Source organism: Protomyctophum bolini (assembly GCF_963924005.1).
Source record: "Protomyctophum bolini genome assembly, chromosome: 2".
In the NCBI taxonomy this organism is placed as follows: domain Eukaryota; kingdom Metazoa; phylum Chordata; class Actinopteri; order Myctophiformes; family Myctophidae; genus Protomyctophum; species Protomyctophum bolini.
The window spans coordinates 26,175,481-26,247,569 of record NC_137863.1 but is presented as its reverse complement, the minus strand read 5'-3'; the positions used below and the strand labels follow the sequence as shown (position 1 = coordinate 26,247,569).

Here is a 72,089-nt window from a genome sequence, read left to right as displayed (position 1 = left end):
CGTTACACCTCAGCTGGTGGATGACCAGGAAGTTCTCCATCAGCCCTGGAAACGATTATTATTAGGACAAAGAGTCTTGGACTTGTTGGGAATCACATGTGTGTGAGTGTGCATGTCTTTGTGTGTGCATGTCTGTGTGTGCGTGCGGGCGTCCATGCGTGCATGCATGCGTGCGTGAGTGCGTGTTTACCTGGAGTCTTGGACTCATTAGGAATAAGGCAACGCACAAAGTGAGGATGAGTGCTCCTCAGGTTGGTCATCAGCTTTCCCAGGTTCTCCTATTGAGAGACAATATAATATATTATTAATATAATATAGAGCCAAGTAGGTTCATTATAATTTAAACGTTATACAATATTGTAGTTTTTCCTTCACTACAATTATTTGAAAACTTTAGTTACTTAGCAGATTTCATACATACATACATACATACATACATACATACATACATACATACATACGGTATGCGGTCTAGCTTAACTTGGACTCAGGGGGGTGGACGCCTCTGCCTTGCATAGTCCCCAGTGAATAGGCATTTTGCCCTTCACTGGTAACCTTATTTTGGATTTGTTTTAAATATAGGAAGGTTTTATGGGCTGGGCTTTTTACTAAAAAGCCCCCCCTTTTAAAATACTACACACATACATACATACCCACCTACATACATACATTTCAGACGTTTTAGCAGTTTTTAAGGACCCACTTTTAGGCCAGTGCACCAGAGCAAGCTTTTGCCTTTTTTTAAACCCCACCCATTTTAACCAAATACATAAGGCCAGTGCCACTGGGGGTCTCTTTTTAACTGTTTTAACAAAACTGTTTTATTGTATGATAGCACACATTTTAGGGATGTGTTTCCGCTGTCCACTGGTCCTATAGTGGACCATGGGCCCACTGAGGGAATCCTGGAGTCCCCCAATTGGACACATAAGGCTGAGGATCAGCCGTCCTCACTGTACACACAGAGCATATATGGGAGTGTCTCGAGTAACCCCTCTGTCATAACCCTAGAGTTTGCCTGTCTCGTTGTCCTACAGGGGGCTCCTGCGATGGGGTGCCCTCAAATAACCTTCTCTCCATGTTTTAACCATACCCCTGTTCCATGGTCAGTCATTATTTTAAGACTAACCCCTCTGCCTTTCTCCATTCCTTCCCTTTATCTCATTATGTATTAAGTGCCTTTTTTACTATATTATTATTTTAGTATGTTCTTATTTATTTTATTAATTTTAGTATATTTCTTTACTTTATTATTTTATTATTTTATTATTTCATTATTTTATTATTTTATTCCCTTATTCCCTTATTCTTTTATTCTTTTATTCTTTTATATCATGGGATACAGTACAGGCTAGCTATACTATAGCCCCTTTATTCCTTATTTCCCCCCCCCCCCCATCCCTTTAACAAATCCCAAACAGGAAAACCCCTCCCTCCATAATGCACCCCCCCATCCTCACTCCCAGACCAACCATATCATGGCACCACCACCTTACCACCTAGGACACCCCCACAGTTAACTCCACCCACAGAACACACCACCTTACTTATTTCCTCCTTGGGGTGTTGGCTCTCACCCTTGCCCCAGATATGCTATCCTCTGAAGAAGCTGCAAGAACAGCGAAACGTCAGGACCTTTTAGCATAGACCCCTTTTAATTGTTTCTTTGATTTTAAGTCTTGGTTGCATCTTTTAATCAATAAATTTGGTTTTTAATACAATTTCTATGGGGGGCCCAACCCTGGTCACAACTGCACGCGTTGTTGAGTCCACTTTTCACCATCTCCACCACTGAGCCCGCAGATCCAGCAGCCACAACATCAACTGCAGCCACAACATCTACTGCAGGCAGCTTTCCAGCCAGGCTCCAGGCTCCAGGCGCGTCCAACCCAGGTGGTAAGGGCCCAACCCTGGGCAGCATATTTTACAGCTGCTCACCCCAGATGGGATTGTATTTTAAATTTGTATTTGTTGTTTTTAAGTGCTTCCATACTTAACCCCAGTCCCTTTTGTTAGTACTAGCCACCACCCTCACCATGCAACATCCCTCTGCACACAGACTTCCCCGTAGACCCACATATGCCCAAGTAGCTAGACCACCCTTCACCAACCGATATCCCCCTATACCTCTATCTTCCCATACCCCTACTACACGCCCCCATCACCCTGTACCTAACAGCCAGCCCCCCCTTGGTCACCCTCCCGATGAAGCCACCAGGCAGACAGCCAAACTTTATTTTAAAATAATCCAAGCTGTACACCATGGAGAGGTGGCTGACAGGGCTCTCCGGACAGGGTCCTTCCCTGTTGGGATGATGAGACAGGTGAACAAACTCACCACCTTCATCAAGCCCGCCTGCCCCACTGAGACCACCACCACGCAGGTGGCCCACAACACACATAACTGGATGAACACAAACATGCACATATTACAAACACACTACACAGACACCATAGACACACTCACACCAGACATACACCCACATAACCCTATGGCCTATACCATAGCCATAGGTTGGGCACATAAAAGATACACCCAGAGACTGACTACTGCAACCCTAACCCGGGTTAGCAACATACTACAGATACAGACACGCACACAACACACACAGCCAACCACACAACACACACAACACACACAGCCAACCACACAACACACACAACACGCACAGCCAACCACACAACACACACAACACACACAGCCTACCACACAACACACACAACACACACAGCCAACCACACGACACACACAGCCAACCACACAACACACACAACACAGACAGCCAACACAACACACACAACACACACAACACAGACAACATACACAGCAACATGTCACACATACCAACCGCTACAACATACATACACGAGCGAACACACACACAGCAACACACACCGCCCCCCCTCCACCTCACTCGAGACCTCCCAATAGCTCTACTAGTGCTCGGCCTGGCCTGCTCCCACACCCTAGGACCCCAGCCCAAGTGTTCCCCCCTCCTCTGGGCAGGAACACTTCCCCACCAGCCTTACTCCCCACGCCTTCCATCCCACCCCTTCTCACCTTCCCTATAACCAGGCGGCCTACCATCCCACCCCTCCTCATAACCCCCACAGACCGGCGACCCGTCCTCCCTAGTGCCCCCCGCCCACCACCCAGACCCATTTGCTCTCTGTCGCTGGGGAGACGTCCGGAGGCCTTTGCTCTGGCGCCCCCCCAGCCACAGAGAGTAAAACCCCAGAGGACCAGCTCCCGGTTGCCCCCCACAACCCCCCTCCCCCCTGTCCCGGAGGACTCAACACTGCCTGCCTCCTCTTCACCCGGACCCCCTAGCGGTGTTCGGGAGGTGGAGGTGGCGGGCATCTCACCCTATCCCCTTCCTTCTGCCTCCTCGACACCCAAGTCCACCCACACCACCACTGGAACCTCCCCCCGTTTCCAACCCAGAGGGTGCTCCACCTGTGAGGAGTCCACAGCCCCAAGTCCACTCCAAACCACCTCACTAGTCCTTCCCACCACACCCACCACTCCCCAGCACACCACAGCATCATTCCATGTTTTAAACTCCATTTCCCTTTCCCCCACAGGAGGCGCCGGTGTGAAGCGCGGGATCGGTACCCTAAGATCCCGGGTAATGATGAGTAGGCCTCTATACGGAAACAACCGTGACCAAACAGGCCCCTCTGAACCCTCTCAGAACCACCCGATCCCGCAGCCTCTCACTACTGGCGCCTCACAGCCACACACGTCACCACCCCCTCCATCCCCAGCACTTCCCTGTATACCCACCTCTCACACGGCCAGGCCTAAGAAAAAGGTGTTGGACTGGAACATCATGGTCCGAAAGCCGGTGGCCATCTTGGGGGACTCCAATTTAAGTAGAATCCCACCATCACACCACACTGAGCTCCAAATAGACAGCTACCCTGGGGCGACCTTCAACCACCTGACCAAGATTTTGGAAAAGGCGGAGGTTCACCCCAGGGTAGAAGAAGTCATTCTCTCAGTGGGCATCAACTGCAAGGACAATGATACAGACCAGACCTCCTATAGGCAGCTAAGTGGAATGCACAAGGAGGCACAACGGACCTTTCCCAACGCCAGCATCCACATTCCCCTCATCAACTTCTCCCAGTTCCTAACAGTAAAACAGAAAAAGAACCTCACACTCATGAACCAGTACATCACAACACATTTCCCATACATCCCACCAGTTGACCCTGACCAGTTTCACACAAAACCCGACAACATACACTGGACACACACCACAGCAGTCACAATATTTAACCATTGGTGCACACATTTAAATTTTCCCTAAACAGGAGCCGCAGCCTGGATTCCTGCCCTATCTCTCCTCTTCCTCTGGTACCTACCTTGTTCCCAACAGGCTCCCCTCCTCCTCCTCCTCCTCCTCCTCCTCCTCCTCCTCCTCCTCCTCCCTCTCCTCCCCCCTCCCCCCCTCCCCCCTCCCCCACACCGCCCACCACCATTCTTCCCCCCTCTTCCTCTCAACGTCCAACAGCCATTCAGTCCCTCCGACCAGCACCTGACCCCCACTCCAATGTGTTGAACCTGTCCAGGTCCGTCCGTCTCACGGCCGCAGAGGCCCAGTTGCTGGAGAGGGGTCTCGCCTACATTCCTCGACCCACAGGGACGGATTGGGAGGCACTTCGAAGGGACACACATAGATACCATAGGAGACTTAAATTAATAGACTACTTCCAAAACACACAGACAGACGGACCTACACCCTTTGTCCTGCCCTCCACCTGGGAGCCTAAACTCTCCCAGGTGGACGGCAGGATACGAGACCTCATACAGCTAGATAACCATACACTTAATCAGTACCACCCATCACCAGACAGACCGGACAACCTGACCACAGACGAACGGAACAGCATCACAACACTGCGGAACAACACACAAATAGTTATTAAACCAGCTGATAAAGGTTCAAAAATAGTCATTTTAGATAATTTCCAATACACATATGAAGCCAACAGACAACTATCCAACACTAGATATTACACTCACATAGCAGCCAGCATACAACCACAGACTCAGATCAAACTCAGACAAATCATTACAACACTTTATCACCAAAACTACATCACCTCCAAACAATGCGACTTCCTCTATGGACCCGATAACCCCAGACCTAGGATTTTCTATCTACTACCCAAGATCCACAAGGATCCTCAGACTTGGACTATTCCCTTCGAGGTGCCTCCCGGCAGACCCATAGTATCAGACTGCAGCAGTGAGTCCTACCACATAGCACAATATATAGACCACTTCCTCAACCCCCTCTCCACCATACACGCCAGTTATTTAAGAGACACATATGATTTCCTGGAAAAAATCAAGCCCATAGCTGTGCCACCACACACATACATTTTCACCATAGACATTGACAGCCTTTACACTAACATACATACAGCCACTGGTTTACAGGCAGTTAGAAACCTCTTCCAGACACACCCGGACAACACTAGACCAGACAATGCCATTTTACAACTATTAGAACTTAGTCTCAATTGCAATGATTTCACATTTAATAACAAACACTATTTACAGATAGAGGGCACAGCTATGGGCAAGAAATTTGCACCCGCTTATGCCAACATTTACATGAGTGAGTGGGAGAGAGAGGCCTTGGCAAAGTGTCCACTACAACCCACCATGTATTTCAGATTTTTAGATGACATCATAGGGCTCTGGCCACACACCTTACAACAGTTTGATAACTTTTTACAGATCTTGAACACACACCATGCTTCCATAACCATCAAACACATAATTCATCCAACAGAGATTAACTTCCTGGACACCACCGTATTTTTTCATACAATAGACCAGACACATAAACGACTACTGACAAAAATATATTTTAAGGACACAGACACACACGCACTACTCCACAAACACAGTTACCACCCAAAGCACACTTTTGCAGGCATCATCAAATCACAAATCATTCGGTTTTTCAGGATTTCATCCAATAGGGAACACTTCAATCAGGCCACACACACACTCTTTACAGTCCTCCGAAGGAGAGGTTATAGTAAAAGACTTTTACGTACCATCAGGAGCAATGCCCTGGCCTCTCTCTCCCCCACCCAGTCACTCTCCACCAACACTCTGCCTCCTACCCCTAACCCTCTCATCCCCAATTCTAACCCTAACCTCAATCCCAGCTTTCTTCCCCAGCCACCTCAGAGCATGCACCCGGATCAGAGGCCCCTCTCTAGCGCAGGGACAGGGACGGACCTGGACGGGGCCCACACATTACCCTCTCCTCTATGTCTTCCCTCCTCCAACTCTTCTTCTCTCACCATCCAGGCCATCGGCTCCTCTACAATTAAAACATTACTCCCATTCATAACCACATTTTCACATACACTCCAACCACTTCACCACAAATTTAAACAAAATTTCACCACTACACAACAATCCTACCCCCCATTACAAGCACATCAAGTCATTTCAGCACTTAGAAGGAACAAGAACCTGGGAGACCTCCTTGTGCATTCCAAATTTTCCACTTTACCTCCCAAGCCCCCACAGCCACATACACTCCATTTCAAACCCCGCAAATTCATCAACAACCCCCATAGTCACACTTCCTCCCCCATTACGGACCCTCTGTCTCTGACCACACCCAACATAGTCTACATCATCACCTGCACACAATGTCATAAACACTACATAGGAGAAACCGGACACACACTAGAAACACGACTCAAACAACACTTATATCACATCAAACGAGCAGACATAAACACAACCCTATACACACACTTTCAATCCCATTCTATCGCTAACCTCATCATTTCAGGTCTGGAATGTGGAGTCCGATGGACCAGTGGACAGCGGAAACTCATGGAGCACAGATGGATTAAAAAATTACTAACTGTAACACCCACTGGTCTTAATGAAAGAAGTTGATTTTTATCTCTTTCTGTTCTTTTATCTGTCCCATCAATAAATGGTTTCCAGGCCTTGCTGTGAACTTTTACTCCTTTATGGTTTTAGGTGGTTTTATTACTGTCTATTTTTATATCCATTTTACCCTTGGGTTTTAGAAGACATTTCGGACATTGGTTTAGGTATGCGGTCTAGCTTAACTTGGACTCAGGGGGGTGGACGCCTCTGCCTTGCATAGTCCCCAGTGAATAGGCATTTTGCCCTTCACTGGTAACCTTATTTTGGATTTGTTTTAAATATAGGAAGGTTTTATGGGCTGGGCTTTTTACTAAAAAGCCCCCCCTTTTAAAATACTACACACATACATACATACCCACCTACATACATACATTTCAGACGTTTTAGCAGTTTTTAAGGACCCACTTTTAGGCCAGTGCACCAGAGCAAGCTTTTGCCTTTTTTTAAACCCCACCCATTTTAACCAAATACATAAGGCCAGTGCCACTGGGGGTCTCTGTTTAACTGTTTTAACAAAACTGTTTTATTGTATGATAGCACACATTTTAGGGATGTGTTTCCGCTGTCCACTGGTCCTATAGTGGACCATGGGCCCACTGAGGGAATCCTGGAGTCCCCCAATTGGACACATAAGGCTGAGGATCAGCCGTCCTCACTGTACACACAGAGCATATATGGGAGTGTCTCGAGTAACCCCTCTGTCATAACCCTAGAGTTTGCCTGTCTCGTTGTCCTACAGGGGGCTCCTGCGATGGGGTGCCCTCAAATAACCTTCTCTCCATGTTTTAACCATACCCCTGTTCCATGGTCAGTCATTATTTTAAGACTAACCCCTCTGCCTTTCTCCATTCCTTCCCTTTATCTCATTATGTATTAAGTGCCTTTTTTACTATATTATTATTTTAGTATGTTCTTATTTATTTTATTAATTTTAGTATATTTCTTTACTTTATTATTTTATTATTTTATTATTTTATTATTTCATTATTTTATTATTTTATTCCCTTATTCCCTTATTCTTTTATTCTTTTATTCTTTTATATCATGGGATACAGTACAGGCTAGCTATACTATAGCCCCTTTATTCCTTATTTCCCCCCCCCCCCCATCCCTTTAACAAATCCCAAACAGGAAAACCCCTCCCTCCATAATGCACCCCCCCATCCTCACTCCCAGACCAACCATATCATGGCACCACCACCTTACCACCTAGGACACCCCCACAGTTAACTCCACCCACAGAACACACCACCTTACTTATTTCCTCCTTGGGGTGTTGGCTCTCACCCTTGCCCCAGATATGCTATCCTCTGAAGAAGCTGCAAGAACAGCGAAACGTCAGGACCTTTTAGCATAGACCCCTTTTAATTGTTTCTTTGATTTTAAGTCTTGGTTGCATCTTTTAATCAATAAATTTGGTTTTTAATACAATTTCTATGGGGGGCCCAACCCTGGTCACAACTGCACGCGTTGTTGAGTCCACTTTTCACCATCTCCACCACTGAGCCCGCAGATCCAGCAGCCACAACATCAACTGCAGCCACAACATCTACTGCAGGCAGCTTTCCAGCCAGGCTCCAGGCTCCAGGCGCGTCCAACCCAGGTGGTAAGGGCCCAACCCTGGGCAGCATATTTTACAGCTGCTCACCCCAGATGGGATTGTATTTTAAATTTGTATTTGTTGTTTTTAAGTGCTTCCATACTTAACCCCAGTCCCTTTTGTTAGTACTAGCCACCACCCTCACCATGCAACATCCCTCTGCACACAGACTTCCCCGTAGACCCACATATGCCCAAGTAGCTAGACCACCCTTCACCAACCGATATCCCCCTATACCTCTATCTTCCCATACCCCTACTACACGCCCCCATCACCCTGTACCTAACAGCCAGCCCCCCCTTGGTCACCCTCCCGATGAAGCCACCAGGCAGACAGCCAAACTTTATTTTAAAATAATCCAAGCTGTACACCATGGAGAGGTGGCTGACAGGGCTCTCCGGACAGGGTCCTTCCCTGTTGGGATGATGAGACAGGTGAACAAACTCACCACCTTCATCAAGCCCGCCTGCCCCACTGAGACCACCACCACGCAGGTGGCCCACAACACACATAACTGGATGAACACAAACATGCACATATTACAAACACACTACACAGACACCATAGACACACTCACACCAGACATACACCCACATAACCCTATGGCCTATACCATAGCCATAGGTTGGGCACATAAAAGATACACCCAGAGACTGACTACTGCAACCCTAACCCGGGTTAGCAACATACTACAGATACAGACACGCACACAACACACACAGCCAACCACACAACACACACAACACACACAGCCAACCACACAACACACACAACACGCACAGCCAACCACACAACACACACAACACACACAGCCTACCACACAACACACACAACACACACAGCCAACCACACGACACACACAGCCAACCACACAACACACACAACACAGACAGCCAACACAACACACACAACACACACAACACAGACAACATACACAGCAACATGTCACACATACCAACCGCTACAACATACATACACGAGCGAACACACACACAGCAACACACACCGCCCCCCCTCCACCTCACTCGAGACCTCCCAATAGCTCTACTAGTGCTCGGCCTGGCCTGCTCCCACACCCTAGGACCCCAGCCCAAGTGTTCCCCCCTCCTCTGGGCAGGAACACTTCCCCACCAGCCTTACTCCCCACGCCTTCCATCCCACCCCTTCTCACCTTCCCTATAACCAGGCGGCCTACCATCCCACCCCTCCTCATAACCCCCACAGACCGGCGACCCGTCCTCCCTAGTGCCCCCCGCCCACCACCCAGACCCATTTGCTCTCTGTCGCTGGGGAGACGTCCGGAGGCCTTTGCTCTGGCGCCCCCCCAGCCACAGAGAGTAAAACCCCAGAGGACCAGCTCCCGGTTGCCCCCCACAACCCCCCTCCCCCCTGTCCCGGAGGACTCAACACTGCCTGCCTCCTCTTCACCCGGACCCCCTAGCGGTGTTCGGGAGGTGGAGGTGGCGGGCATCTCACCCTATCCCCTTCCTTCTGCCTCCTCGACACCCAAGTCCACCCACACCACCACTGGAACCTCCCCCCGTTTCCAACCCAGAGGGTGCTCCACCTGTGAGGAGTCCACAGCCCCAAGTCCACTCCAAACCACCTCACTAGTCCTTCCCACCACACCCACCACTCCCCAGCACACCACAGCATCATTCCATGTTTTAAACTCCATTTCCCTTTCCCCCACAGGAGGCGCCGGTGTGAAGCGCGGGATCGGTACCCTAAGATCCCGGGTAATGATGAGTAGGCCTCTATACGGAAACAACCGTGACCAAACAGGCCCCTCTGAACCCTCTCAGAACCACCCGATCCCGCAGCCTCTCACTACTGGCGCCTCACAGCCACACACGTCACCACCCCCTCCATCCCCAGCACTTCCCTGTATACCCACCTCTCACACGGCCAGGCCTAAGAAAAAGGTGTTGGACTGGAACATCATGGTCCGAAAGCCGGTGGCCATCTTGGGGGACTCCAATTTAAGTAGAATCCCACCATCACACCACACTGAGCTCCAAATAGACAGCTACCCTGGGGCGACCTTCAACCACCTGACCAAGATTTTGGAAAAGGCGGAGGTTCACCCCAGGGTAGAAGAAGTCATTCTCTCAGTGGGCATCAACTGCAAGGACAATGATACAGACCAGACCTCCTATAGGCAGCTAAGTGGAATGCACAAGGAGGCACAACGGACCTTTCCCAACGCCAGCATCCACATTCCCCTCATCAACTTCTCCCAGTTCCTAACAGTAAAACAGAAAAAGAACCTCACACTCATGAACCAGTACATCACAACACATTTCCCATACATCCCACCAGTTGACCCTGACCAGTTTCACACAAAACCCGACAACATACACTGGACACACACCACAGCAGTCACAATATTTAACCATTGGTGCACACATTTAAATTTTCCCTAAACAGGAGCCGCAGCCTGGATTCCTGCCCTATCTCTCCTCTTCCTCTGGTACCTACCTTGTTCCCAACAGGCTCCCCTCCTCCTCCTCCTCCTCCTCCTCCTCCTCCCCCCTCCCCCCCTCCCCCCTCCCCCACACCGCCCACCACCATTCTTCCCCCCTCTTCCTCTCAACGTCCAACAGCCATTCAGTCCCTCCGACCAGCACCTGACCCCCACTCCAATGTGTTGAACCTGTCCAGGTCCGTCTCACGGCCGCAGAGGCCCAGTTGCTGGAGAGGGGTCTCGCCTACATTCCTCGACCCACAGGGACGGATTGGGAGGCACTTCGAAGGGACACACATAGATACCATAGGAGACTTAAATTAATAGACTACTTCCAAAACACACAGACAGACGGACCTACACCCTTTGTCCTGCCCTCCACCTGGGAGCCTAAACTCTCCCAGGTGGACGGCAGGATACGAGACCTCATACAGCTAGATAACCATACACTTAATCAGTACCACCCATCACCAGACAGACCGGACAACCTGACCACAGACGAACGGAACAGCATCACAACACTGCGGAACAACACACAAATAGTTATTAAACCAGCTGATAAAGGTTCAAAAATAGTCATTTTAGATAATTTCCAATACACATATGAAGCCAACAGACAACTATCCAACACTAGATATTACACTCACATAGCAGCCAGCATACAACCACAGACTCAGATCAAACTCAGACAAATCATTACAACACTTTATCACCAAAACTACATCACCTCCAAACAACGCGACTTCCTCTATGGACCCGATAACCCCAGACCTAGGATTTTCTATCTACTACCCAAGATCCACAAGGATCCTCAGACTTGGACTATTCCCTTCGAGGTGCCTCCCGGCAGACCCATAGTATCAGACTGCAGCAGTGAGTCCTACCACATAGCACAATATATAGACCACTTCCTCAACCCCCTCTCCACCATACACGCCAGTTATTTAAGAGACACATATGATTTCCTGGAAAAAATCAAGCCCATAGCTGTGCCACCACACACATACATTTTCACCATAGACATTGACAGCCTTTACACTAACATACATACAGCCACTGGTTTACAGGCAGTTAGAAACCTCTTCCAGACACACCCGGACAACACTAGACCAGACAATGCCATTTTACAACTATTAGAACTTAGTCTCAATTGCAATGATTTCACATTTAATAACAAACACTATTTACAGATAGAGGGCACAGCTATGGGCAAGAAATTTGCACCCGCTTATGCCAACATTTACATGAGTGAGTGGGAGAGAGAGGCCTTGGCAAAGTGTCCACTACAACCCACCATGTATTTCAGATTTTTAGATGACATCATAGGGCTCTGGCCACACACCTTACAACAGTTTGATAACTTTTTACAGATCTTGAACACACACCATGCTTCCATAACCATCAAACACATAATTCATCCAACAGAGATTAACTTCCTGGACACCACCGTATTTTTTCATACAATAGACCAGACACATAAACGACTACTGACAAAAATATATTTTAAGGACACAGACACACACGCACTACTCCACAAACACAGTTACCACCCAAAGCACACTTTTGCAGGCATCATCAAATCACAAATCATTCGGTTTTTCAGGATTTCATCCAATAGGGAACACTTCAATCAGGCCACACACACACTCTTTACAGTCCTCCGAAGGAGAGGTTATAGTAAAAGACTTTTACGTACCATCAGGAGCAATGCCCTGGCCTCTCTCTCCCCCACCCAGTCACTCTCCACCAACACTCTGCCTCCTACCCCTAACCCTCTCATCCCCAATTCTAACCCTAACCTCAATCCCAGCTTTCTTCCCCAGCCACCTCAGAGCATGCACCCGGATCAGAGGCCCCTCTCTAGCGCAGGGACAGGGACGGACCTGGACGGGGCCCACACATTACCCTCTCCTCTATGTCTTCCCTCCTCCAACTCTTCTTCTCTCACCATCCAGGCCATCGGCTCCTCTACAATTAAAACATTACTCCCATTCATAACCACATTTTCACATACACTCCAACCACTTCACCACAAATTTAAACAAAATTTCACCACTACACAACAATCCTACCCCCCATTACAAGCACATCAAGTCATTTCAGCACTTAGAAGGAACAAGAACCTGGGAGACCTCCTTGTGCATTCCAAATTTTCCACTTTACCTCCCAAGCCCCCACAGCCACATACACTCCATTTCAAACCCCGCAAATTCATCAACAACCCCCATAGTCACACTTCCTCCCCCATTACGGACCCTCTGTCTCTGACCACACCCAACATAGTCTACATCATCACCTGCACACAATGTCATAAACACTACATAGGAGAAACCGGACACACACTAGAAACACGACTCAAACAACACTTATATCACATCAAACGAGCAGACATAAACACAACCCTATACACACACTTTCAATCCCATTCTATCGCTAACCTCATCATTTCAGGTCTGGAATGTGGAGTCCGATGGACCAGTGGACAGCGGAAACTCATGGAGCACAGATGGATTAAAAAATTACTAACTGTAACACCCACTGGTCTTAATGAAAGAAGTTGATTTTTATCTCTTTCTGTTCTTTTATCTGTCCCATCAATAAATGGTTTCCAGGCCTTGCTGTGAACTTTTACTCCTTTATGGTTTTAGGTGGTTTTATTACTGTCTATTTTTATATCCATTTTACCCTTGGGTTTTAGAAGACATTTCGGACATTGGTTTAGGTATGCGGTCTAGCTTAACTTGGACTCAGGGGGGTGGACGCCTCTGCCTTGCATAGTCCCCAGTGAATAGGCATTTTGCCCTTCACTGGTAACCTTATTTTGGATTTGTTTTAAATATAGGAAGGTTTTATGGGCTGGGCTTTTTACTAAAAAGCCCCCCCTTTTAAAATACTACACACATACATACATACCCACCTACATACATACATTTCAGACGTTTTAGCAGTTTTTAAGGACCCACTTTTAGGCCAGTGCACCAGAGCAAGCTTTTGCCTTTTTTTAAACCCCACCCATTTTAACCAAATACATACATACATACCCATTTTAACCAAATACATACATACATACATACAGTACATCCCTATTAGCTGATCTATTCTATATTAATCTATGTTTGGCTGATATCAACTCTCTATCCACTATCGCTTGGCTGCCAGCCGGATGCAGGGAGCTTTTATTCTGAAGCACTTCCGTTTTTTCGACAACAATGACAACAAACAAATAGGATTTCTCAAACACATTAAATCTCCCTTTAACCTGATGACAGTGACAGGTGAATTTTCAGACCCTTTTTAAAGGAAACCAGTGATCTGCTTGTTTTGAGGGAAGGGACGGGGCATTCCACACTTGAGTGGCAGTGTTGTGAAAGATGCATTTACCCATATTTGTTCTGAAAATGTACGCTCCCTCTAGTAGTATGGATGTGGGAGTTGCTCACCTTTTTTAGGTAATTAGTCAAGTAAATGCTTACCCTGAAAGCAGCAGACACTGTCATCATGGAGCCTCCCTTCTTCTTGGCTCCTTTGCCTCCGGCCACTGAAAGGTGACAGGTAATGCTTCAAAGGTGTTCAAAGAACAAGATTTTTTTGGGAGGGCAGAATTTCCTGATGGTGCTATAAAAGGCAGATGTGAAAAATGTTTTTCCTTGGCCTCTAGGGAGTGTGCGTGCAAAGTTTCACACAGTTCGGTGCAGGTAAAAATGCAAATCGGCCTGTTATAGCGCCACGATGAGGCTGCTCATTCCGTCCGAACTCCTCGGCCTAGTGGGAATGTGTGTGCAAAAAGTCACGATTTGAGGCATTTTGTTCAAAACGGACCAATCCTGCAAACCTTGAAAGGCAATCTTTTAGAGAGATTAGCTGTACACATACGGACGGACACACGGATGGACAGATGGACCGGACGTGTATATTATTATTATTATTAACGTACCTTCAGGCTCGGGAGGAGGGTATAAAACAGGCAGCAGCTTCATTGCAGACTTCTGGTACAGTTGCACCACAGAGTCATTGAGAGGATCCTTGTTCTTCTCCAGCCAGCCTGTGACGCTGTAATCCACGGTACCGGCGTAGTGGAACAGAGAGAAGTGGGTTAGGGTCATATATTTTATATAATTTACCGGTTGTATATATGGGGTTGTGTTTACCTGTAGTCCACGGTACCAGCATAGTGGACCAGGGAGAAGTGGGCCTCAGCCTTGCCTTTGGTAGGCTTGGGCTTCTCAAAGGCTTTGCACTTTCCAAGATGCTGGTCGTACAGCTTGTTCTTGAAGGTGGTGTCTGAGGCCTTGGGGAACATGCACTCCTCTTCCAGGATGGAGAAGATGCCCATGGGCTGTTGTGAAGGAGACAACCTTCTCAGTCAGCTCAATGCAGACAGAATATATTGCCTTTTCAATGAGCTCAATGCAAACAGTATATTACCTTTTCAATGAGCTCAATGCACATGGCCAGGTCCATGCCAAAGTCAATGGTATCCCAGGGAATGCCCTCTTTCTTGTACTCTTCTTGTTCCAGAACAAACATGGTGTGGTTGAAAAACTGTTGCAGTTTCTCATTGGTGAAGTTGATGCACAGCTGCTCCAGGGTGTTGTACTGTAGGTGGAAATATCATGACTTTAGCTGTTAACCCTAGAAGACCTGAGGCCGGATTCAAAAGTCTTCTGAATCCTAACAAGTTTTCTCAAAAACGGTTTGCTATAGGGCCTATATCGTTTCTGTCAGACAGGAAACCTCTTACCTACCTTACCTTACTTTAACTTTTTCTTTTTTAAGGGGGAATTTCGGACGTTTTCTTAACTTATTGCTATTTTTTTTATTTTACTCTTGAAAAATAACAGTTTAATAGGACATAGTGAGGTTTCCACCCGACAGAGCCGGTATTTTGTTCAAATCTGAAATGACACAGATGCTTTCCCGGTTTTAATGGGTTAAAGTAATTGTGACCATTCAACAATTTAGATAAACAAACAAAAACAAAAAAACAAGTCCATGCTTACATCAAAGATTTCAAAACCAGCGATGTCCAGCACACCAATGTAATAGTTTCTCGGCTGCTTGGTGTCCAGCATCTCGTTGATCCTGATGACCATCCACAAGAACATCTTCTCATAGATGGACTTGGCCAAGGCACCCACTGAGTTCATTACCTAATTAGGAAACAGGAATATTATTAGTAGGGCTGTGAATTGTTATTGCATTTCTTCCAAAGAAGTTTCCACCCCCATTTAGTGTGGGTATAGCACTGCCGCCACTGCGGCAGTGCGCACTGCGCACTATGAGCACTAATAAGTAGGCTAAGCATTGCGCAATAATGTAGTTTCGTACAATTACAAAGTGTATGGTAAATATTTGAATACAGAATAAAATATATTAGAGTTGGAAAGGTATGTCATGTAGAGAATATAAGGTGCGTATGAATTCATAACTATAAAATATATTAGAGCTCTAAAGATATAATTTATAGAGAATATAAGGTGTGTGTGAATTCAGAACATTGTAGAGGTATGCTGTCAGGAGAAAACTAAATGTTTGCTGTTTTGGATAATTTTTTTGCATGAATCAGTGCTATTGAACACCATTTACATCTGTTTTGTTTTGGGTTAAAAAAAACACTTTGGACAAAACCTCTTAACATTAGGGGGGGGAAAAGAAAAATGAACTGTTTTGACTGAATCGCCTGTCTGCCTGTATTAGCTGTAAAAAGGAATAAAAACAAAGTAAACACAACATTGGACCCTCAAACTGTCTGCTAAAACAGCTAAATCCAACACCTCTCCCCCTCTCATGCAAGTAATTGAGAATATATAAAGCCACAAGTTCACAACACAACTTTGATGAGGCAGTATTGCTTTGTTTTCAAAATATATACATTACGGTTTTCTTAATTTCCTGAAAATTTTATATTTTTCATTTCCTGAAAAATTTACATTTTGGAGTTAGGTTTCTTCCCGACAGCAGAGATATAGAATATAGTAAGGTGCTAAACAATAAAACAAATTACAGTTGTAAAGCTAGTTCATGTATATGGAGAATATAAGGTGCACGTAACAAGAAAAGAAAGTAACTTCCTCACCTGTGCCACAGTCTGACCCTTGGTGACGTATTCATTTCCAACCTTCACTCTGGGGTAGCAGTATGCCTTCAGCATCTCCCCTGAATTCAGACCCATCAGGTAGGCGATCTTGTCAGCCTCTAGAATTAAAATAAGTAATAAACATGTACAATGTGTTAAAACACAATACTAATAGTTCAATACGATGAACTATTGATAATTTCCATTCCTCGGCTGAAGATGCAGCTCACCCTCTGTGCCGTCAGGCTCTGCCTGCTCCTCGCGTTGCTTCGTTTTGAATTTCAACACCCCATGATGCATCACTGCCCCCGTGAACCTGTAGATGTACGCTTTATCCTCAGCTGTGAAGCCCAGGATGTCAATAGCATCCTGCCAATCAGAAGAGTGACATTAACACATCTTCAACCGATTATCTGGTGAAGGAGCAGCGATTCTACTCTGAGTCGAACTTCTCTCTCTATCTCTATTATAAACAACTGACTGCACACTATATATAACAACGTACTACTAGGAACCAAACCTATTATAAACATAATGGTTACTGACGTCTGTGGCATCCAACTCCTCCTTGTCATTGATGCTGGCCACAGAGATCTGCCCCATGCTGCACAAGGGGAAGTCATAGGGGTTGGTGGTGATCAGACACATTTCTGAAAAGGGATTAAAAAGAAAGGGTGTGATTATTTTATTAATAAATTAAATTGATGTAATCACTGCATCATTAGTCCATTTTCAACCTACCCACAATAGCAGGTTTGTGTCCGGTCATCATCTGATAGAAGATATGATATCCTCTCTCAGCGGGGAGCTGGAAGGTCACTCTGGACTTCTCCAGCAGATCTACAAACCAAGGGTTGTTGTTAATGTACATAAGTAAAAATTGATTCCTCTGAAAATCGAGATACATATAATTGAATTATCATAGGCTATGCATTTCATACTTACAGGTCTCGATATCAGCACTAGACAGTTTACCGCTATTGTTGAACCAGATTCGGATGAATTTACCCTGTTTCATGAAACACAATTTAAGTATACAAACAAACAAATTAAGTATACATTCTGAAATGGTTGCAGGATCATTATTTTACACTTACAAAGCGAGACGAGTTGTCGTTCCTCACAGTTTTGGCATTACCATAGGCCTCCAACAAGGGATTGGCTGCGATAATCTGATCCTCCAGTGAGCCCTAGAGCATGTTTTAGACATGACCACATTTAGAATTTTGTCAGAATTTCTTTAAAGTTGCGGTTCTCACAAACAAATCTCTGATCAATAAAACTGCACACTCATAATTCTCCCCACCCCCAAAATGTTCCTAAAGTAACTTTATGGGATCTCAAACTTTGCCCCATCTGTACCCTCATTAGTATACTCACATTTTGTATCAATATACTGCTGTGTAGAAATACTCTGTTACAAGCCAATTTTTTTTTTTTTATTGAGTAAAAGTAAGGTGAACAAGGTGAACATTCGGCCAAACAGCCGATTTACAAGCTCACACCTTTGTCACCTTTGTGCAGTGGTGGAAAAAGTACTCACATTTTTACTTAAGTAAAAGTGTTAAGGCCAGTATAGGCTTCAGAGAAAAACAGAGAGCCAAAAAACAGCACAAGAACTAAAACTAAAAAATTTTTAAAAAAAAAACAATGAATGGAGTCTGTCTTTAAATTGAATTGCTATATTCCATATAAATTATTTGTGTTCAAAATGTGTAATTTGTTACAGTTTAAAATCTGTACATACCTTGATTTTGCCAGCAGAGACCGGTGCCGCCTTTTCACCAGGTGCACCGCCAGCGCCAGTGCCTGCTGCTGTTGCAAAGTACTGGATGACACGCTTGGTGTTCACAGTCTTCCCTGCACCGGATTCTCCACTGGTTAGAAATGCATACATTCAGAGAAATGAATTATCCACCGGTTAGAACTTAGAAATGCAAACATACAGAGAAATGCACCGGATTCTCCATTAGTTAGAAATGCAAACATTCAGAGAAATGAATACCACTCATGTTCAACATTCACCAATGTCATAATACAGTGCTTCTCGAACTTTTCAGGCCACGAGTTAAGCCTCCAGTTCAACAGTTCTAAGATTATGACATGGTTCAATGTTAGTGATTATATATATATTTTTTAAACCTAGTAGATGAGAAACTTACGTGATCAGGACAGACTGGTTCTCTCTGTCTGTAAACATGTATGTAAACAAAACAAATGTACTTTTAGTCATGTTTGTGTAACTAAGAGCACACCATTATATAACCATTATAGTTATATTCGTCGCTGCCAGGAGGAAACCACCAAACTCCATTTTTGAGGTGTTTAATTTGTTTTTCTCTTCATAAATCAATGCTTTGAACACCCTTCATGTCAGTGTGTTGGTTATAAAAAATTATAGAATATATAGAATATATATATAGAATAAAATTAGAACCAAAGAAAAGTATTAAAAAGTACTTCGGACAAAACCTCTCCATTGGAGCCTCAAACTGTCTGCAAATAACTCCACAACCTCTCCCCCTCTCATGCAATGCAATTGACAATACAGTTTATATATTGTCACAATACCAACTTTGATGAGGCAGTATTGCTTTGTTTAAAAATATAAGGTTTTCTTAATTTCCTGAATTTTGTTTTTAATTAAAAATCATTTTGTGAAAAATGTATATTTTGGTATATGTAGTTTCTTTCTTTTTTCTTGTTTTTGCCTTTATTGATAGGGTACAGTAACTAGACAGGAAAGGGGGAGAGAGATGGGGAGTGACACGTGGCAAAGGCCGTCGGGCTTGGGAGTCGAACCCACGGCATGCCTATAGGTGCCCAGATGGTTGAGCTAACCGTCCGGGCCATAGGTGGTTTCTTTCCGACAGCAGGGATATGTGTTTTACGTTGTCCTGACTAGTACATACCCATCAGCATGAACTGATAGGCATTGTCAGAGACAGAGAAGATGTGGGGTGGAGCCTCCACGCGCTTCTTGCCCCTGTAGGCATTCACGACATTCTGGTCATACACTGGGAGCCACTTGTAGGGGTTCACAGTGGCACAGAACAGGCCAGAGTAGGTCTGAAGGAGACGAGAGAGAGAGAGAGAGACAGAGAGAGAGAGAGTTATAACAACATACAACATAGCAACAAGCACCTCCTCACATATCTGGGACAACGGATCACTAGGGCTGGGGGGCCGTGGGGCAATGGTGGAACATACAGTATAGTACTAAAGTACTGTATAGCTACTGAGGTATTTCCAAATTTCACTACTTCTACTCCACTACATCGCAGAGACAAATATACTTTTACTCCACCACAATTATTTAAAAACTTTTATAGTATACTTTGTAAATTTGTTATTAGTATCACAAAATGTACATTTATCACTTCAACCTTATTTAAACTTTATCTAAAATAGTGGATCTACGAGCTCACTACGGGTCGCAATATTTCCCATTTTGAGCGTGTAGATCAAATCACAAATGTCATTCCAATCACTTTTCTGCCCTCACTTTGCTGCCCTTTATCTTCAATAGCCTATGTATTTTGCTCAGCCAATCAAATCGTCGCTATAGGGTGATCAGCCAATTATGAGACAATGTTTGTGTGCACACAAACACACAAAGCTGTGCATAGGAGGGGCTAGCACCCCTCAACAATATTCCTAAAAAAGGTCCACCCATTCCTGGGACATTTGAGTATCATGGTCCTGTGAAAGAAAAGAAAAGCCCATTGTGGGTGTACTGTATAAGTAAACACTGGTGAAATTCACCCGAACACCTGCCTGCAAAACACTGGGATGTGAGCAGGGAAACAAACCTGCCTTTTATATAAGGGACTGAAATACCCACCCACCTCAGACATCAGCAACATTATGAAAATTAAAAAAAATAATGTCCGGGTGAAAATGACCCGTGTTTGGTGTTCTATGGTTAAGCATTATTACACCCAGTCTTGTTTTGTTTTTCGTTGGGATTTTACAACTCCTTTCTTTCTCTTTTCCTTGCTATTGACAATTCAGAGCACAATGCTGTATGCTGTTGTCAGAGTCTTACGTAGATCATCCACGCTGAATAACGCTCTTTGAGGTTATACAGGACAGTGGCTTCAGTGAGGTGGGTCATCATGGCCATGTCCTCAATCTTGTCATACTTGGGAGGGTTCATAGGGGTCACTTCGGCCTCTTTTACGGTTTTTTCCTAGACAAGAAAAACAAGAAAACACACAACTTCAGAATTCTTCCTGATTACCGTGCCACTGTTTGATTTAAAACACACAACCTCTTCCGAGCCACTGTGTGATCTTAGATACACCTCTACCTATGTAACGTACCACCTCTGTGTCGAGCACCAAGACGGTGACCATGTTGCCCTCCTTCTTTGTGATTTTACACTTGAGGTACAGCTCCTTGGGATCGGTCACATAGGCTGCGGTCTTGGCATCAAAGGGTGTAGCCTGGGCCTCTATTCTCTCCCTCTCTGACTTACGGAGGTATGGCGCGGCCTTGCCATACTGCTGCATCTCCGCATCCGTACTCATGGTGCTGGCTTTCTGTGGACAGAAAAAAAGATGGCGTTGATGTCTTCGGCTGACTTGAGATCTCATCATCATCGTAACCTTTATTTAAACTCTGAGTTTAGCATTTTCAATGTAGCCGAGTACAGAACATAAAATGAACAATATACATTTAAATACCGTAATATTAAATATATAAATCGGAAGACAGAAAATACTCAAAACTAAAAGAACCATAACAGATAGGCAGAGTATTCATTAAAACAGTTACAATGTTCAAAAGTGCATTGACCTATGGGAGGCAGTGATCTGATTTGTAAGGACTTCTGGAGCTCATTCCAATCAAATGGAGCACAGACAAAGAATGGTGCTTTGACTAGCTCTGTCTGAACAAATGGAACCTGAGGGTCAAGAAGTCTCTTAAATAGGGATTTGGATTATGATACTTATCTTAACATAGAATTGTAGGAATTTGTAGGTTGGTTTAATATAAAGAAGGATATGAACACTCACCCTTTTCCCCCTCTATGCAGTATAACAGCTGGAATCTCAAGTGCAATCCCTAAGTGTGTGTGTGTGTGTGTGTGTGTGTGTGTGTGTGTGTGTGTGTGTGTGTGTGTGTGTGTGTGTGTGTGTGTGTGTGTGTGTGTGTGTGTGTGTGTGTGTGTGTGTGTGTGTGGAGGGGGGAAGTAGAAAATCGCTGTATAAATGCATTATTTCCATTAATACTGGTTAAATTAAATGGTTTGCTCACATTTTTATTTTTATTTTTTTGTCTCTTTTTTTCCTGTAATTTATTCTAATGCCATAATATGAATTAGGGTTACATTGTTTATTTGTCAAAGACAACTGAACAAACTGTCAGGCAGTTTAGCATCTTAAGTTTATTTCACTATGAATAACATCTAAACAAGTCTCACTCACCTCCCAGATGAAACTCTGAATCCTCCTGCCCTCAAACCATCACACACCGGCCTCCTTTATAGTGAGCTTTATCGCCGCTATAAGTAGGGACATGCCTGTAAAAGGATTTTATTCCTTATCAGCTGACATACATTTTCTGTTCATGATTTTATTAGACCTAATAAAATCACTAGTCATCTTAATCCTATTAATATACCATGGTATGAAAGTGACTTATAGCTTCAACCTTGCTAACCAGAGTTGGTAGCACATGTAAGACATCTATGACCTTGATTACATACCAGTTGCTTGCAATAAAAATAATCAAGGTTTGATATGGTGCTGGGTTTCTTCCTGGGGGGGGGGGGGGCGAATTAAACGTTTGATGTAATCTTACTATTCAGAATATGTTTGATGACCCGAACAGACCCAATCACAGAAGAGGAGGAACAAGCAGGGGCTCCCAGAGGCAGCTGACAATTGCCACGTGCATACCTTAGAGGTGCATACCCTGCGTCCACACGCAGGGGGTATGCTGCGCGTGGCTTTATTTATTTGCTTTATTATTTTGGTGCAGCTGTTTTAGAGTTTTGAGTATGTTCTGACTTACCGGTATGTGCCTTTGTTCTATATGACAGACAGTCAGACACCTTCCTGTTGAGTATTGTTACTCTGAGTTTAAACAAAGGTTATGATGATAATGATGATTAACCTCAAACTCAATTCTTCTATTCTATTTTTGCAGATCATCTCGGAATTCATCTCAGTGCACGATTATCCAATCTACGACTATCCATCTACACATCTGACACATTATGTTAATCCAGACCGATTTACAGTATAGGAACAACACATAATACATCAAAGGCACATAAATAGTCATCAAGGATCATAAGTATCAACTACTGTAAGAACCCAACATCCGTCTGACAGTAGAATATCTGTACAATGAAACTGTAAGTAGAAACTATAGAATGCTGTGTCTACCTAATATGCTATCTAAGTTACATCATTTAGCCTTTATAAGCCTGTAAGGTCATTGAGGCTAGGGCGAGTGCTACAGGCTGAGGTGAGGTCCGAGGAGGTGAGTTCTCCCACTAATAATAGGCTCATAATAATAGGCTCAGTTTGTGCTCTGGGTCACGTGGTCTGTGTCCCCGCATGCTACTGTACATACATACTACTGATCTCTCTCCCTTTTGTGGGTCACAGGCAATATCTATGGGTCCCCTTATTTTTTGGTTTCCTACATTTTCAAAACTTAAAAAAAACATTCCTAAATTCCATTAATTAAAAACATAATTCAATGGGTTTTTTTCAGTAAATTTATGAAGAAATCAAAGCAATTCCAGAAGAGATATGACAATATATTTAAATATGTTATATTGTCATGTTTCTTCACAACGGTCAGTGCATGTGTGTGTCTCAAACACACACACACACACACACACACACACACACACACACACACACACACACACACACACAGTCTGGTGTCACAGTGGAGGTATTTACCTCTGGCTGTTCCGCCTTCTGTCTCTTCCTGAACCCCTGAGACACAGTGTGTGCGCACGTGTGTGTGTGTGTGTGTGTGTGTGTGTGTGTGTGTGTGTGTGTGTGTGTGTGTGTGTGTGTGTGTGTGTGTGTGTGTGTGTGTGTGTGTGAGTGAGTGAGTGAGTGAGTGAGTGAGTGATTTTGTGTGTGCGTGACTGTGCATGTGAGAAAGATGCATGACATTAAATGTCTGGATACACCGAAAAAAACAAACACTGTGTGTGTGTGTGTGTGTGTGTGTGTGTGTGTGTGTGTGTGTGTGTGTGTGTGTGTGTGTGTGTGTGTGTGTGTGTGTGTGTGTGTGTGTGTGTGTGTGTGTGTGTGTGTGTGTGTGTGCTAATAGAGGCTAATAGAGCCCTGCACGGGCCCAAAACAACAACTCTGCAATTATCTGCAATTATTAGCCAGAGCCCGACACATAAAAATCATAGCATATTCTGCGTCACAGACTCTTATAGCATATAAATATTAAATAAAACTAACACCCAAGCCAACATACCTATAGTGCTAAAAGCAGAAGCACCTTAGCGCCACCTCAAAACCTTCCACCCCGTCTTCCTCTGCAAGGACTCCATTAAGGAGTATACAGACAGAGGGACAAAGGAGTGCTTGTACCTATTATATTTCCATGCATGTACCTCAGGCTCGTAGCTCCTACCTGACGGCATATACTTACTCAGAGTATAGTACATGGCAGTGATCAGACACAATGTTCTTAGCCTGACCAATGGTGGCCTGCTCAAAGATGACCTGCAGTTATTTTCTTAAGACACAAATGGGAACAATTAAACAGCATGGGGGCAGCCAGGACCTTGAACTTGACCCCTCCCTTTTAAAAGCAGATCGACCCTTGTTTTTGTCACCTCACACATACCTGCCCAACGCTACTCATTCTCCAGCTGTGCTTCTGCATTGTAATTATGGCCTGAAAATATCCTTAATTCTTTACAACTCAACCGAGACTCTAGTCTTACGACATTCCTCGTAGCAGGTTAATCACCAGAGGTGACGGAGCCTTTTAGTGTGTAGCGCCCAGACCCTGGAATGTCCTTCCTCATGACTTCAGAGCTGCAGCGACTCTGGCTATTTTTAAGAACCACAAGCTAGAACACTAGCTTTTTCAACAAGCATTTGGGTAATGTCATTTAATTATAGCTTCTCCTCCAGGTGTGTGTGAAATGTGTCTGCATTTTATTTTTTGCATTGCATTGCATTGAAATGCATTGTACAGTTTGTTTTTGTTGTTTCTGATCATTTAAATGTTCTTGCTGTTTTTATTTCTGTTGTATATTTAAAAGCACTGGCATACATGTGCATGCACAGTCATAGCGCCGGTAAGCAAGTAAGTGTCATTATCGACTAGTCTACAGTAGCTTGTCCAAATAAACCAGCTAGAAAACGTGGGCAATGTCAGCAAAAATCTGACCATCATTTGGTCAATATTGGTCAATTAGCATGTCACTCTGGGTCTTTTGTGGGTTTCACCTATAGGCTGTGAGTAAGGACCTCCAAAACATGAGGATCTGTCTGGACTTGAAACATGAAAGTAAATCAGTATGGTCATGAAAGATGAATTCTCTCTCTCTCTCTCTCTCTCTCTCTCTCTCTCTCTCTCTCTCTCTCTCTCTCTCTCTCTCTCTCTCTCTCTCTCTCTCTCTCTCTCTCTCTCTCTCTCTCTCTCTGCATATCACTGTCAAAGGACACTGCAAAAACTAAAAGATATTTAGCCCCTGCAGGACAGTTTTCTCCTTTACTTCTTCCCAAGTTCCCGTCATTACAGTTTTCAGACATCAGTGTCTTGTTGAGATACAGTCATACAGAATATCCCACTTGCATCCCCATTCCCATCTTCAAATGAGTCCAGTGACTGCTAGAGTTTGAGTTTGAGTTTGAATTTGAACAATTGAGTTTGTACAAAAGTTATTTACACATTGTGTACATGGAAATTGTAAATACATGCTTTTATAAACAAACCTCTTTCTTTTATTTCACTGATGAAGTAAAACATAAAAACAAATAAACTAATGTGGACTTAAGATCTCAGCACCCTTTACAGTGAGTGTGTGGAAAAGTGTGCTTTCTGTCACCTCTCACAGAAACGGAACTGTTTCTTTCCCCTACAGTACAGTACTGAAGAAACTCAAATTTCATGGATCAATGAAATGAAATGTAATCTTGCATCTTAATGTTAGATCTGGCTATATAATTTGAATAACATATTAGGAGACATTTCATGATATTCATTCCAGTTCCTGGCTGTAACTCAGTGACTGAAATTGATCCTGGAACGCTGTCAATGACATGGCAAGGACGTGCACCCCCCCCCCCCCCCCCCCCCTACACACACACAAACACAAACAAACACACATGAAGGCCATGTGTTTGATTATCTGATGGATTATTGTCTTGACTTGGGAAGCCAATGGGATGACAGATCAATACAACAGTGACTTACAAGAGGATCTTTAATGGGTTTGGGATCCGTGAGCGGAGGAACAGGATCCAACATCAAGGTACTAGAATGGGTTCCATTACATTTGGAAGTGTTTCCGGAAGTGTTTTGTATCACACCGTCAGAGCTGGTATGTGGACGTCTACTATACAATTACAATACCAGTGGTTCAAGGATCACCTTATCATCGCCTGTACAGTAGGGGCCATTTGGAACACCCTAGTAACCCAGAAGGCGGCCTGGACCTCACTTTGAGAACAACTACAGTACAATAATATGCAATACTGTATGTAGCCTATGATTGAATATGTGTATTGTAATGATGGCCAAAACTATATAGATTTATTTATTACAGGAATCACCACAGGTAACCATTAAGGAATAGGACAGAGAGAATTATTAAGGAATTCGTATCTTAATTTTAATGTATCAAGACAGTATAGCTATGTCACACTCCCTGAGATTTGTCCCCAATATGTGTGTGTGTGTGTGTGTGTGTGTGTGTGTGTGTGTGTCTAAAAATGTGCATGCATCACGTCCACGTGTGCGTGTGCGTGTGCATGTGCGTGTGCATGTGCGTGTGCGTGTGCGTGTGTGTGTGTGTGTGTGTGTGTGTGTGTGTGTGTGTGTGTGTCAGACAGCCTCATGTGTCCTGTCTGCACTGGGACACACAGAGGTTATTTCAGGACGTCTTAACCCAGAAACTGAAACTGGGCCACACACAACTCTAACACACTTTTACAATATGCAACTAGAACCACTATTTACTTCTCCCTCTCTCTCTCTCTCTTTCTGTCTCTGTGTCTCTCTCCTTCTGTCTGTCTCTACGCCACCTCTCCCCCCTCTCTCTCCCTCTCTCTCTCTCTCTCCCCCCTTGTGTCTTCTGCTTCTCTTGTTCCTTTTCCTCTCAACCTGTATGTTGATATTGCGATGACACATTTTCCAGATGCTCAGCACCATAATGTGGTGTGTATCACCTGCCATTCTCCAGTGTTCAGCTGTGAGCTTATATAATATTATGACACTTAATAATGCTGGCCGTTGGCCGGAGGCTCCAGGGAGAAGACAGGTCCACAAGTACATTTTAGGCTTTTTATTGACCTTGCAAAGTGCAGTGCAAGTCTGCGACAAAGTACAAAAAATAAATAGTACTGACGAAAACAACGTTCCAATAAAACAGAATGAACACTTGAAAACTATATACAATGAAGAGACAAGCAGGAACTGTTACAGGATTTTCCCTGGCTTGCAGTTCTCCCCCGTTGTCTCTTACCTACAGTAGCCTCAAGTGAGACTGAACTCCCCTCACCTGCAAGCAATCCTGCTCTTAAACAAGTGGGGCAAACCATCCTCTAATCAGTAAGTGGTAAATAATCAACTCAACCACACGACTATCTACAGCCTACGACTCGAGTAATTATGCTACATTACCATATTTTAGAGGAATATACATTCAACTACATTTCACAGGCTCAATTAATTTACAGGGCCTAACAAAGACCAAACATAATACAAACATGAACAAACACCCCTCCTCCTACAGTACTTGGCAGCCTACAAGAGATACTGTAGGTGACAAACATACCAATGTAACTTCAGTGTCAATAAATACAAATATAAACAATATACAATACAATATAAACGCTTTCAACCATTGTGTTAAATTACTAAAAATGTAATTTGTACAATATATATAAAACCGTTACTTCCAGTCCAGCTGTTTGTCAATTGATCAAGTTGACTTAACTGTGTGGTCTGTTTGCAAGGTCCTTGATATTGTCTAGCGCACAGGCTGCCCCGTGAATAGCCATGCATTGGAAGGAAGAATCTAAAATGACATGCTTTCCCGGGCGGTTTTATTGGGATAATGTGGTGTGTACTGTGATCATTGTGTTGATTAAACAGTAGTCTCGCCAGCCAGACTGTTGCCTCCTCCCAGGTTCCGTTTAGTCTTTACAGTTGCACAAATTTGTCCTAATATAAATCAAAATAATATAAGCCCATTCAGCTTGCTGCTTAAAAGAACGGAAATTCAAAACTACAATGTAAATAACATATATTTCTGTAAACGGAAATGACGAACAGATGACAGCTTTTGTTCTTGGCTTTCGGGATGTGTAGTTCCAGACTCAGGATTCGGAGATTGTGGAACAGTGATATAAGGAGAGATCTACCGTACTAGAAAATAGATCGACCGACACGGGCCATAGATCAACAATCCAGTAACTACACGGTAAAGTAGTAAATAGAAGAAAATGTGAAAATAGTTGATTCATAAGCTCACAACTTGTCACAATGTTGATATATGGCTTAAGTTGTGACTCATCAAGTTATAAAGACATGCAGCTCTGGTCCTTGTGTAAAATGCTTTATAAACATCCACCTGTGACCTCACAACATCAAATTACCGTGGGAAGCAAATTGCTTCAAAATGTCCGATTTTGGTTGAATGTTGAATTTTGATTTTCATACCGTAAGTGGTTTCTAATCGTTTTAGGTGAGAAATCAACCTTGCAGGTGTTCAGCATTGATCTGAATGAATAAAATTGCATTGCAAATTCCTTGTTTGTTGCAGACAGTGGACTACTTTCTTGTAGAAATTAGCCACGTACATGAGTGCAGAATTGAGCAGAAATCATAAGTAATTATACAATGAATTGTCCATTGTCACAGTCTTTTGGTCCCCAACCTCAATTCATTTTTACAATTGTGTACCCTGTTGAATACCCCCTGACTAAAGGGGTTTTAGGTGTTTAGGTTAATTGTTGTCTGCCTGTCTGTCTGATGTCAAAAGCATTAAAGCGTCATTGGGTGTTATATTATTCCACATATAGGGAATGTACGTCCAATGATGCAAAATGACAATTGACCATTTGCAGACATTGCAGCGCTGGTTTTCAGTAAAGTAATGTCCTGCTGCCTCCTGCATTATGTGCTGACTCAGCACAACATTGAATGAGCTACTGGAGATGATGGACGTCTATAGCACGGCTGTGTGTGCGCGTGTGTGCGTTTAAATTTCCCTCGGGGTCTGAGACACTGTCCAGAAATGATGATGTCCTGTCAGAGGACAGAACTGTGCATGCCTATATACCTGTGTGTGTGTGTGTGTGTGTGTGTGTGTGTGTGTGTGTGTGTGTGTGTGTGTGTGTGTGTGTGTGTGTGTGTGTGTGTGTGTGCGCGCGCGCGCGTGCGTGCGTGTTTGGGGGGACTCATGCTTGGCCACTCACAATGTCTAATTTCACGCTCTAATCTTGTGGGTCACAAAATCTGAGAGAGAGAGAGAGAGAGAGAGAGAGAGAGAGACAATTATGTTGAAAGATTTATTCTTCTTCTTTCGCGTGCATCATCCTCAAAGGTCCAACTCAGTATCGTGTAGCCACGCCCTTGTCTCTGGTCCCACGTGGAAGAGGCCGGCCTCCGAAGGTGGTCTGTACAGGGGGCAGGTGTTAATTATGTTATAATTATTCGGCAGACTGCTCACTCAGGCTCACCACACTCTGTCAAGTCCCACTTCTTCATGGCTGATTTAAAGCATCCAGTCCAGTGCAGGGTCCATTGATTTGAAGCAGCCGACTCCAGTGTGCAGGCGGTTCAGTAGGATTTGAAGCAGCAGACTCCAGTGCGCAGGCGATTCAGTAGGATTTGAAGCAGCAGATTCCAGTGTGCAGGCGGTTCAGTAGGATTTGAAGCAGCAGACTCCAGTGTGCAGGCGGTACAGTAGGATTTGAAGCAGCAGACTCCAGTGTGCAGGCGGTTCAGTAGGATTTGAAGCAGCAGACTCCAGTGCGCAGGCGATTCAGTAGGATTTGAAGCAGCAGATTCCAGTGTGCAGGCGGTTCAGTAGGATTTGAAGCAGCAGACTCCAGTGTGCAGGCGGTACAGTAGGATTTGAAGCAGCAGACTCCAGTGTGCAGGCGATTCAGTAGGATTTGAAGCAGCAGACTCCAGTGTGCAGGCGGTACAGTAGGATTTGAAGCAGCAGACTCCAGTGTGCAGGCGGTACAGTAGGATTTGAAGCAGCAGACTCCAGTGTGCAGGCGGTTCAGTAGGATTTGAAGCAGCAGACTCCAGTGTGCAGGCGGTTCAGTAGGATTTGAAGCAGCAGACTCCAGTGTGGAGGCTCCCACTCCTCTGCTTCCAGGATGCCGCCAGCCATGCAGAGCGTAGCATCTCTTGTGCCACCAAGGTTTATTATTGTAACAATTGAAGAGTTGAGATGAAGACCCATCTCATCAAGTCCATAATAATTCATATTATGGGTACATTATGCATAAGGGGTCTCAGGATAGATAGGACTTTATCGGGGAGGGGTCCGAATAGATTATGGACTTAAATGATTATTTGTCTCAACTCTTCATATTATATGAGCTTAATATATTATATATTATCACCATGTGCATAACACATATTTGGCTGTATTTTACGTGACTTAAGTACCAGGTCTTATTACTTAACTTAAGACCAAAGAGCATTGACCACGCCTCCAGGTCTTAAGTTAAGTAATAAGACCTGGTACTTAAGACACGCAAAATACAGCCCATATAGGCTCTAATACAGCCTGGCAGCGAGTCACAGGTTCGATTCCCAAGCCTGATGACCTTTGCTGCGTCTCTCCCCTCATGTACTGTTTCCTATCTGTCTCAACTGTACTATCCAAATAAAGAAAGAAAAGCCCAAAACATATCTTATGAAAAGAAAAACAGTTGTTGCAGTCCCGTGGATGAGTTGTTGCAGTCCCGTGAATGAGTTGCACAATCATAGCAGTGCTGTGAACTCATACAGGGAAAACAAAAAATATACATGTGAATTATACATAGATTACAAATAAAAGCTAAAACAAATTTCAAACGATCTAAAAACAGTTACATATTGTGGGGAGCTGTATGCTCACCAAGGTTTTAAAACGACTCAGGGGTACCAATGTGGTCAATTTTAATGTAATTTGCAGGTCATTCCATGTATTAGGGCCACAGAAGCTAAACGCAGATCTACTAAGTTCAGAGTTAACTTTTGATACCTTGAATTTGGGGAAATGACTTGATCTGGTGTGGTGTGGTAGGGTTCAGAGTACCATTTCAGAAATGATGAGATGTATTTAGGACAATCTCCAAGCATGGCTTTATACAAGAACAGGTGCCAATGCAGTTGTCGTCTCTCTGTCAGGGAGGACCATCCTCCCTGAATGTACTTAGGTATTTTCCACCACTGCATAGCAGAGATGTGAACAACAACATACCCACCTCAGGGCACTCTGGTCAGTAATGTGAAGACTTTTGCAGTGACGACATGGAAGATAGACCAGTGGTGCTCAGCCTTTCCTGGATCAGGGCCCACCCATCTGACCACTTAGATGAGTGGGCCGCATGCATTTTCAGAGCATGTTATTTTAAGGATCCATCGATTGTGTTCCAGCTTTGATGAATGGAACTAAGATTATACTTCCTATTGATCGGTATTACATTACTGTTAATTTGAGGGACAGAAGTATCGCTTGTTTGGGACAAGTGGGATGAGGTTAGCAACTTATTACTTAAGCTGCTATTAAATGCCTTTATTGATTTGTTATGAAACCCCTCTGGCGTCTCGTATTTTGTTTTAGAATTCAAATTTTCGTCATGGGTGGTAGGCTATATGGCCAACTTGGTACTGTAGCCTAGGCTAGGGGATATTTTTCGTTATTTTAACAGACTTAAAAACAAAACACACATACTCAAACAATTCCTCATTTTATTGGAAAAATGTTTACCATAAAAAAGTATATATACACACAGGTATGTGTGCACCCACCCACATGTTTTCAAATCTGGGAACCCATCGCCAAAAAAGCGCCCTCTGCTGTTTGTTTCCTTTGAATTTGCCTCTATTGTATAATAGGATGTTGCCCGTTTGGCCCGCCCTCAGTCCTCCACTTCCTGTGGTGCACGTGTGTTTTCATTCCAACAATGTATATACATGTTGAACGACCCTGCTGACAGATTCAGTAGCGCAGCTCAGAATCTGTTCTTGAGAGATTACATGGATTCTGATGTGGATGCGAGGCCAAAGATAATCTCTGCACATACTGCTACACGACCCTGCAAGACCTGGTGGAGATATGCACCCCTTTCTAGTTACTGATATTTTGAGCAGAAAGTCATCTTCCCTTCTGTTTGTGTGTGTGTGTGTGTGTGTGTGTGTGTGTGTGTGTGTGTGTGTGTGTGTGTGTGTGTGTGTGTGTGTGTGTGTGTGTGTGTGTGTGTGAGAGACACACAAATGGGTCATTATGCCAGCAGTGTGTGTGTGTGTGTGTGTGTGTGTGCCTTCTGTCGCAGTGGTGTGACATCCCAGAATAAACAGTATGAGAAACAACATGAGGAGGGCAAGACTTAGTTGTCATGACAACAACACTGTACCTACCCCACACACCCCCACACACCCCCACACACCCACACACACACACACACACACACACACACACACACACACAAAAGTCTAACGACAATCAAACATGTACGGAGCTTACACACACATAAGAGCATTTATGAATGGAAGCACACGCACGCAACGCAACGCCTTGCAGTGTGAGGCGTTGTGAGCTTGTAGATTGGCTATTTTAACAAAAGTATCTGCGTAACCAAGTCAAACTAAAAATGTAATGCCTCAACTCCTATAAAGTCCCAAGTGCTAAGGAGTCATATATTATAGGAGCCATGTACGAGTCATGTAGGGTGAACCTGGCCTGGAGCGTGAACACCTCTGAGCTGCTGAAAAGGGCCAAGCAGAGACTACACTTCCTGAGGGTTATCAGGAGGAACATCATCACCTCCAGAGACTGCTGGTGTCCTTCTATCACTGCTCCAAACTATTTCATGTCAAGGACCTCCACATTGACACTATTAGCCCGTAGACACCCCATTTGAAGAGATATGCCAGGGACCCTCATAAGAGAAGATATTTACGGCTCTAGCTGTGATTCTCAATCCGTTTAATTTCAAGGTTTAATTTCAAGTTTGACATGAATTAGGCTACAGACCCATTTAATGGCATTTCTATCTCGAGGACCTCCAGTTTATATTGTAAAATCAAAGTTATTTTAACTCTGAGAGTGTACAAATGGACCCGTTAGAGTCAGTTTGGTTCCATTTGTACACTCTCTGAGTTACAGACTCAGGGTCCATTTGGTTCCTAATGATCATTTAGCTGGGGACCCTTTAGAACTCTCTTAAGGACCCCTGGGGATCCCCGGACCCCACTTTGGGAACCACTGCCATAGAGAGCATATTGACATACTGTATATGCGTGTGGTACACCAGGTGCACAGTGGCTCAGAGGAAAACGTTCCAGAGGGTCATTAACACGGCACAGAAGATTGTTGGCTCTCCCCACACTGGAAGATCTATGCAGTTCCCGGCGCTTCCCGCTGTGTAAAAAAAAATACAGAACATTTTATAAAGGACACTAAAGGACAAACAGACTCAAAATTATCCCACAGAGATAATCACACTCAATGCATGCTAAAACAATCTCTTGCTGCAATACATGTTTAATAAGCTGGCTTGTGCAATAACAGAGGACGCATGATTGTGTGTATTTGTTGTACATAATTATTAGTTATTTACTTTAAGCTTATTAAGGGACCAAGGCCAGAGGGACTTCTTGGTCCCTTGAATTATATGAAAAAGAAGAAAAGGAATAAAAACTCTTCCTGTGCATCTAAACAGTGTGGATGCTATAGCTTGATTAATAGTGTCTACCTTGTCAGTCTGAAGGTTGCTGATCAAACTTGCCAGTTTAAGGCTTCAAGGTTCAATGCTTTTAGTTATGTTCAATGTACGACATCCTTTTTGTGAAACTAGCCGATATACAATCTCAAAACCTTTCAGATAGCAACGCGTTGTGAGCTTGAAAATTGGCAATTATCACTAGTAGAGCAGGTCGCCCATTGATCCATGGGTCGGCAGTTAAAATCCCAGCTCCTCCTGTCTACATGTCGAAGTGTTCTTGGGCAAGACACTGAACCCTATACTTTGCCTCCAATGATAAACTGCAAATTCAATGGTTTATGAGAATTGAGAAATGTCTTCAGATTTGTGTTAAACACCCCTGTTTATTTAATTTCGTTGTACATATGTTACAATGACAACAAAGAGCATATCAAGGTCTGGCTGTGTTGAGGAGCCTGGTGGCTACTGACAACGCCCTGGAGCGAGAAGTCTGTCTGTCTGTCACGTTCAGAGCAGATGAGTGTATTGGTTTGGGGAAGGAGCTACATTGATTTCCAGTAGATCTTCTCCACAGCCCTCTGGGGGTGAGTTATAGTAGGCCTACTTCATAAATTATTGATTCAAACTGTGTGTGTGTGTGTGGTAAACACCCAGTATTTGATGAAAAAATGTCTGCTATGGAACAAGACTTTTATTGGGCTGTGGTTTGTACTGTGGTCAATAAGATCTGGAACACCAGGAGTGCCATGGTGATCCATTAGGAGGGCAGTCATATTGTGAAATTTGCAGATGACACGGTTGTAGTGGGACAGATATCACACAACGATGAGTCGTCGTACCGGCAGGAGGTGATAGACCACTGGTGTGCGGAGAATAGCTTCTGTATCAAAGTGGGGAAAACGAAGGAGATGGTTGTGGATTTTAGAAGAAGAGACCATGGCTCAAACGCAGCTTCTATCCGGGGACTGTCAGGCAACTGAACTCTTAAGTGAAATAAAATGCACTTTAGCTGTTTTTATTTATTTTGAATATGCTGCTCAGTTTTAATGCACTGCACTTTGGGATTTTTATTGATAGGTTTTAAATATACACTGCTGGTCCTGAGTACGATTTTCGTTTTGTGTGCAAACATGTGAAATGACAAATAAAGTGAACCTTGAACCTTAAGACATATTATTTTTGTACTATATTTTTGAAATGCCTTACTACCTTTACTGCCTTGTACTTGTTTTCAAAATGGAGGATTAAAGGTAATGCCCCTATGTACAGTATGTAATCTGACACCACTGCCATATCAAGCACAAGTAGTCATTACGTCATACGCTGACACGGCGCATACACATCAAGCGGCGACATACGCATCGAAGCACTAGACGGAAACTATTACTTGCGCGCTCTGCTTGCGCAACTAATAACCAAAAGCATGGTCATTAAATGACCATGTACAGTATATGTATGTTTTTCTATTTGTATCTACTACAGACAGCTTGCCACATCCTGCAAACATTGTAGGCTACTGACTTTATTTCACGTTTGTATAAAATAATGGATTGTGCAGCATGTTGGCGTGGATGGAGGGTTGCGAGACAATACGTTTAGTGTGAACACTGAACGCACACACAACGCACGCACGCACGCACTGTGTCAAATGAATTGCCTCAGGATACAATATATCACAGTAATCACACAAAACACAGAGGACAGGATTATTCTCCACTTTGCAGTGCACTGTGTGCGTGGCACGTGTGCGCGTGGCACGTGTGCGCGTGGCACGTGTGCGCGTGGCACGTGTGCTTACGTGCATGCATGTGTGCATGCGTGCATGCATGTGTGCATGCGTGCATGTGTGTTCATTCAGGAGAGGTCAAACAAAAGGACAAACTCAAAGTATGTATGCTTCCCAGAATACAGCTGGGAGCTCAGGCTCGATCAAAACATAGCCTACTGATACAAATGATTAAATTAAATTATTCCGATTTTACGGGGGCCAGTTTCAAATTGCAGCCGTCCGTAGGTGACCTTTGCGGGCGGTTTTGAAGGAGTCAATGGATTTGCATGTCTTAATGACTGTTGGCAGGGCGTTCCACATTTTGGTGGCATAGGGGCGAAAATAATTTAGTCCCTTGATTGTGCCAAATCTGGGTTGCACATGGTTTGTTGCTTCTGTTAGGGTCTTCGAGGTATATTGTTGACCAGTGAGGAGATCCTGTAAAGGAATCTTTTCTTTGGGTGACTTTTTTGATTACGTTGGTGGCGATTTTATCACCGGAAAGATTAGCCCCCAGGATTTAACCTAGGTAGGTAATTTCATCTTTTCGTGTGATAATATTGTCACCCACTCTAACCAAGAAGCCATCTGCCTTGCTGAGATTACTATTTGAGCCAAAGAGAATGGATTCAGTTTTTCCCAGGTGTAAAAGTTTGTTATCAGCGAGCCAGGTGTAGATTCTACCGAGTTCAGAGCTGAGGGCCTTTTCAACCTGCAGTTTTTCCTGTCCGAGACCAGCAGTGCTGGCCATCACACGTTTAGCACTCACAATAGCAAATGACACTGATCATCCCCTCACATGTCAATTTTCACTCATGCCATCCGGGCGTCGGCGGGCAAAGATACAGAACTTTGAAATGGTTTGTTGTATAGGAGTTTTGTCCATTTTTAGCCATTGCTGCACTAAACCAGGGGTTTCCAAAGTTGGGGTTGGGACCCCACATGGGGTCGCGGGACACTGACGGTGGTGTTGCGAAACAAATATTTTTTTACACACCTGGACACTGACGGTGGTGTTGCGAAACAAATATTTTTTTACACACCTGAATATAATTCAACAGAATGGGTGAAATACAATGTATAAATGATTACATTTGTAATCATACTGAAACGTTTGGGAACCCATGCATGATTGTGAACAGACTGCCTCACTGATATGTTGATTCCTTATGGGTCAACATAGATTATTGTTATTGTAAAGCGTCTCGATACAACTTGACATTTGATCAAATTGGATGTAGGCCTACTGGTAATAGTAGATTAGTTTATCCTTAAAACTAATAGGTCTATTTAATAAAATATACTCTAGTAGTGGGCCCCAAAATAATTGCCAAAAAAATTTCATGATAACATTAAAAGACAAAAAAGGTAATTTTTGTAGTTCTGTATGAAGTCTGTGGACAGCACTTAATTCTATAAAACCTTTTTTGCATATTTGATTTAATTAAAATAACTTTGGATTTATTTTACAGTGGTCTCTACTGCTCTACTGCCCTCTAGTGGACGCTCTGGAGCTCTACATTTACCAAAGGGGTTTTCAACTGATTTAGACCAGACTAAAAGAGCAACCTGGGGACCACCACTATTGCGTCGGGTGGGTCCATCATAGATAGACCTACCTGACACAACAGTGGTGGGGATTCATGCACTTGGTTGGGACTCGAAACAAAAGGTAAGGACTTGGTTGGGACTTGAAACAAAATGCTTAGGACTTGGTTGGGACTCGAAACAAAAAGTTCAGGACTTGGACTTGAATGCCAAAGACTTGACTTGACTTGAGACTCGACTTGGACTTGCAACATAGGAACTTTGTCCCACCTCTGCCTATTATTATTATTACTATCATTGTTCGTTATTATTTCCATTATTACCATTATCATTATTACTATTATTTGTTACTGTTATTAGGATTAATTACTATTATTTTATTATTAATATTTTTTATGACAATACAATTATTACTATAAATATCACAACTAATATAAGTATCACCATCAACATAATTACTGTTATGTCTTACAAATAGATCATATAATAACATCATCATCCAAATTATACTATGATAATTTGATAATTATGATAATTTCGCCAGAAAGCAATATTTTGAATTGTGAGAAATGTCTACTGTGTTTGACTTCCTCCGACAGGCCATTCCAGATCTTCCCCCCACGGACAGAGATACATGTACTCTTCCCCCCACGGACAGAGATACATGTACTCTTCCCCCCACGGACAGAGATACATGTACTCTTCCCCCCATGGACAGAGATACATGTACTCTTCACCCTGCGGACAGAGATACATGTACTCTTCCCCCCACGGACAGAGATACATGTACTCTTCCCCCCATGGACAGAAATACATGTACTCTTCACCCTACGGACAGAGATACATGTACTCTTCCCCCCCACGGACAGAGATACATGTACTCTTCCCCCCACGGACAGAGATACATGTACTCTTCCCCCCATGGACAGAGATACATGTACTCTTCACCCTACGGACAGAGATACATGTACTCTTCCCCCCCACGGACAGAGATACATGTACTCTTCCCCCCACGGACAGAGATACATGTACTCTTCCCCCCATGGACAGAGATACATGTACACTTCACCCTACGGACAGAGATATGCACTCTTCCCCCCACGGACAGAGATACATGTACTCTTCACCCTACGGACAGAGATACATGTACTCTTCCCCCCACGGACAGAGATACATGTACTCTTCACCCTACGGACAGAGATACATGTACTCTTCCCCCCACGGACCGAGATACATGTATTCTTCCCCCCATGGACAGAGATACATGTACTCTTCACCCTACGGACAGAGATATGTACTCTTCCCCCCACGGACAGAGATACATGTACTCTTCCCCCCACGGACAGAGATACATGTACTCTTCCCCCCATGGACAGAGATACATGTACTCTTCACCCTACGGACAGAGATATGTACTCTTCCCCCCACGGACAGAGATACATGTACTCTTCCCCCCACGGACAGAGATACATGTACTCTTCCCCCCATGGACAGAGATACATGTACTCTTCACCCTACGGACAGAGATACATGTACTCTTCACCCTACGGACAGAGATACATGTACTCTTCCCCCCACGGACAGAGATACATGTACTCTTCCCCCCATGGACAGAGATACATGTACTCTTCACCCTACGGACAGAGATACATGTACTCTTCCCCCCACGGACAGAGATACATGTACTCTTCCCCCCATGGACAGAGATACATGTACTCTTCACCCTACGGACAGAGATATGTACTCTTCCCCCCACGGACAGAGATATGTACTCTTCCCCCCACGGACAGAGATACATGTACTCTTCCCCCCACGGACAGAGATACATGTACTCTTCCCCCCATGGACAGAGATACATGTACTCTTCACCCTACGGACAGAGATACATGTACTCTTCACCCTACGGACAGAGATACATGTACTCTTCCCCCCACGGACAGAGATACATGTACTCTTCCCCCCATGGACAGAAATACATGTACTCTTCACCCTACGGACAGAGATACATGTACTCTTCCCCCCCACGGACAGAGATACATGTACTCTTCCCCCCACGGACAGAGATACATGTACTCTTCCCCCATGGACAGAGATACATGTACTCTTCACCCTACGGACAGAGATACATGTACTCTTCCCCCCCACGGACAGAGATACATGTACTCTTCCCCCCACGGACAGAGATACATGTACTCTTCCCCCCATGGACAGAGATACATGTACACTTCACCCTACGGACAGAGATATGCACTCTTCCCCCCACGGACAGAGATACATGTACTCTTCACCCTACGGACAGAGATACATGTACTCTTCACCCTACGGACAGAGATACATGTACTCTTCCCCCCACGGACCGAGATACATGTATTCTTCCCCCCATGGACAGAGATACATGTACTCTTCACCCTACGGACAGAGATATGTACTCTTCCCCCCACGGACAGAGATACATGTACTCTTCCCCCCACGGACAGAGATACATGTACTCTTCCCCCCATGGACAGAGATACATGTACTCTTCACCCTACGGACAGAGATATGTACTCTTCCCCCCACGGACAGAGATACATGTACTCTTCCCCCCACGGACAGAGATACATGTACTCTTCCCCCCATGGACAGAGATACATGTACTCTTCACCCTACGGACAGAGATACATGTACTCTTCACCCTACGGACAGAGATACATGTACTCTTCCCCCCACGGACAGAGATACATGTACTCTTCCCCCCATGGACAGAGATACATGTACTCTTCACCCTACGGACAGAGATACATGTACTCTTCCCCCCACGGACAGAGATACATGTACTCTTCCCCCCATGGACAGAGATACATGTACTCTTCACCCTACGGACAGAGATATGTACTCTTCCCCCCACGGACAGAGATATGTACTCTTCCCCCCACGGACAGAGATACATGTACTCTTCCCCCCACGGACAGAGATACATGTACTCTTCCCCCCATGGACAGAGATACATGTACTCTTCACCCTACGGACAGAGATACATGTACTCTTCACCCTACGGACAGAGATACATGTACTCTTCCCCCCACGGACAGAGATACATGTACTCTTCCCCCCCACGGACAGAGATACATGTACTCTTCCCCCCATGGACAGAGATACATGTACTCTTCACCCTACGGACAGAGATATGTACTCTTCCCCCCACGGACAGAGATACATGTACTCTTCCCCCCACGGACAGAGATACATGTACTCTTCCCCCCATGGACAGAGATACATGTACTCTTCACCCTACGGACAGAGATACATGTACTCTTCCCCCCACGGACAGAGATACATGTAGGCCTACATATACTCTTCCGAGTGGTGCTGGCTCTGGGTTGTTGGAAATTGCATTCACTTCTCAACTCAGCCCCCCCTCCCTATCCTTGAACCATTTCAAGATATTCGTAGGCATTAGTTTATTTCTTAAATTATAAATGAGAAGAGACATTTTAAATTCAACTAAATCAAGAAACTGTATATGAAAATTTAAATGAAAGAATTTATATGATCTTAAAAACAGTTCATTGGTGTGGTCATAATACCCTACCTTATGCTGCACTCTTCTAATTTTGCGTTATGGCAAGTGGCTCTTCTCACTCAGCCTTGGATGTTTAGTACTGCACATAGCATGGTCAGGGATTTAAGGCAGGCTCTAGGGTCCAGCATTCACAGCATGTCACAGGAGAATGGACTGGAGTCTGCAGGTCTGAGAAGAAGCTGAGCTGGAGGTCTGGGTTCATCATCACCCTGGCTCGTGTAGGACTACCTGTGGAGCAGGTTGAGAGACACCATAAGCAATCCCCCTTTTTGAAACCAAGACCTCGCCACTCGCCCTACACACTTCCACTTGCTTTGAGCATAGATATATGAACAATAGAGACGGCACTGGAGGCGAGGGGAATCCCGGTGCCGTCTATTATTTATATATCTATGCTCAAACCAAGTGGAAGTGTGTAGGGCGAGGGGCGAGGGCTTAGTTTCAAAAAGGGCCATAAGTACAGTAGAAAGAAAGTGAGCTGACCAAGAGCCACATACTGTGTGTGTAAACTGTACGGTCACAACCCACTAGCAACAGCAGACAAACATACAAAGCCTGTATACTGCATCCTTCTGTATAACGTACAGCCTATCCCCACACATTTCTGTATCGTACTGGGGTACTAGCTCACCTGCCAGTGACGAGCCCCCACGTACCAGGGCGTCACGTCGTAGAGCCCTCGTTGTTATGCTGTTGTATCCTACCAACTCACCTGCCGCTGAGGTGCTGCCACCAGGACGTAGAGCCTTTGTCCTACTCCTCCCGACCAACACTCCCTGCTGAGAGGTGCCACCCAGCCCATAGGAGTAGGTCTACATGCAATAACCAATATCAGCCTCCCCGCCTAGCTTCCCTTCCCAAACAAAGCCAGATGCACCATGGTGGTTTCGAACTGACAACCTGGTGGTGGGCAGGGACTTGACCACAGTGCCACCCGAGCTGTGCATGCATATAAAGGTATAGCAAATTGTTCAATGAGTTTGTCATTGAAATAAAATCAATTAGTAGTTTTCACTACTCTGGACAATCTCTGGATTTTCTTTGTGTGATTTATTTAAAAACTTAATTTGTTTTTTTGTACTTTAGGGAAAAAAAGTAGGGAAATGAAAATAAATTAAAATAGAGATTCACTCGGGAACCACAAAAATGTGTCCATGACCCACAAATGGGTCGTGACCCAGTGTTGGGAAACTGCATGCTTCACAGTACAGCAACAACAAAACAGAATCACATAGAACTGATAAAACCTTTATTTCACTTTAAATGGTCTTTTACATTTTTTTTGTTTTTCCTGATTATAACATGGAAGGTGAGAACCTAGAACTGGATTTTTTTCTATTTTTTGTTTTATTTGATTTTTTTTAAAGACAAAACACAAATCTAATATTACGTCAATAACCAGGAGGAGAAAAGTGGTGTGGGGGGATGGTTCTTTTTTTGTGTCATTTTAATACTTTTTTTTTGTCTTTAAGCTAACTCTAAAAATGTTCACAACCACGTGCGCTCTAAGCAATAAAACCGTCACAGAAGCTTTTATTTTTTTCTCATTTTCTTTCTTTTACGCAGAATACTGGTCAGTATAAACAAAAACAAAACAGAAATTAAGAAAGAAAAGCAATTATAGAGGTACCAGATATACAAACAGGCGTTGTGCCACATTCACTACTGCATGGGACTGTTGTTTTCCCCCTCTTATCAAGCATAGAACAGAAGAATGGCCTTTGATTTTGTTTTTCTTCGGCTAAAGAAAAAAGAAAAGGGGGCATTTTTCCCCCGTTTTGCTTTCAGTGCGTGAAAACATTTGTCCTCAACTAAATAGAAATGACAGACACATGAAGGGCTTTTGTCTCTTAACACACCTATAACTGTAGCGGAATGTCCCAGGCTGGAAAACACGACAAGGATATTATTGTGACACTGAGTGAACGGAAGCTTAAGTTTTAATTAAAAAAAATTCAATCAACTACATCTAAAATTCAAAGCTCCATGTTCGTCTCTCTAGTCTAGACCACTACTCACGGCAACCCCCTGGTTGGTTTCCTCCAAAAACCCTACTACAGTATGCTTGTGAATGTACACCAAAAAAAGACACATCTTGTGGTTCAGGTTTGCTCAGGATTCTGAAAAAAAAAAAGCAGCAAAGAAAACCCACAAGTCAGTGGATTTTTTGTAATGACCACAGAATGATAACATGATCTGAACCAATACAGGCACAACTATCATGTTCTACACAGAGAAGTTTCCCTCAACGCCATTGTGCAGAGAAAAGAGACACTCCCTGGTTCTTACAAAGATTAAGCTGCGAGTCGAGGAAACATCCTCCTTTAAGGAAGAGCTGACTAGTGAGAAGACAATTTCCGCCCATTGGTTTTGATCATAGTTATAAGGTTTTGATCAAGCTCAAGTCCAGCACTGCCGTACCTACTGAGTGCTATGGCTGCACGGACGGTGACACTTTGAAATGAAAGTCAGTGGAATGGTGGCACTTTGAAATGACAGCGTCAGTGTACTTTCAAGATCAGCACATGGCTGGTTGAATGCTGTTGAGCCAACGTGCGACTACCTCAATATTTGGTCGCTGCCGGGTGGAAACTTTGGATGCCAAAATTATTTCCTTTATCTAAAAAAAATAGCAGATCCACAAGCTCAAATGTTCACTATTTCTCTTAAATAGGGCCTATGGGGTCTCTGGATCCTGGGGGTCCCTTTATAGAAATGTAGTAGTCAATAGTGCAATATTTGTCTTCGTATGTAACAGAGCGAAAGTCAGCTTGCAAAAAAAGTGTTATGTGAGCTTGTAGATCAGTTATTTTGACACGTTTGAAAATATTTGAGAATTTACTCTATATTATACTTTGTCCACCACTGTTCAGAAGGGTATGGAGGAGCATTGCGTCCGGGAACCACCATTGGTGGCATTTGTACACTCTTGAGTTCAACACTGAGGATTTTACAGTGTATGTTGGGGTCCCAGAGAGAGATATATATATATATATATATATAAGGTTTACCAAATGGGAGGTCCTAAATGCAATAATGCATGTGAAACTGGTGAGAAGGACAGGAGTAGCTTTCTAGACTTTCTATTGTTAGGGCATCGATAGACTAGTAAATTAAAAGAAAATGGAATGTAACTGTTTCTGTTTCATGGGTTTTCTCTGCAATCTAAATGTGCAAAGGTATTTTTGTTTTTTCAGTTCGAAAAAGTCAAAGTTTACAGTTAGATTCTAACAATGCTTCAGTTTTACAGTATTCAAAGAACAAAAAACGAATTGTTAACTTTCTTATGTTAGGAGTAAAGAAAGTATGTAAAAAAAATTACATGGCGGGTTCAATCTAATAATCTTCTGTAACTTCACAATGGAATGTTTGGCTTTTTATTCAAATTCAACCAATCTTTGAGTTCCTAAATGGAATGGCAGACACTCAAAAGGGTTGGGTTCTTTCAAAATCAGAGTTTTATAATCCAAAACATCCATTTAAGCAGTCATTCTGATCCGACTTAAGCCGGATTTATACTCACTTGCCCGCTGGTGTCGCACACCTAAAAAATAGTCCATCAATATGCACCAATAGGTTATAGAGCTTAAAGATCACCTATTTCTTGGCGCCCGACACCACACTTAAAGCAATAGCAAACCCTTTATGAGTTCTGTCAAATAAACAAAACCTACAAAACAAAGATGAGTTGATGTTTGATTCCACAGCCGATGCTGAATCAATCAATACGCTGAATGTTTTTTTTTTTTTCTTGGTCAGTGTCACAATACAACCTTGTATTGACCGTTCTGTATTAACCTCAGCAGAATGGCACCGCCACTCAAAAATAAAGAAAATAACTTTGACATTGTGTCCCCTTGAAATGTTGAAAACATCCCATGTCAAATCAAAACCAATTTATTAGTCTGGGTTTTGTCCAGACTCGGATGGGTGGAGAATGAACTAAACATCACAGTGTTTTGTTTGAAAATAAATGAACAGTTTAATTAACTTTTCTTGAATGTTTTCTTGTAAGTAGAATAAAACCAGCCATTTCTTTTGCCAGTACACTAAGAAAAAGCAGAGAGAAGAGGGGACAACCCTATGAATGCAACAAGTCACTAGAGAGAGCGATTGAAAACAATATATTCCAAAATGTTAGGAAGGAGGAAACAAGGAATCGAAGCAAGGAACATTTGAGAATTCAGAAGCAAAATTTAAAAAAGTGTTTTTTTTAAGGGGGTGTACTGGTCAAAAAAGAAAAACTAACAAGTGTATCAACATTATGTCTGGCTTTAACCGTAAGTGAACTGAAAACAAGCGCTCCCTCCCTCGGTTTCATTTATAAGACTTATGCTTAATTTATACTTCATCGCATGACGGACATCGGTCGGACTGCAAAATTGTTGTTGCATTTTGTCAAAGTTGAGATAATTAACAATTGCCTCTGAATCATGGATAATTAAGATCAATGTTTCCACGAGGTTTTGTGACATTACATTTTTCGGTCAACGCATCAATGGCAGCGCCTCCGATGATTGAAATAAAAGACAGTCTCTGCTCATTTAAAGCCTGATTTATTTTTAGTTGTGCATCGCAGCGCTACACCTTCTGAGCTTGTAGATCGGACAGAATTTATTTTCTCCCAACTGAAATAAATGCAACCGCATGCAGCAAAAGATTTGTTATTATTATTTTGTACTATTACTGCTGCCTCTCCTTGACATGGATGGATGTGACATAGGGACAGGTACCTGCCATTTGTAATGCTGTTCTGTGTCATTGCCACTTCCAGTATGGGTTGAAGGCTTGTCCTCACAGGTGGCAGTATGCTGGGCTAGCTCATGCTTGAGCACCAGGTGGCTACCGTTGAAACAGCAAGTTTAACTAGTCTAACTATTTTCTACTGAAGGTGCCCAGGGTGCTTCACCCAACAACAACAAAAAGCAGCTTGAGGATGATCCTTTCTGCACTTCAGAAGATGGGATGGTATTATGTGGGAAAAGTGATTATACCAATCCATCTGAGGTCTTTCTGTCCTAGCCATCCCACCGCTTCTCAGAAATGTTTGCCATGGTTTTGCGGATCCACACATCGATGTGCTCCTCAGTCAGCCTTGGCGACACACCGGCACATAAACAAAGTATAAATCAGGCGATAATATTTGTGCATTTGAGACCGTTCTGTTGAAAATCTCTCCTATAAGGTTATGTAATATGTAATAACCCAACGCATCTGCGACGTGTTGCGAGCTTATAGATGGGATAATCATCATACAATGCATAAATTAGGCTTTAGGATGGCCGGCAGGGTCAGAAATCAAACCGAGAACTGATGAAAACGGCCTACTCTGGAGTGACAGAGGAAGAGAGCGAACGAATGAACAAGGGAGGTAGGGGGAGGAGTTGAGTGGGAGGGGGCAGGGAGGGGTGGGTTCGGTTTTTTTTGTTTGTTATTTGAGGGTCAGGCACAATTCATGCCGGTGGTTCATACAGAAGGCCGGAAGGTCGGGAAAAACAAGGAAGAAGAATGAATTGATGAATGGAAGGGGTGTGTGTGTGAGGAAGAGGAGTAGAAAGAGAGAGAGGGGAGGAGAAGGAAGTGGGTGGGGATTTAACAGTGAAGTTAGTTCTCTCCCTCCGCGGGGTCGTTCTCTTCACCCTGGTTTTCTGATGTCCACAGCTGGAAGACAAACACAGGACATGCAGCTGTCAGGCAATCAATAAACCAACCAATCAATCTGAAATGAACATGCAGCACTTTAAAGTGATGTTGAGTCTCAGTAACTGCATTATAAGGCGCGTGTGTGTGTGTGTGTGTGTGTGTGTGTGTGTGTGTGTACATAGTTACATACAGTCAGATTATCTCTTAGTAACTGCATGATAAGGGTGCTGTCTTTGTAGGAATCCTCGTTCAAGGTGTCGAGCTCGGCGATCGCCTCATCGAAGGCCTGCAGAGAGGAAGACACAAGGACATTACCTCACCGAACAGGAAATCACATCATACAAGAAGTTGCCTCGTCAAACAAGGCATATCCAGGAAATGACACACAATAGGTTCTTCAGATAATCAGGATCCGTTCAGCTGATCGACAGTAAATCTCAACGACGCCATTCACCAACCTAGCAGATAACGGCATTGCATTGGCCCAGCAACCAGTAGCACGTACAATCCTACATCTTTTAGATTATCTAAAAGATAACTAAATAGTTAAGAAACCACAAGCTTCAGCCTGTCATTTATTCGGGTATTCTAAAGTTGTTCTTGAGCAGCCTAGTCTAGTAGGGCCGAGCTACACCAAACGTTTGTGCGTATACGGGCACACGCGCTTTGAAAAGCCTGGTGTAGCTCGGCCGTTCGCCTACATTCGGCTAAATAATGCAGGACAAGTAACATATTATACCAATACCCTAAAATGCAATTACTATGGGCAGCCATTGGACGGCAGTATAGCATGTCCAAAATAAATGAAAAATACATTAATTACAATTTGTAAAATAATCAATTTCTATCCTCAAAAGCTTGTGTGTACATACCGACTTGGCCAGGCTGCAGGCCTGGTCCGGTGAATTGAGGATCTCATAGTAAAAGACAGAGAAGTTGAGTGCCAGACCCAGTCTGATGGGATGCGTGGGCTGCATGTCCTTCTTACTGATGTCAAACGCCTCCTGGTACGCACCCTGAGAGTTCTCCACCGTAGCTACAGGAGACACACACACACACACACACACACACACACACACACACACAGAGAGTAATTTAGATTTTAGATCACAACAGACACCTTCTCGCGAGGGACTAATTAAGCTTCAGGTCGGGGCAGTTTCAAAGCACAGAGAATTTCACATGCATTCCATTATGTTTTTGAGCGTGTTATTCAGGAGGCTGATTACAGTCATTTAAACGATACAAGTCTCAGACTTCCATGTGACCAGCCTGTGATGTCTGCGGTGGCCTCGAGGTTAGAGGAGCACATTTGTGAAAGAAAGTTTCAAACCCTGCGGACCGGCAGAAAATATCTGGGTGGGAGAAGTGAAGTGAAGTCACCTTCTCCAACAACTCTGAATCGGGCTCAGCAAGGCAAAGTAAATAAAGGTAATTAAAATGTTTCAACCCGATCAGAGCCCCTTTGACTTCCACTGTAAAATTAAAGTATTATTATTAAAGTAGTATTATTATTAATTAAATATTTATCTATGAATACTTCTGCTGCATAGGTCTTGCAGTGGAGCAACTTGCCCACTTAACACATTAACTCCTAGGTATTAATTCTTCCAAAACCAGTGTATTTTGAGTGAAACCCTTATTTTGAAGGTCCGAGACGTGAACCAGATTTGGAAAACACTGTTGTCAGTCTTTTCTTTAACCCAAAAAGAAAATATATATGTGGCCACGGTCGTTGGTTCTTTGGTTAAGGGCCCTTGAATAAAGCAGATTTTGACCAAAAATGTAAAGAGTAAAGAATCTGAGATAAATGCATTTTTTCTGGATCCGATAACGTGGAGGCAGGCAGCAGACAAAATTTCACTTCTGTTGAATTTTTGGTTCTATCTGGTGCTTAGCAACCTAGAAGCATGCATACGTTGGCGATCCAACGTATAGTGCAATCCATCATAAACCACTGAAAAGACCACATGGCGTATATTTAAGTCACCTGCGCTTAACCGGTGGATTAAACTTGACGTAAAAGTACGTCAACAGCAGTGAGTGTGTTGATATTGATACGAAATGACCCATTTCAAATCATCAGAATATAGTCTGTTCCGTCTGTGGACCGGGTCATGGTCTGAGTGTTGGGCTGTGGCGGTGACGCAGACTGGACCGGGTCATGGTCTGAGTGTTGGGCTGTGGCGTTGACGCAGACTGGACCGGGTCATAGTCTGAGTGTTGGGCTGTGGCGGTGACGCAGACTGGACCGGGTCATGGTCTGAGGGTTGGGCTGTGGCGGTGACGCAAACTGGACCGGGTCATGGTCTGAGTGTTGGGCTGTGGCGGTGACGCAGACTGGACCGGGTCATGGTCTGAGGGTTGGGCTGTGGCGGTGACGCAGACTGGACCGGGTCATGGTCTGAGGGTTGGGCTGTGGCGGTGACGCAGACTGGACCGGGCCACGGTCTGAGTGTTGGGCTGTGGCGGTGACGCAGACTGGACCGGGTCATGGTCTGAGGGTTGCGCTGTGGCGGTGACGCAGACTGGACCGGGTCATGGTCTGAGGGTTGGGCTGTGGCGGTGACGCAGACTGGACCGGGTCATGGTCTGAGGGTTGGGCTGTGGCGGTGACGCAGACTGCCACCAGGACGTTTTGCTTATTTCCATGGTGATCTGCGTCAGGCGATGGAGAACAGTGACACACTATTATGGGCTGGCGTCTCATGGCAACGGTGTGAATCAAGTCAGCTGCTTCGTAGACAAGGAGCGAGATTTAAAAAAGATTAAAATAGATCAAATGGATTTAAAAGATAATAAGATTCTACAAGCTTTATTTGGAACATTTTCAAGATGACGCGTCCAAAATAGGGAGGGCCGGTGGTTAATTAAACCAGTGTGACCGATGTGTCAGACGTGAGCTTAATATATCGTCGCCGTCACGTGGAAACGTTGTATGTCCAAACTGTTCCTTTTCTATTATAAAATAATTTTGAATAGTTAAAATAGCAGATCTACAAGCTCACGCCGCCTCAAGATCTGCCATTTGCTAATTTTGTGAAAAAGAAAATGAAATGAAATATAGAAATGCAGAAAGAGATTTCTACACAACAACATCTTCAACATCAACGGTTTTCTTTCCACTTCAGCATCATCTACCATTTTTGATTGATTATAACAGATGGGTAGGGAAAAAACTAAAACTATATAACCAAGTTGTGAACTGAATGAGCTCCAACACAGCTTTTTGTTGTAGTTAACTATTCCCTTTCAAAAAACTAATATTTGTGCACCGAGTTACAGGCCTGTGAGGGTCCATGTGGTTCCTACTTCCTACAGTATCAATAATTTAGCTGGAGACCCCCTGGAAGTCCCTGAAGGACCCCTGGGGGTCCATGGACTCCCACCGCTCCCATGTGGAACCCGAGGACTGCTTCACATCATTTGAGAGCAAGTGGGGTCCAGGGACGCCCAGCGGTCCTTAGTTAAGTTGGTTCCAGGGGTACAATCTGTTATAGTCTATACACTGTGGCCTAATGCATAACAAATCTGGGGCCCTTGAAAAAATGAAATGAGTGAGAATCACACAAAAATAAAGTTGATATTTGTTGTGTGACCCTGTGTGAACATCTTGTGACCCTCTGTCAAGCCCCAGTCTGCTGGTTGAGAAACCCAGTGAGCAGGTCCTGAGTCATCACCACCAATGAGACAAAGTGTCCTTTCATTCTTCTGAACATGAACAACCACTTCTGTTAAAGACATTTTTATAAATAGAGCCGCTTGAAAAGACTTCTCTACAAACAGAACTGCCATTCTACTCCTCCTTGGAATAACATCACAATCTACTTCTGTTTATTACTGTATTTATTCCCTTGTTTACACTTTAATAGCGATTACCAGAATTTTATATGGGATGGGAATACATCGGTTGGTGTGTGTGTGTGTGTGTGTGTGTGTGTGTGTGTGTGTGTGGGGGGGGGGGGGGGGGGGGTGTTACTGAGACAGTAGGAATAGAAATAGGAAGCTGAAAGAGTGTAGGAGAAACAGACAGCAGGAAATCCAACAGGGAGACAGTGTAGGAGAAAGATAATGTAGGAAAGCTGAGGGAGACAGTGTAGGAGACAGATAATGTAGGAAAGCCAAGAGGGAGACAGTGTAGGAGAGACGAATAGAAGGAAAGCTGAGAGGGAGACAGTGTAGGGGAGACGAATAGAAGGAAAGCTGAGAGGGAGACAGTGTAGGAGAGACGGATGAAAAGAAAGCTGAGAGTGAGACAGTGTAGGAGAGATGGATGAAAAGAAAGCTGAGAGGGAGACAGTGTAGGAGAGACGAATAGAAGGAAAGCTGAGAGGGAGACAGTGTAGGAGAGATGGATGAAAAGAAAGCTGAGAGGGAGACAGTGTGTGGTAGGATCTGCCTCTAAGACCAGCAGTACTGTGGCTCTGGGCATGTCTTTAACAACGACGACAATCAACACTCAAATTTGTAGTGAATTCTAATAGCCCTTTCCCTTTCTATGCAATTGAGGACCAAAGTCAATGATTTTTAACATGTGTGATCCAGGGACGCTCAGGGTTCCCTGAGGAGGTTCCAAATAGACCCAATCGGATCTCCCAACTGGTGGTCTCCAGACCCCACGTGATGTATACCAGTAATAATGGGAGGGTTTAGATGGGTGTACTCACTCTTCTTCGAGTCTCCAGAGGCGACCTCTGACAGGTATCTGTAGTAGTCTCCTTTCATTTTGAGGTAGAACACCTTGCTCTCTGCCTGGCTGGCGTTGGCAATGAGGAAGTTGTCAAGCAGATGCTGATGCACACAAAGACACAGGCAGACAAATTGATTTAGGGCTGCAACTATTGATTATTTTCTGAGCGATTAAATAGAATAAAAAGCACAAAATCGATGAATCCCTTCAGCCCCATTTTATCGTACAAACATTGTGAGAATAGCCGATGGTTATAAACGCATCCATGTGGTTATCATTTTAAATGATAATGTTTTACCATATTTTAACAGCAAGTGCAACTGTCACTTGGATGTTAGCTTTTAGGATAAAATGAAAAATAAATATATAAATATTTTTCTGATGCCTCAGCAAAAAGGCTCTATGAAATAGAGGTGATATTGTAAACTGTGGTATCATGTTCAACTCTCTGTTCTCATGTGACTAATGCTAAGCCTCCACTCAAATGACCCCATCTCCATCCATCTTTCCTTCTGTCTCTCCAATCCTCCATCCATCTCTCCTCGCCTCCCCCTCCATCCCTCTCTCTTGTCCTCTGTCTTCTCCATAATGCTCTGTTTCTCCTCCCCTCCGCCTCTCTCCATGTCCTCTAAAGTCACAATCCTTCCAGGTCAAGGTCATGCATCCATTTATGGATCATGGGCCTCTGTCTCTCTCTGCAGCACCTCTCCTGCACCGTTCTCTCACTCTCTCACATCTTCCCCTCCCACCCCGTGTTCCTGAGCTCAGGCGGGGCTGACCACCGGCATCTTTTAACGCAGTGGTTTTCGAATGTTTCGTGCCAAGGTCGCCCACATTGATATGAATTTGGCAATATACTTCCGTTTGGAAATATTTTGTGCTAGAGAATCTAACAGATTTGTCAACATTTTTCAAGACTTTTCGAAAATAGCCAAAAACATAAAAACGGGCTCAAGTGTTTAAACTTGTTAATTGTTTAGTTAGGACCTCGACACCCACTCAAAGACATCTGGTGGTCCTCGAACCCCACTTTGGGAACCAGTGTCTCAACACATAATAATAATAAACTTTATTTGTATAGCACCTTTCATACATAAATGTAGCTCAAAGTGCTTCACAGGGCAAAAATAGAATACAATAAAACATAAGTAGTTAAAATGATAAAACAATGACTCAAGACAAGACCAGCCAAGTCTAGTACAGCGGGAACCTGCATACAGCCCCGCCCACGTGTCTGGAAGTTGAGGAATTCTTTCAAAAAACACATTAAAATCAGATCATATCTTAGGTATATTCAGTGATTTCACTTAATTCAAATATCACTTGTTTTTTGTATTGTTGTAATAATCCTCCCTACCATAATAAGGAGTTCCTCCCTGTCCCCAGTTAACCCATGGGGTAAAAAAAACCCAAAAAGTTTTAGGCTAGGTGGCCCAGAGGGACCTTCCGCCAATCATGATGGAGCTGGGGCGGGCCTTGGTGTGTGTGCTGTTCGCCTGTTGTGTGTCCCCCCCACTGTAGTGCGTGCATGTGCACATCTTGTTACCGGGGCTTTTTCCAACTCAACAAAATTACTGAATGCTCCTTTAATATTTGATTTATCTTGCCAATCAATGCCAACTATGATTTAACAAAGGACTTTCCAGTTTGCTTTGACTTCAGTGTCATCAACTAAAACTAGCGCTGGGACCATTTTGGTATATTTTCTGCCGCTGAGAAAAAGCAACCCATTCTGGCGGTTCAACTCTCGTACAGTGTCTGTACATACAGTACAGAAACATGAACGGATGCCTGGTAAGGATAACTGCTGTAAATTGGGCTTATTCCGACTGGCGACTGCGTTATCTATCATAGATGGAAGGGAAGTTCCCCGATTGGCGTTTTCCTATGCCGATTTGAAGGCCATTAATTAAAATGTTATAAAAGCTCTATAATGTCTACCATACACTCCGCTCAGTCCCACAGCGAAAGCAACAAGGGAAAAGGTAATAGTTTGCCATCTCCTTATTGTGCATTCTCAAAACAATGCTTGCCCTGTGCAGTGTGCAAACTGTGCACCATTCCATAGTTTACTTTATGAGCATGATTTACCGTAGGTTGCAATATTGAACTGTAAATGAAACTTTTATACAGTTTTGCCATATCGCCCACCCCAGGATCAATAAAAAAGGTCTCACCGATTCAAATAAATTCAAAATATTAAAACGCCTTCACAGACACATCACTGGCTGTGGGATAATGCTTTCCCAACGATTCCATCATTAGGGAAGCAGAAGGGGGAAATTGTATATCCACAATGCTAGCTGCCTGCAGGAGTCACTCAGTCAACCACAGTCATTATTATAGGCTTGTCACACCCCCTCCTCTCCCCTCCCATCATTCTATCCACTCTCCTCACCAGCACATCGTTGCAGATGTCTTGTAGCTCTGTTTCTATCTTCTCTCTGTACTCGCGGGCCATCTGCTGTTTCTTCTCACTGCCCTCAGTCTTCTGTTCGATGCTGGAGATCACCCGCCAGGACGAACGCCGTGCACCCACCTGACGCGTACACACAACAGCAGCAGCTTAGATCACATGCACAACATTGCAGGCAGTGAAATGCTTGTACAACAAGTGTGACAAAGAAAGAACATACAATAAAAGGCCAATCCACACCAATGATTTGCGATGCAACAAAATCGTTGCAGAGAAACTGCAGCTGTCTGGATTGCAAAGTAAATGTCGGTACAGGTTTGCATCACAAATCATTGGTGTGGACAGGGCTTTAGATCACAACAAAATTGAGCAAAAAGCAATAAAAATAGCATATTGTTGCAGAAACCCATAATGTCCAAACTGTTAAGGTTTCAGGAATGTGTTCTAATGGATTCAATTTAATTATTTAGTCACCAGCTCAATATTTATGAAACCCACAGACTTGGACAGGTCAGGATATTTGTTTGAAGGACTCCTGTCCTGGCTGTCTCTCTCCGTCTGCCTCTCCTGACAGTGACCTCACTTCGCTTTACAGTAATGTTCTTTTAGTGCACAGTGAGTCAACTTATGCAGAATGCAACTCTGGCGTCCCTGCACAATCGATAAACACACAGGAGGAATTACTTCAAATTAACTCAGGAAATGGATGGAGGCTTTTAAATAAGTAACAAAATCAGTCAGTTATAAATCCACAAAGTCCCTTACCAGTCTGTGCTCTTCTATGCCTCGTTCCGTGTTTACCTAATAGGCTATGTCATAGCCTGTGTTGTCTTCTTGTAGGCAATGGAGCGCAGAAGAGAGAGATAGCGTGTATACTGTAGACTGAATGTCATAACATGTGTCTAAGACAAGTAGCAAATGTATGGTCAAATTATTATGTGTGCATACTGTAGCATACTGTATGCGTCATTAAATGCATGTACTGTATGCATGGGTGTAGTCAGGCACTCATGTCAGTGTCAGTGAAAATCGGTTATGATTATGAATGATGATTACTAATGACACCAGAAATCAATAGTCTGCAACTCTGCATATTGAGGCATCAAACTGTTGTCAGTTTGATGCCTCAATTTCATTGAGTTCAAAGGAGGTTAAATGACCCTGCTGAAACACCAGACTGAACGGGTACATGTGTTTGGTCCGACGTACAGTTCTACAGCCATGAGTCCGACACCCTACCCAAAACCCAACCCTAACCTCACAGGAAGCCACAGGTTAGTTTCAACCTGCCTCGGGTTAGTTGTAACCGTTACGCATGTCAGGAGCGACGGGTTAGTTTTAAGCAGCACGGGTTAGTTGTAACCGCCAGTGCATGTCGGGATCGATGGTGTTGTCGAACTAATGGCTGTCGGTCTGTTAGTATGTCTAACCAACGTATACACCCCGACTGAACTGGTGAGGACAAACACACCAAAGATTGATGTGATGTCATCGTCTAGTGACATGCTTCAGAAAAGACTGAAGGGGCCCTTGAACTGCAAAACACTTCATATTGTTTATGACTTGACCATCCTGTCCTTGGTATCTTTATTCTAGAAAAGAGGGATGTGACAACATGGTGGATGACACCCCAGGGAAGATTCATGAGGGCACCTGGCCAGTTTAACACTCCGACTGCCCGGGGGCATGTGGAACCATTTAATCATTGCGCCCAGCGATTTGCAGCGCGCCATCTTGGAAGTAGCTAGATGTAGCCAAAACACCCCCGAGGGGATCGACGACCACGATGGGCCGTCAACATCATAAGCTTTGGTTAGAATTGGAAGCATTGATTTAGAGTTATTCACGTTATTCAAGATTTTTCATCACATCCATTAAAATGGAGGGGGACCAATTTGGATGACGTCCCAACCGGAAATGACATTGTTGCCCAATCAACGCTCCCAGCCTGTAGAGCGGTGCGCTCGGTTATGAAATGATTAACGTTTTGATTCATCTCCGTCCGGGGCGCTGAACGTAACTATTTCATAGGACGGAGACCTCCGTTTTGGCCGCTCAGAGTGTTAACTCAGTCTGTAAACGTGTGTACGGCATCATTGTTTTGTACACTCCAAGTTATGGGGGTCCTTGAAATAAAACAAGTTTGAGAACCACTGCTTGTAGAGTCTATGCATGATTACTTTGTCTCATCATTAGATCAAAACCTGTGTATGTTAGACCCCTACGTACCACGTTCTTGTAGGCGACAGACAGCAGGTTGCGCTCCTCGTTGCTGAGCTCCTGACCCTGTTCTGTCACAGCCTTCATGGCGGCCGCCATGTCATCGTAGCGCTCTGCCTGCTCCGCCAACTTGGCCTTCTGAACCAGGTCGTTCTTATCCATCTTTGCACTGGAGATAAGACAGACAAGACAGTCAGACAGATTTAAGATACCAGGGTTTAGGTGTACATGATCTCTACAGTAATGGCAAGAGAGCCTGACTGATGCCGGATTTTTGGAGCCCTACACCGATTACCGATGTTTTCGCTAATATTCTTCCCAAAAGTACAAACTTTTCTAATAATCATTATAGACAAACATATCACTTTCAACTTGGAATTTTAATTTAGGTATGTCACTGTAGTTGAAGATTTTCTCCAAATGTTAAAAAATAGCCGATCTACAAAGCTTGCAATGTGGGCTTGTAGATTTGCTAGTTTTTTATGTTTTTGAATAGGGTTTAATTACACTTACAAAATTGGGACACATCAGCTACATAACTGCAGAGATGTCTAAAAAGTCCAAATAAATGGCTGATATATCTAGACAGGACACATCAATTGTACAAGCCTCCATCAAACAGACAAGACGACCAACATAACTGTGTTGGGCCAACAGATACAAGTGACAGACAAAACACAAGAAGATGTACATGTACTTTCATCAAATGATTTTTTTCTATTCCAGTAAAATGGCTGCTTGTGGATACTCCCCTGAGGAACATTGTCCCCCTCCAGATGAAACGCAGGGTTTAAGTAGGACATTGCCTCTCCACACACAAACGCTTACAGAGAAGTATAACTTGAACACTTGAGATTTGCATTGAACTTTTACTTTGTTTATATTTAAAGCCAACATTTCTGGTGAATTTAACCACACAAGGGCAATAGTAGTAGAATATGTGTACTACTTTTTTATCATCTATTGACCCTTTAAAGTGACGACTGATTCAAACTTTACCACCATAAAAGGTCTGTACAACACTACTACACATCATGGGTGTGGTTGAATAAACAACCTGAAAACATGTCTCATTTAACTATTGATATAGTCGATGCCTCAATTCATGTTGATGCTTTTATTCAGAGTGATCATTTCAGAAAGTTCTTCCATCACCGGCACTGCGTAATATTTGCATTCTGGGTGGATGTACTCATGACACAAGCAGGGTTGTTTTATTTGTATTCATATTATATCAATTTGTTCAGTTAACAGTTGAACCCCTAAAACCAGTAAGACGCGCAAACGCGGGAAGCGAACGCAGCTGAGACCCTGCAGATCATGTCTGTCTGTGTGTCTGTCCCGCTGTTACTGTATATGTGGACCTGGCCCCTTTTGTGCCCATATATGGAGCTGAGTGGACCTGGCCCCTTTTGTGCCCATATATGGAGCTGAGTGATTGCTGATGCAACACACTCCATATTTGGATAGCGGGACAGACACACGGACACACGGACACACAGACAGACAGACAGACATGATCTGCTAGGTCTCATAGTAAGTGCTCACTGAGAATTCTATTACCATTTTGCATATTTTCAAATTCTGCATTAAAAATAAAATACGGTAATCACAAAAGCATATTCAGGCCGACATTGGATGAGGTCAAATATTTTTTGTTGGTAGAGCGGTTAAAGTGCAATGGAAACACTTATTGAATAAATTATGTAGAGAGGTAGCCTCTCAACAGACAAGGCGGTGAAATAGGGTTTTCACTAGATGGACAGCTTGAAAGGTTGTGTACATAGAAAGCTGTGACTGCATTCCCTGACCTTATATTCCCTTATAGGAAAAAAAGCTGCTAAACCTTTTTTACCAGGTAAACTGGTCTACAATCAGTTTGGTAGTGGCTACTTATGGTAGTGGCAACTTATAATTTAATTGGCTGCCGTAGTCACCTATCTTTCCGATTGGCTGCCTCATCTCTAGGCAACCAGACACTTTTGCCTCTAGCCGACCTCTCAGCCAATGGGATAGCATTGCAGCCAACAACACACGAGAGAACACACAGAGAGAGACAGAGAATATGACTGTCATTTTGGGCTTGTTTTAATGCATATTAGGCAAACTTCTTTATTTTAATGAAAATCATACAAGGCAGTTGAGATCCTTAAACACGTGGGCCTGAACATCCCTATTCTGAGGGCAAACCTTCTGCAAAACTGGCAGATAAGTATGTATAAGCTTAATGACAATGCTTTAGTGGCTGGACGTTGGAACTGGAGCTCGCAGAAATAGTGTGTAGTGTTACAAAATGTAAAACACCCACGAGTAACGTCATGGTGAAGAGGGATGTCAGTTTGACAACATCCTATGGCGTGACAGCAGTACTTTTTGACAGCAGTACTTTTTTGAGTGGTGCAACCACTCCTATATCCTATTCTCTCTCAAAAAAAAAAAAAAAAACACTCAACTGAGGGAAAACGGAGCAAATACAGGAGCCTCTTTTGACCCTGCCTTATGGGAACCTCTTTAGGGTTATTCTTTTTTATAAATATTTCAGAAAACTTAGTTCAGGATTTAGAAGGCATTTTTAGATCTAATTAAGTCTAATGGGTTAAGCCTGTTTTATACTTAGTTGCATGCCAGAGTATCACTCTGAAAATAGCCGATCTACAAGCTCACAGCGGATTGCGCTGTTCTGCTTCTGTGCTTGTAGATCAGCTAGTGTTGGGGAGAAACACCTGCTGCAAATATAACTCACTCAGGATTTATACTGACAAATGAAGGTAGCATTACTTCTTCCATTGTGTCCAGATAACCGGTGACCATATGTTTCTGTCTATCTGTCTGTCCTCCCATCAATGGTTCATGCAAATCTGGCACACCCACACCTCGGTTAGTGTTCCTGACAGTTCTTCTGGGATGGTTTTGGACTTGTCAACAGTTTGCCACTGTAGCAGTAGTCAATCATGAAAAGCAATTGTATAATGTACTTTGACAACTTTATGTGCTAGACTAGTGGATGCATTTTATAGACGAACAGACTTATATAGATAGAAATATCATTCTCAAGTACAAAGTGAAGGAGGCGGGTTAAACACATAAACCTAGTGTTCTATTCTGGGGGACGAACAATCAGAAAATAACAGATCTACAAGCTCACCACAAGTCAGGTTGCGAGGGAAGATAAAATATTGTGATGGTAGTTGCTGGTGTAGACTAGATTATTAGAGAGCTCTGGGGGACTCCGGTCAAATAAGTATATAGGGGACTAAGTGCTTCAATCTCTGGTGCGGACTGCGTAGATGTATTGCTGTGATTTCTATTCAATAATACCTGGCACGGAGAAAAGATAAATGTTTTATTTTTTAGTGATACACTATTTGTTAAATAAGGCAAATCAGTTCCCAGCTTACAAACAGTTACAGGTAGATGTATTGACAACTGTGTCCAACACATATATTGAAGACAGCCAGAGTTTCAGTTGTCCCAGTTTGAGACCACTACCCTATTTGATACAATGTTTAATCTCTAGAAACCCAATCTGTAAAATATTATTTAACACTTCAAAGTGAGCTAGACAATAGTCATACATTGCCATGCCGTTATCATTTTACTGGCTCTGTTACCAAGCAAACACCAGATAAGACAAATACTTCATTACTAATTACCACCCTGTATGTAAAACATTACTAAAGGTCACCTAAGGGCAATATTATTTGATGGGTATTCCCGCCACAAACACAATTTAGGGGAGGAATTATGATCCATTTGCATGCGTTTTCCAGAGCATGATGGGCCAACAGCATTTAATCCTATAGATGGACCCCTAAAGGTTACTGGAAAAGATGGAAGCATTTAGCATAAATGTCGCGCGCACAGCCCATCTATGCGCATAGGCCCGATTGATATATGAGAGAGAGAGAGAGAGAGAGAGAGAGAGTCCGTAATATTTAGATCATGGAAACACAGCGTCAAGTTGTTGACCCCTTGAACATTTACAAGGAATGTAGTTTGTTAAGATGCGGTGACAGCAACCAGGCGACAGGCTGCTAACGACCCCCACTCACATAGTGACCGACAGGACAGTGACCCACTTCAATCCAACCGGCCCGACAAACACACCAACGTCCCCGTTAACAAAGCCCACCAGCACCCACCCAGCCGTCACTTCATCTACGGGAAATGGCAGCGCCTCACTCCGCTTAGTCCGCTAGCAGCAACGCCCAGCAGCCAGCACAACTAACTAGTAGTTAGCCAGGTTGGTAGCTTGGTTGTCCCTCCCGATTACAGCCGATCGATCGATCCCGGACCGTAAAATAATAATAATAAAAAACGTCGATAATCGATAAATACCAGGCATTGTAGGTCTTAGTTGTGTGAGAGAGGGGGACTGGATTAAGACAGACTGCGGTGGAGCGCTACATACATGCTAACGTGGCTAGGAGCGACACACAATGCTAAATTGGCTAGCGACATGCTAACATACTGGGCTAACTAGTAGCGACGGGGTGTCGGTAGCCACAAAGAACAGATCTACAAGCTAATAACGCGTTCCCGTGCAACGCGTTATTAATTTGTAGATCTTCCTTTTGTATGGCCCGGCGACACAGTCAGTCGCGCGAAGATGTGGGAACAGGGAGTATATCCACTATTATTCGTCGCGCCGCGATTAAAAAAAAGACCCCAGAAAATACGACGCGTTAAATTTAAACAGGGGAAAATAAGTGTCGACGTGACGTTGGGAATCGAAAAAGACATGATTTCCCGTCGGACCGTGTGAGCTACACAGCGCACGTTACACTTTATGCACGCGTTAGAAGCTCGAGCTGTCAGAAAATGGCCAAACTTCCACCCTCCCCTCGTCGCCTCCCCCCCCCCCCCCCCCACACACCCTCCTCCACGGAGCCAACTTCAACCATCACACATTTTTTACAAATGAAATACCTTAAAACGCGTGTTGGGCCAAATATCGAGGCGTAATAACAAAAAAACAGCGATATAATAATGATAAGTATTGCAATGACGTCTCCTTGGCCTACACCGTCCTCCAGCATTCACAATAGAACCACCTTCCTTCCTTCCTACCGCGGTAGGCTGGCAGGCAGAGAGAGGCATGGATGGATCCACGCTTCACCCACTTTCATTTACGTCCCCCTCCATCAAAAAACGAGTCCCTTCGACCGCTAAACAACCACCTAAACCAACTGGTAAGACGGTTTAAACGTTTTAGACTCACAGTTCAAAGTATACTGGGCGTCCCGCTGCTGTTTATTGTGTGAAAGATGGCAGTTTCTTATCAAAGCCGTGTCCTCCTCTTTCTGCTGCTGCTGCTAGTAGGGCTATTCAGGGCAGTACCACTTCCGCCTTGACGCCAGTGTTGCCAGCGTGAGAGAAATAAGCTAACAGGTCTTTGAAAAGAAGCCACTAGGCTATTTGAAAAATAGCCGACCTACAAGCTCACAACGCGTCGCGATGCGAAACAAATCTTCGGGGAAAAAAAGTGACAAGTGTGGAATATAAATATATATATTTTTTAACAACACAAATCTTGTATGGGTCGGTCTTTGGCACAATATATGTTTAGATGTTGTAGGATCCTTGGACAAATAGGCCTACATTAATCATTCTGGGGGTCCTTGACCTTAAAGTATATATTAAGTCCTTGACATGGAAATGTGTGAGAATCACTAAACAACATTAGGAAGCAAGCCCAAATAAGCAACTAAACTTTAGAAACAAGCCCCAAAAAACGCAACCTGCAAACAATCCAAAGGCCGCTTATAACAAGCGGACATGGCAACACTGCTTGACACTTCCGCTTCCTCTAAAAAAGAATACACCTTTTTCTATTTTACATTTCAAGGAACCGACAGTTTGATAATGTTTTTTTTATTTTTTATTATTAATTATCTTTGAGACCGCGAATGTACAGTGTTAGTTTAACTCCGAGAGCCTACACAATGGACACTAAATGGGTCCATTTGGATCCATTTCTACAGTTACGGACCTTTCAACTTCCTCAGCGAGTCCTCTGTCGGTCCGCGGACCACACGCTGAGAACCGCTACCCCACCCCCCCGCCACTACTATCCATGGCGACGACGCTCCGGGGTTTGCTAAGCGCGCGCGCAGGGGCTTTGACGTCAGCGGGGAGGAGGAGGTGGAGGAGGAGGAACCATGGCAACCCACACACACCAGTTAGGGGATGGGATGACGTACGCCAGTCGCCATGGTAACTGTCTCCATCCGTGAGGATCGCTTGTCAGTATGTGAAGTTAAGCATCACGTTTTAGATAGATAGATAGATAGATAGATAGATAGATAGATAGATAGATAGATAGATAGATAGATAGATAGATAGATAGATAGATAGATAGATAGATAGATCGGGTCAGGTAATGAATCAATCAATAAGACATAATTATGCTTAATTATTAAATATTGTATTAATTTATATTAATGTGGAATTCATTTAACAAATGATCCTGTATCTCCCATCTCATCAAAGACACAATCTAGCATGATGAGGCAGACTGTTGTGCTGCATCATTTTATCCTTCTTTTTGAAGGTCTTCCTGGCAATAATAGCTCTTCAATATACACACACGCACGCTCTCATGCTTTCTCTCTCACAATGTTCCTCCATGATCATTTTTGCGATACAAATTTTAGATGTTTATTCAATATATCACACAGGAGTTACACAGAGGACAGGATTATTATACACTCCACTTTGTGTGTGTGTGTGTGTGTGTGTGTGTGTGTGTGTGTGTGTGTGTGTGTGTGTGTGTGTGTGTGTGTGTGTGTGTGTGTGTGTGTGTGTGTGTGTGTGTGTGTGTGTGTGTGTGTGTGTGTGTGTGTGTGCGTGCGTGCGTGCGTGCGTGCGTGCGTGCGTGTGTGTGTGTGTGTGTGCTCAAATTCAATAAAACACGGATGAGGAGAAGTAATTGAACAAACACTGAGGTTTTTGATGTAAGGTGCCGTGTGACTCTGAGGGCTTATATTCTATTCCAGCAGTCGACATTTGGACCAATAACACATTAATAAGTGCTTAAACCCTATATACTTTGTTGACTGGAACACCCCCAGGGGCCTTTACCTTGTTTATCGGCTATTTTTTGCAAAATCTACCCGCGGAATAATGATGCTAGGGTCCATGTTGTTAAAGATGTAGGAGCTACATACAGAGGTAACGATGGCATCATAAAGCCTAACCACACGAGAGGTCGAGACGGTTTTAGCCTTGTCCCTGCGGTGTGATATGTCCTGTTGCACGTTGACGTGCGTTGACGTCGTCCCTAGTGATTCAACGCATAGAATTCAATGGCCCAAACCACACCAAAGGGTCAAGACGGTTTTAACGTTAACTCCAGTATCACTACACCACCAGCAGCACAAAACAATAGTTCCATGTGACAGAGGGGTCAAAGTTGAACGAAAGTTGCTATATGGCTAAATTACGCTAGTGTTGTGGATTCATTCATGTCTATTGAGTGGCCCCCAGACCCCCACCAAATGATCGGAACTACAGTTTTCTACTTTTCACCACTGCTTGTGCTTGTATACCCTGGCCTGCCTACCAGGTTCCATAATTATGTTGGCAGATAGACTTCATGCAATACCACTTACCAACCAGTAGGTGTCCTACCCGACCAACTATAGCCACCACAATTGTGTAAACTACTATGTACTATAATGTGCACTATACAGATTGTTCAGTCAAAATAGCATTTTATGCACCAAGAAAGGACTTGCAGCTTTAATACCATATAACTCAAATCCTGCAATGCAGAGAGAGCCAAGTCGAGGATAGTGTGAATCCCCCCTAAATGCGCCCTGAGAGATCCCTGGTTCAAATCCACAGGTGGATTTAAAATAAAGTAGCCTTGCCGAGCCATGAGGCCCATAGGGCAGGAGCCTATCTCCTGTTTCTGTAGCGTGAGGCAGCTTGATGTACAAGTACACCCCCTGGACATGACGCTAGTATGTCGCAGGGACTTACCCCCAATCCAACCCTTGATGCTGAGTGTCAAGCACTGGGTCCCATTTTTAGAGTCTTTGCTCTTTGGTATGACCCAGCCGGGGATTGAACCCCAACCTCCCAGTCTCAGGGCGGACACTCAGCCACTGAGCTGGATTTCAAATAGGCTGCTCATTAAACTCTGACAGGTGATACATTGCACATTTGGGGGCTATTTTACGGCCCAAGTCTAGGGGAACCGAGCCACAACATGAGACATGTGACACCTCCCAATGAACCACCAACAAGCAGGAATCCATACCAAATATATATATATTTTTTAAAAGACCCATCCCTTAGTGAATTATAAGACAAACAAAAACATTAATAAACAATATCACATTCACTTCCTGAACATAGAAACTACACAGAGAAAAGAAAATATTTGGTTAATACCCAAAAACAGAAATAAATATAAATCACAATCATTATGTTTTCTTTGTCCGTTTCACCAACACTTTCTCTAAGTATTCAGCAAGTGGGAATATCTTATGTTCGAAAATCCAAACCAGACTCTCTGCTTTGCTTAACCATATCAGATCCAGTTTTCTACACCTACTAAACAATTTTTGACATGTGCATGATACAAAGGGCAGTAAAAAATAAAATTGAATTAATATTGTTTATATCACAGTAAGTGCAGATCTGCTCTTTTTCTATTACTCTCTATCTATATTACTCTATACCTACCAGTTTCAAGGCCCAGGGGCAAGATCCCAGAACAGAGTTGGGCACATAGAGATCTTTGGTTATTATGAAATAATAAAACAACTAAACAAAATGTACCCTAACTCAACTACACATCATAATATGACCAAAAACAACTGTTAACCTAACTCCCTAACCACCAAAACAGGAGAAAAGGGGAAGCCAAAATAATGATCACCCACTCCTACCAAAACTCGGCTTTTAAAGTCCGCAGTGCAGTAACAGCGGATGAGATTTTCTTTGCTGGCAGTACAGGACTACAGGTGTATGGCAGTTCCATTGTGGGCAGAGCCAGAACCAAACCAGCTCGAATACAACTTTGTATTATTTCACTGAGAATATGAGAGTATACTGTATGTATATAAGAGGCTCTCCATCCTGCTCCTCCTACCATGCTGTCACTCCAGGCCAGAGTCTTCTGTGTTCTCTATGGCAAACATCAGCTTCTCCTTCAGCTGCTCATAGCTCTTGTAAGGAGGTAGGTCCAGGCGATTAAAGCTGGTTTAGAACAATTTTATATTTAAAATAATGTTAATAGAGAGAATAAGCTACAACTTTACCATGTGTGACTTCTTGGAAGCCAGTTCTCTTCGCCCACTTTCTCGAGGCAGAACTTCTGGGGTCCATTACTCCCTGTGTCAATGATACACTAAATAAATATATTATTTATACTGTACACTGTATGTGTGTGTGTGTGTGTGTGTGTGTGTGTGTGTGTGTGTGTGTGTGTGTGTGTGTGTGTGTGTGCGTGTGCGTGCGTGCATGCGTGCACATGCATGTCTTGTGTGCGTGCGTGTTTTCCAGTTGAACAACATACCCATAAGGTCAGCAAAAACACCCACAGGAAGTCGGCAGGTTCCAGTAACAAATTGCAGCAATCTCATCCTTTTCTCATTGTCCATCTCCTTGACAAACTGGGAACATTATTTCATGTTAATTCATGCTTTCAAAGCTTGTACATTTACATAAATCTGTGTTGAAACTGGGTGATAGGGAAAGTGATGCTTTGAACTTTTTGAGCGGTGCCTCCTGTCCATTACGCAGCGGTGTTTCTCTATATGTGTCCCTATGTGTACGTGTTTGTCTGTCAATATCTACTGTATAATGAATATGGAACATTGTCCAATAGGTTTCTTCTAGTGGCAGGTGTGATAGAAGCCGCGTATGATGATGTACACACAGTTGTCGTACAGTATATGTAAGGCACGAGATTAGGTAAATTCACAATCCCACACTAAGTAAAGCAAGTTTTCTGATAGTTAATATTATAATAATGTTACTAATACAGGCCTAAGGCTATAGAGACTGTAATTACTAAGTTGTAGGAAGGAGCATACAATATTGGGCTTTAGGCTTAACAAAGATTGGTTCATGCCAGGATTAAAGCTTGTGGATTTGTGTACTTTTGTACTGTATGTACTTCTGCTTTTGTATGACACTAGTAGTATGATATAGTGTCTGTTCGGTACACTTTTTGGCCACTAGTGGCGCTAGTGAGCAATTAATGCATAATTTGCATAATTAATTATGCAAATTAGTAATTACATTCCATGAATTCCATAGATATAATTAACATAATCATAAATCATAAATATCCATAAATATAATTAGCATATAATAGTTTATAATTAAATAATAATAAAAACTAATAATAGGTTATTTATAAAATGCATGATGTGTGTGTGATTAGCTGATCTCATCTCTCTCTCTCCCTGCGTCTCATGTGCCATGCCTCCCCAAAAGCCAGCAGAGATGCTGACTCGAAGGTGTGAAAAACAAACAAATGTAAATTTGTTTGTTTGTCCCTGGGGGTGAGGTGGGGGGATGGGCTCCCAGTCTTTGTGGAATGCCATGGGCCAGACATGCAAATTAAATGAAGCGCGGGGGTGGGGTGGGGGGATGGGTTCTAACCAGGTGCCAGACATGCAAATTAGATAAACAAGGGGGGGATGGGCTCTAACCAGGTGCCAGGTGCGACATGCAAATTAAATGAAGAGCGGGGGTGGGGTGGGGGGATGGGTTCTAACCAGGTGCCAGACATGCAAATTAGATAAACACAGAGGTGGGGGCTCCACTCTTTGAAGTGAATTGTATGCATAAATTAATCAAGTTAGTATTTAAATGCCCTACATACATTGACAGTGGGTGTGTGATTACTCCTAGTGGTCAATCTCTATATATATATATAATTACACTGCAATACCTACTATGCCCTGATGTGATCTCAGTCATCTAGGGCAATGTTTTTCAATCAATGGTCTGGGGACCACCAATGGTCCTTGAATGTAATTCTTGTGAAAAATCAATGATACCCCCCTAGTGTTCAAGCTCTATATAAATATTTACACTGCAATACCATTTATGCCCTGATGTGATCTCAGTCATCTAGGGAAATGTTTTTCAATCATTGGTCTGGGGACCACCAGTGGTCCTTGAATGTAATTCTTGTGTAAGTCAAGGATACCCCACCTAGTGGTCAATTTCTATATATATATATATATATAATTACCCTGCAGTACCTACTATGCCCTGATTTCAGTCACCTAGTGCAAATGTTTTCAAGCAATGGTCAGGGGGCTACCGGTGGTCTTTGAGAGGGTATAGGTGACCCCCACCAGCTAAATCATGGAGAGTTGGTAACCAAATAGGCTCCTTATAGATCTTTAACTCTATACTTTTCAATATTTGGTGTTTTGTGCGGTGTCTTTGAATTTTGTATGTTTCATATGGTACTAATGTGTCGGGGTAATGGTATGTCTAGTATTATTTTTGGTGTTTTGTGTTGTGTCTTTGAATTTTGTATGCTTCATGTGGTACTAATGTGTTTGGGTTATTGTCTGTCTTGTATTATTTTCGGTGTTTTGGGTTGTGTCTTTGAATTTTTTATGTTTCATGTTGTCCTAATGGGGTTGGGTATTGTATATATTGTATTATTTTTTGTGTTTTGTGTTGTGTCTTTGAATTTTGCATGCTTCACGTGGTACTAATGTGTTTGGGTTATTGTCTGTCTTGTATTATTTTTGGTGTTTTGTGTTGTGTCTTTGAATTTTTTTATGTTTCATGTTGTCCTAATGGGTTGGGTATTGTATATCTTGTATTATTTTTTGTGTTTTGTGTTGTGTCTTTGAATTTTGCATGCTTCATGTGGTACTAGGTGTCTGGGTTATTGTCTGTCTTGTATTATTTTTGGTGTTTTGTGTTGGGATCTTTGAATTTTTTATGTTTCATGTTGTCCTAATGGGTTGGGTATTGTATATCTTGTATTATTTTTTGTGTTTTGTGTTGTGTCTTTGAATTTTGCATGCTTCATGTGGTACTAGGTGTTTGGGTTATTGTCTGTCTTGTATTATTTTTGGTGTTTTGTGTTGGGATCTTTGAATTTTTTATGTTTCATATTGTCCAAATGGGGTTGGGTATTGTATATCTTGTATTATTTTTTGTGTTTTGTGTTGTGTCTTTGAATTTTGCATGCTTCATGTGGTACTAGGTGTTTGGGTTATTGTCTGTCTTGTATTATTTTTGGTGTTTTGTGTTGGGATCTTTGAATTTTTTATGTTTCATGTTGTCCAAATGGGGTTGGGTATTGTATATCTTGTATTATTTTTTGTGTTTTGGGTTGTGTCTTTGAATTTAGATTTTTTATGTTTCATGTTGTCCAAATGGGGTTGGGTATTGTATATCTTGTATTATTTTTTGTGTTTTGTGTTGGGTCTTTGAATTTTGCATGCTTCATGTGGTACTAGGTGTTTGGGTTATTGTCTGTCTTGTATTATTTTTGGTGTTTTGTGTTGGGATCTTTGAATTTTTTATGTTTCATGTTGTCCAAATGGGGTTGGGTATTGTATATCTTGTATTATTTTTGGTGTTTTGTGTTGTGTCTTTGAATTTTGTATGCTTCATGTGGTACTAGGTGTTTGGGTTATTGTCTGTCTTGTATTATTTTTGGTGTTTTGTGTTGGGATCTTTGAATTTTTTATGTTTCATGTTGTCCAAATGGGGTTGGGTATTGTATATCTTGTATTATTTTTTGTGTTTTGGGTTGTGTCTTTGAATTTTGCATGCTTCATGTGGTGCTAGGTGTTTGGGTTATTGTCTGTCTTGTATTATTTTTGGTGTTTTGTGTTGGGATCTTTGAATTTTTTATGGTTCATGTTGTCCAAATGGGGTTGGGTATTGTATATATTGTATTATTTTTTTGTGTTTTGTGTTGTGTCTTTGAATTTTGCATGCTTCATGTGGTACTAGGTGTTTGGGTTATTGTCTGTCTTGTATTATTTTTGGTGTTTTGTGTTGGGATCTTTGAATTTTTTATGTTTCATGTTGTCCAAATGGGGTTGGGTATTGTATATCTTGTATTATTTTTTGTGTTTTGGGTTGTGTCTTTGAATTTTGCATGCTTCATGTGGTGTTAGGTGTTTGGGTTATTGTCTGTCTTGTATTATTTTTGGTGTTTTGTGTTGGGATCTTTGAATTTTTTATGTTTCATGTTGTCCAAATGGGGTTGGGTATTGTATATATTGTATTATTTTTTGTGTTTTGTGTTGTGTCTTTGAATTTTGCATGCTTCATGTGGTACTAGGTGTTTGGGTTATTGTCTGTCTTGTATTATTTTTGGTGTTTTGTGTTGGGATCTTTGAATTTTTTATGTTTCATGTTGTCCAAATGGGGTTGGGTATTGTATATCTTGTATTATTTTAGGTGTTTTGTGTTGTGTCTTTGAATTTTGTATGCTTCAGGTGGTACTAGGTGTTTGGGTTATTGTCTGTCTTGTATTATTTTTGGTGTTTTGTGTTGGGATCTTTGAATTTTTTATGTTTCATGTTGTCCAAAGGGGGTTGGGTATTGTATATCTTGTATTATTTTTTGTGTTTTGTGTTGTGTCTTTGAATTTTGCATGCTTCATGTGGTACTAGGTGTTTGGGTTATTGTCTGTCTTGTACTTTTTTTTGGGGTTTTGTGTTTGGGTCTTTGAATTTTTTATGTTTCATGTTGTCCAAATGGGGTTGGGTATTGTATATCTTGTATTATTTTTGGTGTTTTGTGTGGTGTCTTTGAATTTTGCATGCTTCATGTGGTACTAGGTGTTTGGGTTATTGTCTGTCTTGTACTTTTTTTGGGGTTTTGTGTTTGGGTCTTTGAATTTTTTATGTTTCATGTTGTCCAAATGGGGTTGGGTATTGTATATCTTGTATTATTTTTTGTGTTTTGTGTGGTGTCTTTGAATTTTGCATGCTTCATGTGGTACTAGGTGTTTGGGTTATTGTCTGTCTTGTATTATTTTTGGTGTTTTGTGTTGGGATCTTTGAATTTTTTATGTTTCATGTTGTCCAAATGGGGTTGGGTATTGTATATCTTGTATTATTTTTTGTGTTTTGTGTTGTGTCTTTGAATTTTGCATGCTTCATGTGGTACTAGGTGTTTGGGTTATTGTCTGTCTTGTATTATTTTTGGTGTTTTGTGTTGGGATCTTTGAATTTTTTATGTTTCATGTTGTCCAAATGGGGTTGGGTATTGTATATCTTGTATTATTTTTTGTGTTTTGTGTTGGGTCTTTGAATTTTGCATGCTTCATGTGGTACTAGGTGTTTGGGTTATTGTCTGTCTTGTATTATTTTTGGTGTTTTGTGTTGGGATCTTTGAATTTTTTATGTTTCATGTTGTCCAAATGGGGTTGGGTATTGTATATCTTGTATTATTTTAGGTGTTTTGTGTTGTGTCTTTGAATTTTGTATGCTTCAGGTGGTACTAGGTGTTTGGGTTATTGTCTGTCTTGTATTATTTTTGGTGTTTTGTGTTGGGATCTTTGAATTTTTTATGTTTCATGTTGTCCAAAGGGGGTTGGGTATTGTATATCTTGTATTATTTTTTGTGTTTTGTGTTGTGTCTTTGAATTTTGCATGCTTCATGTGGTACTAGGTGTTTGGGTTATTGTCTGTCTTGTACTTTTTTTTGGGGTTTTGTGTTTGGGTCTTTGAATTTTTTATGTTTCATGTTGTCCAAATGGGGTTGGGTATTGTATATCTTGTATTATTTTTGGTGTTTTGTGTGGTGTCTTTGAATTTTGCATGCTTCATGTGGTACTAGGTGTTTGGGTTATTGTCTGTCTTGTACTTTTTTTGGGGTTTTGTGTTTGGGTCTTTGAATTTTTTATGTTTCATGTTGTCCAAATGGGGTTGGGTATTGTATATCTTGTATTATTTTTTGTGTTTTGTGTGGTGTCTTTGAATTTTGCATGCTTCATGTGGTACTAGGTGTTTGGGTTATTGTCTGTCTTGTATTATTTTTGGTGTTTTGTGTTGGGATCTTTGAATTTTTTATGTTTCATGTTGTCCAAATGGGGTTGGGTATTGTATATCTTGTATTATTTTTTGTGTTTTGTGTTGTGTCTTTGAATTTTGCATGCTTCATGTGGTACTAGGTGTTTGGGTTATTGTCTGTCTTGTATTATTTTTGGTGTTTTGTGTTGGGATCTTTGAATTTTTTATGTTTCATGTTGTCCAAATGGGGTTGGGTATTGTATATCTTGTATTATTTTAGGTGTTTTGTGTTGTGTCTTTGAATTTTGTATGCTTCAGGTGGTACTAGGTGTTTGGGTTATTGTCTGTCTTGTATTATTTTTGGTGTTTTGTGTTGGGATCTTTGAATTTTTTATGTTTCATGTTGTCCAAATGGGGTTGGGTATTGTATATCTTGTATTATTTTTTGTGTTTTGGGTTGTGTCTTTGAATTTAGATTTTTTATGTTTCATGTTGTCCAAATGGGGTTGGGTATTGTATATCTTGTATTATTTTTTGTGTTTTGTGTTGGGTCTTTGAATTTTGCATGCTTCATGTGGTACTAGGTGTTTGGGTTATTGTCTGTCTTGTATTATTTTTGGTGTTTTGTGTTGGGATCTTTGAATTTTTTATGTTTCATGTTGTCCAAATGGGGTTGGGTATTGTATATCTTGTATTATTTTTGGTGTTTTGTGTTGTGTCTTTGAATTTTGTATGCTTCATGTGGTACTAGGTGTTTGGGTTATTGTCTGTCTTGTATTATTTTTGGTGTTTTGTGTTGGGATCTTTGAATTTTTTATGTTTCATGTTGTCCAAATGGGGTTGGGTATTGTATATCTTGTATTATTTTTTGTGTTTTGGGTTGTGTCTTTGAATTTTGCATGCTTCATGTGGTGCTAGGTGTTTGGGTTATTGTCTGTCTTGTATTATTTTTGGTGTTTTGTGTTGGGATCTTTGAATTTTTTATGGTTCATGTTGTCCAAATGGGGTTGGGTATTGTATATATTGTATTATTTTTTTGTGTTTTGTGTTGTGTCTTTGAATTT

The 72,089-nt window shown here is 42.9% G+C and overlaps 2 protein-coding genes across 2 annotated transcripts in view; both read right to left on the bottom strand.

Moving 5' to 3' along the window:
• Positions 1 to 22,552, bottom strand: part of LOC308334554 (myosin heavy chain, fast skeletal muscle-like) — a 37,275-nt gene extending 14,723 nt beyond the window's left edge. Inside the window, exons 1-20 of the mRNA XM_080791352.1 lie at positions 22,519 to 22,552; positions 22,108 to 22,156; positions 21,412 to 21,630; positions 21,135 to 21,278; positions 19,999 to 20,155; positions 19,249 to 19,276; positions 18,834 to 18,963; positions 18,184 to 18,276; positions 18,032 to 18,095; positions 17,828 to 17,926; positions 17,633 to 17,736; positions 17,317 to 17,455; positions 17,087 to 17,205; positions 16,011 to 16,160; positions 15,436 to 15,606; positions 15,159 to 15,346; positions 14,945 to 15,060; positions 14,484 to 14,548; positions 191 to 278; positions 1 to 45 (exon numbers count right to left, since the gene is read on the bottom strand). The exon at positions 1 to 45 is cut by the window's left edge and continues 73 nt beyond it. Coding sequence (XP_080647478.1) covers positions 1 to 45; positions 191 to 278; positions 14,484 to 14,548; positions 14,945 to 15,060; positions 15,159 to 15,346; positions 15,436 to 15,606; positions 16,011 to 16,160; positions 17,087 to 17,205; positions 17,317 to 17,455; positions 17,633 to 17,736; positions 17,828 to 17,926; positions 18,032 to 18,095; positions 18,184 to 18,276; positions 18,834 to 18,963; positions 19,249 to 19,276; positions 19,999 to 20,155; positions 21,135 to 21,278; positions 21,412 to 21,618 — 2,107 coding nt within the window. The 5' untranslated portion in view covers positions 21,619 to 21,630; positions 22,108 to 22,156; positions 22,519 to 22,552. The remainder of the gene's footprint in view (positions 46 to 190; positions 279 to 14,483; positions 14,549 to 14,944; positions 15,061 to 15,158; positions 15,347 to 15,435; positions 15,607 to 16,010; positions 16,161 to 17,086; positions 17,206 to 17,316; positions 17,456 to 17,632; positions 17,737 to 17,827; positions 17,927 to 18,031; positions 18,096 to 18,183; positions 18,277 to 18,833; positions 18,964 to 19,248; positions 19,277 to 19,998; positions 20,156 to 21,134; positions 21,279 to 21,411; positions 21,631 to 22,107; positions 22,157 to 22,518) is intronic.
• Positions 22,553 to 42,319: 19,767 nt separating this feature from the next.
• ywhaba (tyrosine 3-monooxygenase/tryptophan 5-monooxygenase activation protein, beta polypeptide a) lies at positions 42,320 to 61,399 on the bottom strand. The gene is made up of 7 exons (XM_080782603.1): positions 61,278 to 61,399; positions 56,066 to 56,225; positions 53,819 to 53,959; positions 51,398 to 51,521; positions 47,603 to 47,766; positions 46,921 to 47,016; positions 42,320 to 46,748 (listed from the first exon to the last, which is right to left on the bottom strand). Exons 2-7 carry the CDS (start codon positions 56,216 to 56,218, stop codon positions 46,692 to 46,694), a joined length of 735 nt encoding a protein of 244 aa, XP_080638729.1. The 5' UTR covers positions 56,219 to 56,225; positions 61,278 to 61,399; the 3' UTR covers positions 42,320 to 46,691.
• Positions 61,400 to 72,089: the final 10,690 nt, after the last annotated feature.

Coding starts and splice junctions, on each gene's coding strand:
- ywhaba (XM_080782603.1), bottom strand. CDS start 56,218: ATGGATAAGAACGACCTGGTTCAGAAGGCCAAGTTGGCGGAGCAGGCA. Junction 53,960..56,065: donor CTGTCGCCTACAAGAACGTG/GTACGTAGGGGT, acceptor TGTACGCGTCAG/GTGGGTGCACGGCGTTCGTC. Junction 47,767..51,397: donor CTCTGGAGACTCGAAGAAGA/GTGAGTACACCC, acceptor TGTCTCCTGTAG/CTACGGTGGAGAACTCTCAG.